Consider the following 71,427-nt stretch of genomic DNA (forward strand, 5'->3'; position numbering starts at 1 on the left):
CGTCCATTTGGGTGAATGGTAAGGGCTTAGCCAGTGGAATTCGGTCCAGACCCAGCTCCTCTGCCACCTGGGGCCGCATTAAGCAGTGGGAGCAGCCGGAATCCACAAGGGCCGAGGCTATAATGCGAAAGTGTGTTTAGCGGGGTTGGCCAGAAATGCTTGAACAGTAATGGGAGCGCTGCCTTCACTCACCGCGTCAGGGAGTCGGGCCCATGTCCATGGGGGCTGAAGAAAGGCAAACAGCTGCTTCCCTCCTCTGTCAGCCTTCGGTCACCGCTTTGGACGAAGCCAGTGGGAGGCGGCCCTGACCTGCGTGGGGGTTTGGCAGACGGAGTGCGCGGAGCTGGGGTCGTTGGTTTTGCTTCTTGGGACAGTTGGCGGCTAGATGACCTGGCCCTCCGCAGTAAAGACACAACCGAAGTCGGCGACGGGCGGTCGGAGGTGGTTTCGGTAGGGAGCGGCTGGGCTTGACTTGGTGGACACAGTAGTGGTTTTCGGGCGTGGGCGGCCTCCTTGACGAAGCGTATTCCAAACGACGCCACTTGAGACCCCAACTGGATCCAATCCGCAATGGTACGAGGGAACCCGAATTAAAAACACCGCTTCATCGTAGCTTGCTGTCCACAGCATCCGAGAAGTATTCGCATTTCATGCGTTCAGGCCACTCAGGAGGAAGTCGAGCAGCCGCCGCACGAAATTCACGGACAAATTCTGCAAACGGGCGGTTGCCTTGCTGGATGGTTTTGATGGTGCGGATAGCTTCATTCTCGGCGCCTGTATCTTGAAAGCGCGCTCTTAAAGCTTGGAGGAATGCGGGCACTGTGCGAGAGTCCTCATCCTGTAAATCCAAAACAGTCACGAACCAGTCGGCTGCTGCCCCATCCAGGACTGGAGCCGATGTCCCGTATTTTTTCGCGTTCAGACCGGTATAGATCATCATAGTCTTCCAAGTGGGCATTGAGTTGCAAGATGAAGTAGGGAAGTTGGAAGCGGTCCCATCAAAACGGGCTGGTATCGGGGCGATAGTAGCCCCGTTCGACGGCTCTTGGTGCCTGCTGGGGAGGTGGTTGCGCGGGTTGAGCGGGTTGGGCAGGCAGCTGTTGTACGGGGGAGCTGAATCGGGCGCTGGCGGTGCGCTGGCGTTTGGGTGGCAGGACCCAGGCACGCGGCCCTGGCGCCCGGCATGATCAGTAACAGCATAGACTCCAACTTGGGGCTTCCCGGTCTGCTGCCTGCTTCGTTCGCCCTCCAGCGCAGCCGGATCCGTCTCCTTGGGAGCCAAGGCATCCTGGTGCGCACGCAAAGCAGCCTTTTCGCTCCAATTTAGCCAGTTCGTCCCGTTTAAGGGCTTCAGTGAGCTCACTTTGCGTGCGCAGAGCCTGAACGCTGCGTTGCCGTTGTAAATCCAGTCTGGAGTGTTCCAGGACTTTATCATGGACTGATCGATTCTGGACATATTGTCGTTGGAGCTGCGTCTTTGGCACGGTCCAACTTCGAAGCTGGACTTCTTTGCGTTGCTGTTCCCGGTCCCTCTGCAGGTTTTCGCGCTCTTGCTGCAACTGTGCCGCTCCTCCTCCCATAGCTGGCGTTCACGGTTCCATGCCGCTGGGCTTCTCGCAGTCGTCCCACTTCTCATCCCAGTCCTCCCTCGATGGGAGAGGAAACCGGGTCTGGCTGGGAATGCAGGCTTTCTTCGGACTCTTCGCCGTCTGGAAGCGAGGCATCGGAGACACCGTAGTCGCCCGCTTAGCCACCGGTGGCTCCCCGAGGCACCTCAGGTGCGGTCGCTGGCCCGGGATTAGGGGTCCGATTGGGAAGCGGTACGGATACCCTCCCAATTCCAGGTTTAGTCCCGGTGTCCTTTGGACGGGCCCCAGTGCTGTGCCACGGTGGTTCTTTGGGAGCATCACCAAAATAATGAGTCTAGGGAATCGTTCAATGGACTCCTGGGCTGCCGCATGAAAGGTGGTCAAGCCCGTCTCCTCCATGACAGGTTGCATCTGAGGTTTGTAATCCACATGAAAACGGGTAGAGATCCGATCCACAGGCGCTCGATCCATAGACAGCGCCCCAAACGACTCATGGTCGTCGTCACGTCCCTCGTTCCAACGGAGTAAAGGAAGACTCGTGCTGATACGAGGACGGGAAAGAGCCACCAGCGAGGCCCGTTCTCCTGCTGGTTCCTCCAGATCCAGAAGGGAAAGGTCGGAGCCCTCTTTGGGGGCTACCGCACCTTCCGCAGTAAAATTCAACCTCTCCATCGCAAGACAAGAGGTCCACTGCACAGGAATATAGATGAATTAAGATTCCTGCCACAATGTAAGGAATTCCATAGACGCAGAAATAAAAGGCTTTGGGAGTAAAAGTCCATTTATTAAGACATCGTAGAAAGCTCAAGTACACGCAGTGGCAGGAATGACACTTCCCGCCAGAAGCACAGGTTATAATACCAGTCACCCCATCCCCCCTTCCTGCTTCCCATGGGAACAGAGGCTTCATCTCCCGCGCAGAGATAAAGTCTCCGCCGATGCATCTGGCCCATCGCCCGGGCTGTGGAATGCACTCAAGGTTACTTCACCATCAACACTATTGAATCCTTTACAATCACCATGTCTAATTTTGCCTTCGAGGATGCCTTATGAAAATGTTAGGGTTTGTTGCTGGCGTGGTGAAGGACCACCACAGGGCGTCTTGAAATCAAATGTATGGATGGCTGCGCTTTGTCTTTAGTACACATCCAAGGCTTTAGTACACATTTGTCTTTAGTACACATCAAATTTCATTTGATGATTGAGGGACTGGAGCACCTTCCTTATGAGGAGAGGCTGCAGCGTTTGGGACTCTTTAGTTTGGAGAGGAGACGTCTGAGGGGGGATATGATTGAAGTCTACAAAATTATGCATGGGGTAGAAAATGTTGACAGAGAGAAATTTTTCTCTCCTTCTCACAATACTAGAACCAGGGGGCATACATTGAAAATGCTGGGGGGAAGAATTAGGACTAATAAAAGGAAACACTTCTTCACGCAACGTGTGATTGGTGTTTGGAATATGCTGCCACTGGAGGTGGTGATGGCCACTAACCTGGATGGCTTTAAAAAGGGCTTGGACAGATTTAGGGAGGAGAAGTCGATTTATGGCTACCAGTCTTGATCTGCCTTGATCTCAGATTGCAAATGCCTTAGCAGACCAGGTGCTCAAGAGCAGCAGCAGCAGAAGGCCATTGCTTTCACCTCCTGCACGTGAGCTCCCAAAGGCACCTGGTGGGCCACTGCGAGTAGCAGAGTGCTGGACTAGATGGGCTCTGGTCTGATCCAGCTGGCTTGTTCTTATGTTCTTATGTTCTTATGGCAACACACGTGCACGAATACTGAGTCTCAAACAGACGAGATGAAGGTCACACGTCCCCATAAATGCAGATAGTGCAAATGTGCAGCCTCAATTTGCTTTGGGCCCATGTGGAGAAGAAAGGCAATATTTAACCCTTTCACCTCAGCTCAGCTTCGCTCTTCAAAAATAGGCATTTTGCATTATTATTGGCATTTCAAAGGATGAAAGATGTATCCTTTATAAATACCCATTTTTTTCTCCTTTAACATGCTAATAACAAAGCAGGGAGCCTAGTTTTGAATGCTAAAAGCAAGCAGGGGTTGGAGATGTCCCTTCCGCGCACAGCCCCGAGACAAATTGAGTCTGTGTGAGGCTGGAGTTTGCATTTTATGGCCAACGCAAGATGCGTGGCCTTGATCTTATCTATTACACGCACGTCGTACCCTGAAGCTGCCAAGATATATTTTGAACTGCTGATAGTATATTGTTGGACAAATCTATTCATAGATTATCTTTCATCAAAAGAACTGTCACTCTCTCGGCTTTCAAATAAGTGGAAGACAGTTTATTTCCACCGGCAGGAATGCAGCATATTGGCAGCACAGAAAAAAGAATGCTGTCAACACTGTGCCATATTGGGGTTGGCATATCCTTGGCATGGGAATTTGGGCTTTGCAAGGAAGTCCCTAGTCTTGTCCATGAAATGCCAGAGGGCAAAGGCTAGAGGGCATGTGATTAAGTCCTGGAAGTGGCCTATCGACTTCTATTAACATGATATATGTTGGGAGCCAGCATGCTGTAGTGCAGGCGTCTGCACCCTGCGGCTCTCCAGATGTTCATGGACTGCAAATCCCATCAGCCCCTGCCAGCATGGCCAATTGGGAATTGTAGTCCATGAACATCTGGAGAACCGCAGGTTGCAGACCCCTTGTGTAGTGGTTAAGGAGCAGCAGTGGCGTAGGAGGTTAAGAGCTCGTGTATCTAATCTGGAGGAACCAGGTTTGATTCCCAGCTCTGCCGCCTGAGCTGTGGAGGCTTATCTGGGGAATTCAGATTAGCCTGTACACTCCCACACACGCCAGCTGGGTGACCTTGGGCGAGTCACAGCTTCTCGGAGCTCTCTCAGCCCCACCTACCTCACAGGGTGTTTGTTGTGAGGGGGGAAGGGCAAGGAGATTGTCAGCCCCTTTGAGTCTCCTGCAGGAGAGAAAGGGGGGATATAAATCCAAACTCTTCTTCTTCTTCTAAGACAGGAGGGACCAACTCTGGCGCTTCAGATGTTCACGGACTACAATTCCCATCAGCCCCTGCTACTTCGCAGTGGATAAGGGTCTGTTGGGTCCCGACCTCACTTTACATCAGTGGTTCTCAACCTTCCTAATGCCGCGTCCCTTTAATACAGTTCCTCGTGGTGACCCCCAACCCTAACATTTATCCATTTTACAGATGGAGAACACTGATGCAGAGACTCTTAGGCGACCCCTGTGAAAGGGCCGTTCGACCCCCAAAGGGGTCCCGACCCCCAGGTTGAGAACCACTGCTTTACCTTTCACAAGTGACAGAATTTTCTAAGTAACGTCCAATGCTAGATACAGTTTATCTGTCTGTGTTTTGAATGTACTTTTGATTTGTACTTCCGAAACGTCTGTAATGCTCTGGAGCCTATTTTAATATGCCTAATAAAGGTTGTTGTATTGTATTGTAACCACTGCTTTACAAGCACTGTGCCCCCGGCTTCTCTGCTATTTTCTTAAAGTCTTCATCTCTATCTGTAGGTTGCCGGAGCACGTTCGATAATCTCACCTGCTGGCCAGCGGCAAATGAAGGCGACATCAAAGTGATGCCCTGTCCAAACTACTTCAGCTTCTTTTCAGGAGTTCTGGGTAAGTGATGTTAGATTACTTCGCTCCCGTCAGAGTTATCCTAATTCCCTGCCCTCGACAAAGCACCAGGAGGTATTTGTGGCGCGTCAGCCACAGTTGAGGTTTCGTCATGCTGGGAACCTGGTTGTTAGAATAGATCGTTTTATTCTTAGTGCTCAGCTAAGCTTATTTGACAGACAGATTCCTGGGCTGTCACAGCGTACCTGTGCCAGAGCACTGGCATTCACATAACACCCCTTGTGTGTTCTTATTTTCATACAACTTACATAAATCCTATATACCGTATATACTCGAGTATAAGCCAACCGGAATATAAGCCGAGGCACCTAATTTTACCACCAAAAAACTGGGAAACTTATTGACTCGAGTGTAAGCCTTCGAACTTGACTCAGTAGCAGCTAAAAACAGAAGATTTGGGAGCAAGATGAGATAGAGTTGCTTAACAGAGTTTGCATTAGGGATGAGCAGCTTTCCAGCACTCTAGGAACATAAATGAACCACTGTTTTCCTCCAAATATAGAATAATTCTAAAATTCATAGCTATGCCAGCCTAAACTTTGCTCCAAAGAAAGTCTTTGTCTTCCACAACATCAGTATTTGGCAGTAAACTACTGTATGAAGAACTGTATTCATCTAGAATGCAACGCACCAATAACCCTCAGGAGAGAAATGCCTCAGTTTCTTTTAAAACACACACGCACACACACCCTAGTTGTAATGCTATGCAGGCTGTCCTTGTTTTTACAGCTCTCTGGTGAGTTAGAAAAAAAGCAGCAACATGCTTACCGGATCCCTACAGCAGCCCCAGCTCTGGCCGCCATCTTGGAATTACTGTATATACTCGAGTATAAGCCGAGGGAGGCTTTTTCATCATTAAAATGTGCTGGAAAAGTTGGCTTATACTCAAGTATATACGGTAGACTCATCAGCCTTCATTATGGGGTTTCTGTTGCATGGAAGTCACTCATGCCTATCAATCAGAGCAGAAGGAAGAATCCACAGATTGTTAATTACTTACTAGGTTCATTAATGATGCAGGTCGGCAAACGGTCCCTGGTTGGTTCTCTCTCTGTCTCTCCTCTTTCTCTCTCCCCACACCATTCAATAGTTTATCTTGCTTCAGTGATTCTCAAGCTGTGTGCCGGGGCACACCTGTGCCAGAGAGAGCCGCCAGAGTGACGTGAGAGAGAAAATCATTAAATAGTGAAAAAACTTCTTTGATCCCTAAGAACCCACCCACAGCAGCCTCAGGGTATTGTCGGAAGGCACTTTTAAAAACTGCTATTATAAACACCTTGGAACCATGAGAAAAGGCTGGGGTATTACAGGGGCTTTCCCCACTGACAGAGTTGAACTGGTTTCTACCTAGGTTCACCTCAGTGAATCCCCACTGCCGCCGAGCTCAACGTTGTTTTGTCTCAGTTCCCCCCCCCCCCTCAGAACTGCAACATCCTTGTCGCAGTTATGAACTACACTTTTCTGCCGGAACAAGGTCGATACCGCTTCGAAGCTTCGAAGTGGGGAAGTATCAAAATGACACTTCATCCGTTCAACCAATCACGTGCCGCTTTTGTGGCATGCGCAGAACGGGAGAGTCGTGGCAGGCAGAAAGCGCATGTAACTGTAAACTATAAAAACTGTAAAAAAAAAAAAGAACGCTCCCGTTTCCCGCCGTAACACAAGCGCCAATCACGATCGAGGAGCGAAACAGGCACCAAGATGATCCCGCCCACTTAGCTCAGTTCCAGGGGGCCAACTCAGTTGCTGTGGGGACAGCCTGGAATCGCCCTCCACTGAAGGGAACCGAGTCGACCTTAGCTCCCTTCTGTAGTGGGGAAAGCCCCTACAGTGGCCCTTTCTGTGCAAGTCCCCTGAAAGGTTTGCAGAATGTTCGCAAAACATGTTCAACCCATTTTTTCGCACTCATCATTAAAATGTGCTGGAAAAGTTGGCTTATACTCGAAACATATCATGGCTGCCATGAGAGCCAGCGTGGTGTAGTGCTTAAGAGCAGGTGGATTCTAATCCGGAGAGCCAGGTTTGATTCCCCTCTCGTCCACCTGAGTGGCAGGAGCTTTATCTGGTGAACCAGATGTGTTTCCGCACTCCTGCATTCCTGCTGGGTGGCCTTGGGCTAGCCACAGTTCTCTCATGACTCTCTCAGCCCCACCTGCCTCACAAGGTGTCTGTTGTGGGGAGAGCAAGGGAGCTTGTAAGCCACCTTGAGTCTCCTTACAGGAGAGAAAGGTGGGGCATAAATCCAAACTCCTCCTCCTCCTCCTCCTCTCTTTTTCAACTGTTCGTAGAATCAATGCTATGAAGACTTTATGCATGGATTCTCTAGGATCATAGAGTTGGAAGGGCCCATAGAGGCTAGACTAGAGCATCCCAGACAAGTGTTTGTCCAGCTGCTGTTTAAAGGCGGCCAGGGAGGAGGCGCTCCCCGCCTCTCTAGGCAGCCAATTCCATTGCTGAACTACTCTTACAGTAAAAAAATCCTATCTAATATCTCGTCAGCACCTCTCCACCTGTAATTTAAACCCATTATTGCAAGTCCAATTCTCTGCTGCCAATGGGAACAGCTGCCTGCTCTCCTCCAAGTGACAGCCCTTCAGATATTTGAAGAGCAATCATGTCCCTCCTCGGCCTCCTCTTCTCCAGACGAAACATTCCCCTCAGCCTTCCTCTCCAGGCTCTTCATCCTCCTCCTCCTCCTCCTCTACACCCACTCCACTCTGTCGGCTTTGTATTTATTTTTGTTACAGATTTCATGGGGTGTGACCTGATCCCCAAAGCATTTTTGGGACAAATGCAGATCTGTGCAAATTTATTTAATCCAGTGAATGTGGTGTGGTAGAGAAAATATCTCCCCATATTGCCCCGGTAGGCCCCTCCGCTCCTCAGAGGAGGACCTACTCGTGATTCCTGGCCCAAAAATGATCAGGCTGGCCTCGACGAGGGGCAGGGCCTTTTCAGCCCTGGCCCCTACCTGGTAGAACAGGCTCCCTAGGGAGATCAGGGCCCTGCGGGACGTACAGAGTTTCCGCAAGGCCTGCAAGACAGACCTGTTCCGCCAGGCGTTTGGCCAGCCTGGTTAAAAATACATCTACCGTGTCATCTGGCCTCCCGTGGGCACAAGGGGGGGAGGGGAGGGGGGTAGCCGGACGCCATCCACATTTTTAAATGGGTTCTGTTTTTGTGTAATTAATATTTAAATTATGTTTTAATGTATGTTTTAACCTTGTTGTGGGAGGGCGGCATATAATAATAATAATAATAATAATAATAATAATAATAATAATAATAATAATAATAATAATAATAATAATAATAATAATAATAATAATAATAATAATAAAAGCAGTGGACTCTAATCTGGAGAACCGGGTTCGATTCCCCGCTCCTCCACAAGAGCAGCAGACTCTGATCTGGGGAACTGGGTTTGTCTGCCTGCTCCTCCACATGGAGCCTGCTGGGTGACCTTGGTCCAGCCACAGTTCTCTCTGAACTCTCTCAGCCCCATCTACGTCACGAGTGTTCTGTTGTGGGGAAGATGATTGGAAGCCGCTTTGAGACTCTTTGCAGGAGAGGGAAACGGGGTATTAAAAAACCAACTCTTCTTTTTCTAATTGGGTGGCAGTTTTACCAGGCTCCATCCCAAATTATTTTGGCTTTACCAGGCTCCATCCAGCGGTGGGATCCAAAAATTTTAGTAACAGGTTCCCATGGTGGTGGGATTCAAAGAGTGGCGTAGCGCCAATGGGGCTGGGCGGGGCACGATGGGGGCGTGGCCGGGCATTCCGGGGGCGGGGCATTAATAATTTCTCTGTTACTGTAAAAAACTCATACTAAAAGAAAAAGTTCCTAATTTCCAGCTGGTATCTTTCTGTCCATAATTTAAACTCATTATAGCAAGTCCTATTGTCTACTGCCAACAGACACAACTACTTCTCCTCTAATTGACTGCCTGTCAAATACTTAATACTTTCAAATACTTAATTTTGTTTCTAGAAATCAAAAGAAGGCTACTTTCCTTAAATAAGGAACTTGACCATATTTCTAAAACATGTTTTTAAAACAGCCCAACAGGGAGAATTATCCCGTTTTCTCCCTTCGCTAACCAGCCACATAGGAAACAACAGGACTGTATGATTTTTGGACCTAATGGAATTTCTAACGGAAACGCAGACCCAATTGGTAACCCTCTCTCGGCACACACAAATAATTAGTAACCCCTTCTCGGGAACTGGTGAGAACCTGCTGGATCCCACCTCTGGCTCCATCCCAAATGTCCAGGTACTGCCCAACCTATATGTGGCCATCTTATGGAAAACCATTGCCTCACTGAATTAAAAAAAAACCCGTTGAGGCCTTTGTATGATCAAAATTGGTGGGACTTGGAAAATCTCTGGTTTTCTACATGTTGGGGGGGGGGGGGAAGGCAAACTTGCAAACAAAGGAGGTTTGACAAAGCCAAGCGTCCCTCTCCGACTTGACCTCCCTCATTTCTTCCAAAATTGATTGCTGCCTTGGCGACTCTGCTTCCATATTGGACCGTTTACAATAAGAGTCTTGCACCGTGGAGCACTCTGTTCTCTTTCTGTGTCTGGCCACAACGGAATCAATCGTGCCAGCCCCGGAAACAGAAGACAGCGAGGAATGTAAACGTTGCTCTCGAACTTCTCTCCTGGCCCTTGTCTTCCAGCCATTGCTGGGGAGTCAAAAAAATGATGGGCGGGTGCTGGAGCATGCTGGGTAAATATTTCCCTCGGCTCGTGGCCAGCTCTAGAAGAGAAGAAGAAGAGTTTGGATTTATATCCCCCCTTTCTCTCCTGCAGGAGACTCAAAGGGGCTGACAATCTCCTTGCCCTTCCCCCCTCACAACAAACACCCTGCGAGGTAGGTGGGGCTGAGAGAGCTCCGAGAAGCTGTGACTAGCTCTAGACTGAATGGCAGCTGGAATGGGACTGTCTCAACGCTGTTCAGCCCTGTAATGAATTCTCTCTGATATTTTTATGCATTTGTTTTATTTAAAAATCTACGCTGCCCGCCTCTCAACCGTTCAGCTTTTGTGGCAGTTCCCAAAGAACCAAATCCGGGGGGTGAAACAGTCGGCAGGAGGAGTCAAGATCAGTCAACGCTAAAGCCAGCAATAAAACGCCGTTGAAATCATTCATTCGTTGTGCAGAGAGGAGAGAGGAATGTGTGGGGAACATTTCAGATTCAACTCCGAAAATGACAAAAAAACCCTTACAAGCCCAGAAGCAGGTGGGAGGATCTGAGATGCTTATGAATGGAGCATCAATCAGTTTGGGAGCTGAGGGAAGGAAAACACAAGGCAGGGGATGGGCCGTAAGAAACGAGGGAAAATGGTGTTAGGCAAGGCGCCTATTGAAAGCGCTGCCCACGCCACGGCACACAAAAATCCGAGCGCATTAGGAGAAAAAGCCCCTGTGCGCCTTCTGGGGAAATGTTAAACTGTGGGCAGCTCAGAACCATAGCAAAGTTAAAAGTCGATCTTTGCACAGAGTCAGAGCGGTGGGCGCGCTGTGCCGTCTCGGTTGCAAATGCTGGGGATTCGGGAAGTGCTACCAGCTTTGCTGGGCTGAACCGCAGGCCCGCGTCTTCCGGTGCAACGTGACTTCCAGAAGCTGGAAGGAATGGTGTCACGATGCAAATGTTGACCAGTGTGGGAGTCTGTCTGCTACGGCCATGTGGCTCAGTACATGGTGAGAGCCAGTGTGGTGTAGTGGTTAAGAGCAGGCGGATTCTAATCTGGAGAACAGGGTTTGATTCCCCACTCCTCCATCTGGGTGTCAGAGGCTTATCTGGTGAACCAGATGTGTTTCTGCACTCCCACATTCCTGCTGGGTGACCTTGGGCTGGTCACAGTTCTCCCAGGACTCTCTCAGCCCCACCTACCTCACAAGGTGTCTGTTGTGGGGAGAGGAAGGGGAATGAGCTTGTAAGCAACCTTGAGTCTCCTTACAGGAGAGAGAGATGGGATATAAATCCAAACTCCTCCTCCTCCTCTTCCTCTTCTTCCTCCTCCTCCTCCTCCTCTTCTTCTTCTTCTTCTTCTTCTTGTTCTTCTATAGAACCAAACACACATCTAAAACAAAGGAAATGAAATGTTTAGGTTAAAAGTATAGTGGAGTTCAATGTGGAATGGTAGAATTACTGATGTTCCAATGGAATGGTAGGCAAAGATTTTTGTAGAACCAAAGGGAATCTTTAAGTAAAGGGGAAATGACTGAACTTGATCGGTTACTAGTCATCCAAGGTCAAACCACTGGCAGCTTTACATCAGTGCAATTGTATACAATGTTACTCCAGTCTAAGCCCATAGAAATGAATGGGCTTACACTGGAGCAACCCTCCTTAGGTTTGCACCGTAAAAGTGCTCAGAGTGTTCACGTGCATATTTATTAGTTCTTGCAAAACCGTGCACATGCCAGTTCCTAATAAAAGAGGAAGGGAGAACGATATTCTAAGCCCCTTTGAGTCCCAAGAGGGGAAAAAAACGGGATATCGATAGAAAAAAAGCATTGTAAACTAGCGGGCCCGGCCACGCGTTGCTGTGGCTGAGTCTGGTGAAGTGGAAAAGAAAGAAAAGGGGAAGCGAATGGTTCAAACATGTGTCATTGCACAATGCTTGCAAGGGAGGGGAGGGGCAAGGGGCCCCTCCCTCCCCTCCCTCTCTGCTGTACCCTTGCATGGCACCTCACCCCGTCCCTCCCTAACGTTCCCCTTCCTCTGCTAGGGTGGGTGGGCCATGTCAAGGTGGCGAGCCCTGTCTCTTTCACTTCCTTCCCTTGCAGGCGAATTACCTAGCTTAAAACATGCTGGGAGGCATGAGCTACATTGTGTTCAAATTTCAGAGGGTTTGGTCCAGCAAACCCCCGGACCCTCCCTCACCTTCCCCTTCCTCCACTAGGGTGGGTAGGCCATGTCCAGATGGCGGACCCCATCTTTTTCACTCCAGATGGCAGCGGTTTTCAAGGAAGGCATGGTTGGTTCCCTTGTATCAGAGGGTGTTGCTTTGGCGGCCAGCAGATGGTGCTGTTGAGGAACAGAACTGAGGTTCCAACTGTCACAGGTGTGGCATGTACACAATAACTGGCACAGTTGTGACATGTACACAACAGGAGGTGTGGAAACAGTATGGAAACCTGGCCGCACGCAAATGCGACGTTGTGTGAAAATTTCAAAGCAATCGGTTTGGGAGATTACCTGTCAGCAGAAAAACGCACGGATAGATATTTATATATATAAATAAAGGCGTGCTTGTAACCCATTTTTATTCTTCTCTAGGTAACGTGAGCAGGAACTGTACAAGCGACGGCTGGTCTGATCTGCAGCCCGCCCAATACTTCATCGCTTGCGGGTACAATCCCAACCTCACAGGCCCGGCCGAGGTCAGTGAAACATTTACAGCCCCCCAGATCAGGAAAACGTTGAGCAATATCAGGTGTCAGCAAGGCTTTTACATGAGGGGGGCAAACTAGGCATGACGCAGGAGTCTGCCGGTATCTGTTCATGTGCTTTCCTGTTCACATGTAAAGCAGCAGCAGTGATAGTGTGATATAGTGGTATAGTGGCGTAGTGGTATATAGTGATATAGTGGCGTAGTGGCTAAGAGCAGTGGCTAAGAGCAGGTTCACTCTGATCTGGAGGCACCAGGCTTGATTCCCAGCTCTGCCGCTTGAGTTGTGGAGGCTTCTCTGGGGAATTCAGATTAGCCTGTACCCTCCCACACACGCCAGCTGGGTGACCTTGGGCTAGTCACAGCTTCTCGGAGCTCTCTCAGCCCCACCTACCCCACAGGGTGTTTGTTGTGAAGGGGGGAAGGGCAAGGAGATTGTAAGCCCCTTTGAGTCTCTTACAGGAGAGAAAGGGGGGATATACATCAAACTCTTCTTCTTCTTCTACCTTTGGAATTCTGACATCGGGCGGTGGGTGCCACCACAAAATGGATGCCGCAGGAGGCGGAGCCAGCCAGCAAATAGCTACTGTAGTGTTAGTGGTTAGAAGCGAGTGGACAGTAATCCAGAGAACCGGGTTTTATTCCTCTCTCTTCCTCATGAGCACTGGCCTCTAATCTTGTGAACTGGATTTGTTTCCCCGCTTCTACACATGAAACCTGCATGTTGGCTTTGGGCTAGTCACAGTTCTTCAGACTTGCTGTTTGTGCCAGGTCCGGTGGAAAGGGAGATTTGATGCCCATGCCCCACCAGGCCCAACTTGGTCTTTGGGGGGGGGGGGAGAGCAAATGACGGGTCTTTGGCCAAGGCGGTGAACAGCAAGCCACCAATGTCCCACAGGGCCCAGCTTGGTCTTGTGGTCTTCAAAAGATGCCAGACACAGATGCAGGTGAAACATCAGGAGAAAATGCCACTGGAACACGGCTATACCACCCAGAAACCCTAATCTAAAATCGGTTTAAGCTGCCTTCTGCAGACCAGAACATGGAAGGAGGGCAGCTTTGGGGGGAAGGGAAATCTGCATGTGTATCCGCTCCAATGACTTGACCGCTCTTTCCGTCCCTTTTTGCAGACTATCTTCTACGGCTCTGTGAGGACTGGCTACACCATCGGGCACAGTTTGTCCCTCATTGCTCTCACAATAGCCATGATCGTTCTGTGCATTTTCAGGTAAGGGGGGGGGATTCTGGAGGAGGAAGGAACGGCATGTGAATGGGGGCCAGGAAGAAAAGGGGCCAGTCCTTTGCCCCAGGGCAGGGGTGGCCAACCTATGATGTTCCAGATGTTCACGGACTACAGTTCCCATCAGCCCCTGCCAATATGGCCAATTGGCCATGCTGGCAGGGGCTGAAGGGAATTGTACTCCATGAACATCTGGAGCACCATACGTTGGCCACCCCTGCCCTAGGGTCACCGACCAGATAACGTATAGAGCCAATATGGAGCAGCAGTGGCATATGAGGTTAAGAGCTCGTGTATCTAATCTGGAGGAACCAGGTTTGATTCCCAGCTCTGCCCACCTGAGCTGTGGAGGCTTATCTGGGGAATTCAGATTAGCCTGGGCACTCCCAAGCACGCCAGCTGGGTGACCTTGGGCTAGTCACAGCTTTTCGGAGCTCTCTCAGCCCCACCTACCTCACAGGGTGTTTGTTGTGAGGGGGGAAGGGCAAGGAGATTGTCAGCCCCTTTGAGTCTCCTGCAGGAGAGAAAGGGGGGAATATAAATCCAAACTCTTCTTCTTCTTCTTCGTAGACAGAGTCTTAGGCCCTTTCTGCATGGGCCTTTTACAGCGCCCTGGGGACGGCAAAAACGCAAAGCTGCCATTTTCCCACTTCACTCCCTGAGCGAGGTTTTAGGAAAACGGCGGCTTCCAGCCACTGCCGTGCGAATGGCAGCGGCTGGAAGGCGCCATCCCTACCCCCTTGCCAAATCGACTCACCGTCCCTGCAACTGTCCGACGCATCGCCGAGGCCTGGGGACACGGCCCCCCCCCTCCCTATGACCCCGGAGCGGTCGCGCAGGGCAGGTGTGTGTGTCCCCTGGTCTTGGCAACACGCTGGACAGTCGCAGGGACGGTAAGTCGATCGGGCAATGGCGCAGCTCGGCGCCGTCTTCCCTGTCGTTACCGAGACCGTTCGTGCGAACGGTCCCAGGCGGGTTAGGTCGGCGTCATGTACGCCGACCCAACCCCTAGCGTGGTTGTGTGGAAACGGACTTAGTGTTGTGTTGCAATGGGTTAGCAGAGTAAATAATGGAGCAGAGACTTGCTTGGTTTCTGGGTATGGCTGAAATGTTTCGGGGAGGAGGCCAGAGTGCAGCGAGGGACACTCCCTGTTCGAGGAACTCTTTCCCATTTGCCGTCGTTGTCTTCTTCCTCCAGGAAACTGCACTGTACCCGGAACTACATCCACATGCATCTTTTCATGTCCTTCATCCTGAGAGCCATCGCCGTCTTCGTCAAGGACGTCATTCTCTTTGAGAACGGGGAGTCAGACCACTGCTACTTCAGCACGGTCAGTAGCCCCTTCCCTTCATGGGCATACAGGGTCCTTCAGTTTTATGAGTTTTGTTCCCTCTCTTTACTCTGTAAACTTATGTGGGCATGCAAAAAGTTACTGCTTCTGGGTCAAACTTCACTGCTCTTCCTCTCGGTCTGTTTGGAATATGCTGCCCCAGGAGGTGGTGATGGCCACTAACCTGGATAGCTTCAAAAGGGGCTTGGACAGATTTATGGAGGAGAAGTCGATTTATGGCTACCAATCTTGATCCTCCTTGATCTCAGATTGCAAATGCCTTAGCAGACCAGGTGCTCAGGAGCAGCAGAAGGCCATTGCTTTCACCTCCTGCATGTGAGCTCCCAAAGGCACCTGGTGGGCCACTGCGAGTAGCAGAGTGCTGGACTAGATGGACTCTGGTCTGATCCAGCAAGCTTGTTCTTATGTTCTTATGTTTGCGCTCGCATGCTTGCTGCCGCTATTTTGAGTGAATGTGCCCCTGAGAGCCAGTGTGGTGTAGTGGGTAAGAGTAGGTGGATTCTAATCTGGAGAACCGGGTTTCATTCCCCACTCCTCCACCAGAGTGGCGGAGGCTTATCAGGTGAACCAGATGTGTTTCCACACTCCTACATTCCTGCTGAGTGACCTTGGGCTGGTCACAGTTCTTTGGAACGCGCTCATCCCCACCTGCCTCACCAGGTGTCTGTTGTGGGGAGAGGAAGGGAAAGGAGCTTGTAAGCCACCTTGAGTCTCCTTGCAGGAGAGAAAGGTGGGGTATAAATCCAAACTCCTCTTCTTCTCAAAAAGATCTTCAGTGGCCAATCGGAAGTCCTGCTGGGCAGGAGTTCTCATGGGCCAACCCAATTTATAACACTGCTTGACGGGTACCATGGAGAGTGTCAGTGGTCGCTGTGGTGCCCGCAGTACCACATTGGGGACCCCGGTGTAGAATACCTGGTAAAAGTATACAGTTTTCATCGAGTCCCAATACAAGTGGTCTGTCTGTATCTGCCAGTTTGTTTGTTTGTTTGTTTGTTTGTTTGTTTGTTTGTTTGTTTGTTTGTTTGTTTGTTTGTTTGTTTGTTTGTTTGTTTGTTTGTTATTCAACTTTTATACCGCTCTCCCCCGAAGGGCTCAGGGCGGTTCACAACAGAAAACAAACAACATCAAATAATAATAATAATAATAATATCAACATCAACATCAAATAATAATAATAAACAAACACCGTACATTCAGTGCTGGTGTACATTAAAACAGCGTTCCGTTCTAGTGTACATTAAACAGCGTACCATCCTAATATAACATTTCAAGCAGGGGATAGTGCCCAACAACTAAAAACTCCTCTAAGAGGGAACAGCAGGGCCCCAGTTGTCGAAAAAAGGGGAGTGGGGAGGGGGCATCAGCGGCTGGCCTCCCCAAAAGTCCGGCGGAATAGCTCGGTCTTGCAGGCCCTCAGTCTTGCAGTTGCCTGCTTTGTTGAGTGCATTTTGCAAGTACACAACCGGGATGTAAAATCCCAGGGATTTAAGCAGCAAATAGACCATTTGAAAACCCTGGCAATTCCACCCGCTCCGTCTTGCTAAAGTCCCTCATTACGCAGCTGGGTTACAGGCTCCTTGAAACATGATAAGCGCTATGATTTGAACAAGAACCCCGGAGGTCGAGAGCCGTGTCTGAGCCGTCAGGAATAATTGCCCAGAACGCTATGTTGTGAATATCTGCCAGCATTATCGGATGGAAATGCCAAGAAGTCAATACATGCCGGCATGCATTAGGCTGAATTCTCCATCCAGGCAGAGCGCAGTGAAAGGGGAACGCGTTGAAAGTGTTAGAGGCCGATCGTGGAGCTGGAGAAATCGGGTCTTTCAGAACAAGCCAAGAGACGAATCTTATGACAGAATCAACTTTTGCGGAACGTCACGTGTCATCAGGAACTCTGAGGGCCCAAGAAGTGGAGGGGTGTAGTGGCTAAGAGTGATGGACTCTAATCTGGAGAACCGGGTTTGATTCCCCACTCCCCCATGTGAGTGGCAGACTCTTATCTGATGAACTGGATTTGCTTCCCCACTCCTCCGCATGAAGCCTACTGGTACTCTCTCAGCTTCACCTACCTCACAAGGTGTCTGTTGTGGGGAGAGGAAAGGAAAGGAGTTTGCAAGCCCCTTTGAGTCTCTTTACAGGAGAGAAAGGGAGAGTAAAAATCCAAACTCCTCCTCCTCATCCTTCTCGTCCTCATCCTCCTCGTCCTCGTCCTCCTCTTCTTCTCCTTCTCCTCCTCCTCCTCCTCCTCCTCCTCCTCCTCAGTAAGGAACATGACTTGACCTAAATAGCTCAGGCTACCCAATCTCATCAGATCTTGGAAGCTAAGCAAGGACAGCCCAGATTAGTATTTGGATGGGGAACCACCAAGGAAGACAAAGGTTGCCATGCAGAGGCAGGCAATGGCAAACTACCTTTTTTCATCTCTTGCCTTGAAAACCCTACAGGGACACCATAAGTTGGCTGTGACTTGACGGCCCTTTCCACCACATAAGGGGGCACATGGAACATGTCTCATCTAGTTAGGCTCCAAGTTTTCAATATGGTACCTTCACCTCACAGGGTGTTTGTTGTGAGGGGGGAAGGGAAAGGAGATTATAAGCCCCTTTGAGTCTCCTTACAGGAGAGAAAGGAGGGATATAAATCCAAACTCTGCTGCTTCTGCTGCTGCTGCTGCTGCTCCTCCTCCTCCTCCTTCTTCTTTTTCTTCTTCTTCTTCTTCAGCTGCCTTTAAAAAGTCACAGTATTTATCTGAGCTTGCAGACGTGTGATTAAGAAGAGCATTTGTAGGTGTCCATTTTCAGACAAGGCCTTCAGCTTCCGTTCGGGGCCGATGAAGTACAATTTCTCCAGATCTCCATTTCTGCCCATGTGTCTCTGATCATGAAGAAGGCGTTCCCCATTTTTATTTCATTGCCCAATATATGATCTTATCCAGTCTAGACTGAATCAAGTTATTCCTCCACCTTTGGGGTCATCTGTGTTTTTTCAGCAGACATAAATCCAACAATTACATACAGGGTTACCTCTTTTATGTATTTATCAATTACATTAAGGGAAAGTTTCTACCCTAGAAAACAGACCTGCCTGTCCCGTTTCTCTCTATACGATTGATTATTGTGCTTTATCTCCCTGTACGTTTTATTTTATTGTCGCTCGTTTATTAATATGATTTTGTGTTATGTTGTTAAGGCCTATGGCTATAGCACTTCTTAAATACTTTCTACTCAGACCGTAGGATCTGCTCAGCCATTCATTACAGAGTTGGACTTAATTGGTGACAAGGTGTGTGATCGGTTTGAGAAGGGGAGAAAGAGAAATGAAACGAGGAGGCAAATCCTGCGCTTCGCTCCTTTGTCGAGTCGTTTTCTTTTCCCTTGAGAAAGACGAGGGTCTGACGTGCGTTGGGAATTAAAGGAATTTCCTGGTTTACACAGCTGAGAGAGGCTCTGTTTTTCCTTGGGGGTTTTCACAGCCGTTGGATCTCTTTTGTTGCTTCCGACCTCTCTTCGGCTAATATTCTCTCTCCCCACCCCTGGGGCTGATGTTCCTTTCTTACACAAGGCTCGGCCAGATGCGCCCAGAGGTGGGATCCAGCTGGTTCTCACAGGTTCCCGAGAGTAGGTTACTAATTATTTGTGTGTGCCGAGAGGGGGTTACTAATTGGTGATTTTGCCCCGTGATTTTTTCCTTAGTTACGCCCAGTGTTGGGATCCAAAAATTTTAGTAACAGGTTCCCTCGCCAGCCCCCCCCCAGCAAAGGGGGCATACCTAGGCAAACCTGAGCCCTGGGCAAAACCTGAGTTGGATGCTCCCCCCCCCCCATGGGCAGCCACCCCACCACGACCCCAAAAAATTTTTTGCACCAGGTCATTTCTAAATCATCATCACATTATAGAAAATGCCCCAACTCACAAATCTGAACACAGCAATGGTGAAACACACAGGTTCTTTGAGAGAGACTGGTGAGATAAAAGGTACGAAAGGCTGAGAATCAATGAATTGCAGTACATGAAAGGGATTAACCCAGTTCAGGGAGTTACATTATTAGTCGCAATTGCTATATGGAACCTTCACGTTCAAAGGCAGTGTGCCTCTCGGGGAGGCCTCTCGGCACACACAAATAATTAGTAACCTACTCTCGGGAACTGGTGAGAACCTGCTGGATCCCACCTCTGGTTACGCCTTCCTCTCAGCAGTAGCGCGCAGGAGGTGCATCGGCGTGCATGGCAGCCTGCGCCTGCGTGCATTCATTTCCCACCCAAGGAGCGGCGCAGCAGCTGCATCCTTGCCACAGCCCCGCCCAGGAATGCCCCGCCCTGGAATGCCCGGCCACGCCCCCGTCATGCCCTGCCCAGCCCCATTGGCGCTACGCCACAGTTTGAATCCCACCACCATGGGAACCTGTTACTAAAATTTTTGGATCCCACCACTGGATGCGCCCCTTCCGCGCATGCAGAATAATGCATTTTCAATCCACTTTCACAACTGTTTGCAAGTGGATTTTGCTATTCCGCACGGTAACATCCAGCTGCAAAGTGCATTGAAAGTGGATTGAAGCTGATCACTTTGCAGCGTGGTAGAGTTTTGTTTCCCTTTGGAGTTGTTTGTATGGCTGTATGATCTTCCATCCTTAACTCCCTTTGACATAGAGATTGAAATGGGCCAGTGCGTCAATTCGCCGTGCGGGCTTCAAGGGGGACTCCAAAACGCCTACACTGCCCAAGCATGCCAGACCCTCCTGCTCCCCTTCTGCCCCAATTGAGTGGAAAACGTTGTCATGCCCTTATATAAAGCAGTGGTGCGACCGCACTTGGAGTCCTGTGTCCAGTCCTGGTCGCCACATCTCAAAAAGGTTATTGAGGAGATAGAAAAAGTGCAGAGAAGGGCAACAAGGATGATTGAGGGACTGGAGCACCTTCCCTATGAGGAGAGGCTGCAGCGTTTGGGACTCTTTAGTTTGGAGAGGAGGCGGCTGAGGGGGGATATGATTGAAGTCTACAAAATTATGCATGGGGTAGAAAATGTTGACAGAGGGAAATTTTTCTCTCTTTCGCACAATACTAGAACCAGGGGGCATCCATTGAAAATGCTGGGGGGAAGAATTAGGACTAATAAAAGGAAACACTTCTTCACGCAACGTGTGATTGGTGTTTGGAAGATGCTGCCACAGGAGGTGGTGATGGCCACTCACCTGGATAGCTTCAAAAGGGGCTTGGACAGATTGATGGAGGAGAAGTCGACTTATGGCTACCAATCTTGATCCTCTTTTATCTGAGGTTGCAAATGCCTTAACAGTCCAGGTGCTCAGAAGCAGCATCAGCAGAAGGTCCTTGCTTTCACATCCTGCAGGTGAGCTCCCAAAGGCACCTGGTGGGCCACTGCGAGTAGCAGAGAGCTGGACTAGATGGACTCTGGTCTGATCCAGCTGGCTTGTTCTTATGTTCTTATGTTCGTATGTTGGTGTTCCTCTCCTCTAACTCCCGGAAGGCTCTCCAGACGACCGTCCTCCCGGAGCCGTTCCAAGTTGCAAGGATCACTCTCGGCACCCCTGACAGCGGGATTTCCACATTCCTGCTTGCAGCCCGATTTTTTCCCCCGTTAACTAAGAAGCACGCATAATCTTGGTAGAGCTACTGGCAGGTTTCTCCCTCTGTGTCTATTTCCTGGGCAGGCTGAGCAGTCGAAATGGAAAGAAACGCCGTAAAAGAGAAATACGATCTTAATAAGCTTCTGCAAGGATATTCTGATTCATGGCTGCCTCTCCCCCCTCCGCTTTCGAAAAGCAGCTCAGAGGAAGAAATCTCGTTCAATGAGGGATCTGGACAGGAGGGAGGGGGGGCTCCTCACTTTATCCACGGCAACCGTCTGCAACTTGCCTTTTACCCTCCGGGTCCTCTTCCAAAGCCTGGCGGTACAAAAATGCCCAGTCAGACGCTCCATTCCACCACATCAGGATATCCAGGGAAACCAGCCACATGTTAAGCACAGTTCTGTTTACAAGCAGCCACCTGTTCGGTTACTGCGTTTGAACCTACCTTGCGAGTCCTCAGCACAGCCACCGATCTCTCTGCCTACCCTGCCTGAGTCTCAGCTTCCTTAGGAGCAGTAGTGGTTAAGAGCAGGTGCATTCTAATCTGGAGGAACCGGGTTTGATTCCCAGCTCTGCCGCCTGAGCTGTGGAGGCTTATCTGGGGAATTCCGATTAGCCTGTGCACTCCCACACACACCAGCTGGGGCACCTTGGGCTAGTCACAGTTCTTCGGAGCTCTCTCAGCCCCACCCACCTCACAGGGTGTTTGTTGTGAGGGGGGAAGGGCAAGGAGATTGTCAGCCCCTTTGAGTCTCCTGCAGGAGAGAAAGGGGGGATATAAATCCAAATTCTTCTTTTTCTTCTTAAATTTAGTCTGGCTCCCTAACCCCTATACCTTGGGACGTACCATATGGGAACCCTTGGGGAACATATGGGGTTCCACCCAGGGGAACATATGGGATCAAATCTCCCCAGCTGCGGCCATTTAGTACCGGGGGGGGGGGTGAAAATTGCCTCCCGCACCCCTCCTCCTTCCCCCTGGGTCCATACACTGACTTCAAGACCTGATGCCAAAAAAAAAGTTGTTTGGTTGGGGTTGGGGAGGGTGACCGTCCATCCGGGGGTGGGGAGGGTGTGTGCGGGGGAAACTCAGATTTAGCACCGGGCTGCATTTTCCCTAGAAGCGCCTCTGCTTATACCACACTAGTCTGACCCTCTAACCTCTATAACACACTAGTTTTCAAGACGCACCAATTTAGAGCAGCAGTGGCGTAGGAGGTTAAGAGCTCGTGTATCTAATCTGGAGGAACCGGGTTTGATTCCCAGCTCTGCCGCCTGAGCTGTGGAGGCTTCTCTGGGGAATTCAGATTAGCCTGTGCACTCCCACACACGCCAGCTGGGTGACCTTGGGCTAGTCACAGCTTCTCAGAGCTCTCTCAGCCCCACCTCCCTCACAGGGTGTTTGTTGTGAGGGGGGAAGAGCAAGGAGATTGTCAGCCCCTTTGGGTCTCCTGCAGGAGAGAAAGGGGGGATATAAATCCAAACTCTTCTTCTCTTCTAGAGAAGAATTGATCTCGATGTCTCTTTGGAGTTGCGTGGCTGTTAGTCGCTGGTGGTGTTCCTACGTTGGCGATTGTGGTTTCGGCCATATGCTTAATGGCTTGCTTTATTGGAATGGGCCTAAACCACACTGTGGACAGGTGGGATATTTTTTAAAAAATTGAACAGTACTAACTAGATAGATGCCACATACACCCTAGCCAGCTCACCTGAATTTGGCGTATGAAGAATTTCCGAATGTGTACGATTTTGCCTGTTCCAGTGTCAGGAGCCGGTGGAGCGAGATCTGACTCCGGGAAACACTTTCAATAAAAATGTCAAAAGCCAAACAGCTAAATTGGACTCCGGTAGAAACTTGAAATACAACAAGATATTCAGCGTATGAGCTTTTCAGAGCGAAAGTTCCCTTTGTCTCTAACAAAGGGAGTTCTGACTCTTGAAAGTTCGCACCAAGGAAATCTCGTCGGCGTCTTAAGCTGCTCCTGAATGTGACTCTAGCTGTTCTTCCGCAGATCAACACGAGCACCTCCTGACACCGAGGAAAGAAAACGCGCTTTCTTTTTCCAGGGTACAACCTCCCGTGCGCTGCACAGTAATTGAAATGCATCCCCCACACATTTAAAAACCTTCACACAACGGTAGAACAAAGAAATCGAAAGGTTCTTCAATGTACCGGCAGGAAGAGTATTATATGTGAAAGAAGGATGAAGTCAAACACAAGAGACCCTTGTGTAATTTTCTGCGCCGCGTGAACAGATCTTCGCAGGCCACAATGTAGTTCTAAAAAAAATATCACCGCTTGTTCGGAGAGTACATATTTGTTCCTGGGCGACCCACTTAGCAAGGCCCCGCAAAACGCTAGCAACGAATTACTAAGATGGTTCTGGGGAGGGAAGGAGTCGTGTGGAATATGTAACACCCCTTCTCCCGGCTCAGGGACGCAAAGCCTTTGATGAACAGATGGAATTAAAGACTCTCCGTCCAAAAGGGCATTTATATGTAAACATGAAGCCATAAAGATTCCCTGAAAATAAGAACAGAAAAAGCTGAAATGTTTCTCCAAACCAGGGGTCTTCAAACTATGGCCCTCCAGATGTTCATGGACTACAATTCCCATCAGCCCCTACCAGCATGGCCAAGTGATAGGGCTCATGGGAATTGTAGTCTATGAACATCTGGAGGGCCATAGTTTGAAGACCCCTGCTCCAAACCAAACAGTGGATTTGGTGTTCCCAGCTCCAGCTTGCGACGGGGAGGGGCGGGGGCTCAATCGATGTGCCTCCGTCTGGCGTGCGGAATGTCCCCGGTTCAATCCCGGGCATCGCTAGAACAGGGGTCCGCAACCTGCGGCTCTCCAGATGTTCATGGACTACAAATCCCATCAGCCCCTGCCAGCCTGGCCAATTGCTGAGTACAAGCCTGAGTACACAGATGCTATAAGGGGGATAGAAATTCTGGTTGTCCGGGGGGAAACTGTGGAAGAAGAAGAAGAAGAAGAAGAAGAAGAAGAAGAAGAAGAAAGAAGAAAGAAGAAAGAAGAAAGAAGATAGATGAAGATAGATGAATATGAAGATTTTGGATTTATATCCCACCTTTCTCTAAGAACATAAGAACATAAGAAATAGCCTGCTGGATCAGACCGGAGTCCATCTAGTCCAGCATTCTGCTACTCGCAATGGCTCACCAGGTGCCTTTGAGTTTTTGAGTTTGAGTTTTTGTGTTTGGATTTATATCCCACCTTTCTCTCCTGCAGGAGACTCAAAGGGGCTTACCAATCTCCTTGCCCTTCCCCCCTCACAACAAACACCCTATGAGGGAGGTGGGGCTGAGAGAGCTCAGAAGAACTGTGACTAGACCAAGGTCACCCAGCTGGCGTGTGTGGGAGTGCCCAGGCTAATCTGAATTCCCCAGATAAGCCTCCACAGCTCAGGCGGCAGAGCTGGGAATTAAACCCGGTTCCTTCAGATTAGATACACGAGCTCTTAACCTCCTACGCCACTGCTGGACTTACAAGCTCCTTTCCCTTCCCCTCCTTACAGCAGATACCTGGTGAGGCAGGTGAGACTGAGAGAGTTCAGAGAGAACTGTGACTAGCCCAAGGTCACCCAGCACGAATGTAGGAATGCAGAAACACATCTGGTTCACCAGATAAGAGTCTGCCACTCAGGTGGAGGAGTGGGGAATCAAACCCGGTTTTCCAGATTAGAATCCACCTGCTCTTAACCACTACACCATGCTGGCTCTCTATACCATAATATGAGGAAAGAGAGGAAAGACAGAGGGAGAGAAGGTTGAGGGGGCCACAGAATGGCAGAAGGGAGACTGGGAAACATCCTTCACGTATTACCATGGCACAGGAGGAGACACGCGCCGTGCATGATGGGAAGTTTCGCAGAATGGACAGTGGCCGAAGTTTGGGGTTTTGATTCGCTTGAAGCAGCCAGGACTTCATCCGAGTACTTTTTGCATCCTCCTCAGGACTGTTTGTGCCTGCTTCCCATGGAGGCAGTTTTTTTAGGGCATAACTTTTTGATTTAGCTCTTGAATGCAGGCCAATTTCATTTCTCCCAGGACAGGAAGAAATGGGAGTAATTGAATGTTTTTGTCAAATAAGCCCTTGTGAGATCAGAGGCCAGAGGGAGAGAAATAAACTCTCAGGGGAGACGTCTGATCCTAGCGCAACATCCGCTCAGCATTTATCCACCGATTTGAACTAAACGCTGTTGGAAACCTGGCGCATGGGAGATTGTGCGTAGCTTGGCGCGTGGTCGTACGTGGCATGTCGTTTGCCTATGCTGAGAGACAGATCAGACAGAGTTGTTCCTCCGAGCTTTTGGAGTGTCCAGCCGCTGACAGTGCCCCCCCCCCTTTCCATTTTTATGGAATTAGGGTCCATTACCATCTGTTGGACCCGCCCTTTCTTTTCTCCTCTCGGGAGGGTTTTAGAGGGATATTGCGGGCATTGTTATGTTATGTATTAATTGCTGCATTTTAATTTATATTATTTAGAGATTCACTTATATTTGATTTTATGTTTATCTGTATTTGAAAGTTATGTTGTTCACCGCCCAGAGCCCTTCAAGGGTTGGGCGGTATATAAGTTGGATGGACGGATGGATGGATGGATGGACGGATGGACGGATGGACGGACGGACGGATGGACGGACGGACGGACGGACGGACGGACGGACGGACGGACGGACGGATGGACGGACGGACGGACGGACGGACGGACGGACGGACGGACGGACGGACGGATGGACGGATGGACGGATGGACGGATGGATGGATGGATGGATGGACGGACGGACGGATGGATGGATGGATGGGGGGGTGGGTGGGTGGGTGGGTGGGTGGGTGGGTGGGTGGGTGGATGATGGATGGATGGATGGATGGATGGATGGATGGATGGATGGATGGATGGATGGATGGATGGATGGATGGATGGATGGGTGGGTGGGTGGATTATGGATGGGTGGGTGATGGATGGATGGATGGATGGATGGATGGATGGATGGATGGATGGATGGATGGATGGATGGATGGATGGATGGATGGATGGATGGATGGATGGATGGATGGATGGATGGATGGATGGATGGATGGATGGATGGATGGATGGATGGATGGATGGATGGATGGATATGTCTGGACATTTTAGAGCTGCCTTGAAGGTGAGTTAAGAGAAGAAAGCCACAGGTTCTCAAATTGGGGGGGGGGATTTGATAATGGAGAGGCTTTGCCTACCATAATGCTCCAATGACAGATCCCTAAGAACCCTTCCCGAACCCTGTACCTCAATACCTAGGTCCTGATAATTTCAGAAGACACGGGAATTGGCTATACCGCCCCATCTCAATGGTGTGCCACCCACATAAAATTCACTCCCCGTCCCATTTAAATGGGTTCAATTTTTGAAATGCCTGCTGCCAGAGGTCTACACCGGGGGTCTCCAAACTGTCTGATCCCGTGGAATTCTGATACAGAGTGGTGAGCACAGCCACAAAAATAGCCACCACGTGAGATGGAGCCAGCCACAAAAATGGCCGCCACGGGAGGCGGGGCCAAACACACAGAGGAAGTGCAAGTGCGCGGACAAGGGAAGTGTTTTTTTAAAAAAAATACACTACAAAAGAGGAATGAGAGAAAAAAATGAAAGCAACATTGTTGAGGCAGCAGCCACCAAAATATCATTTTAATCTACATAGCCCAGGGGTCTGCAACCTGTATCTCTCCAGATGCTCATGTACTACAAATCCCATCAGCCCCTGCCAGCATGGCCAATTGGCCATACTGGCAGGGGCTGATGGGAATTGTAGTCCATGAATATATGCAGAGACACAGGTTGCAGCAAATGATGGGAATTGTAGTTCATGAACATCTGGAGAGCTGCAGGTTGCAGACCAATTGGCCATGCTGGCAGGGGCTGATGGGAATTGTAGTCCATGAACATCTGGAGAGCCACAGATTGCAGAACTTCTGGAGAGACGCAGGTTGCAGACCAATTGGCCATGCTGGGCAGGGGCTGATGGGAATTGTAGTCCATGGACATCTGGAGAAATGCAGGTTGCAGAACATCTGGAGAGCCACAGGTTGCAGCAGCTGATGGGAATTGTAGTTCATGAACATCTGGAGAGCCGCAGGTTACAGACCAATTGGCCATGCTGGCAGGGGCTGATGGGAATTGTAGTCCATGAACATCTGGAGAGCCGCAGGTTGCAGACCATCAGATGTTCAGTGGCCAATCAGAAGCTCTGCTGAGTAGAGAACCAGGCCCCACCCATTTGCTGCAAACACAATGAAGGAAATATTTAGTACACCCCAGCCTCGCGTGACCAAACAAAGCAAGCCAAAATTTTAAAAGACAGTGAACCAACGCAACAACCAGAGGAAGGGTCCTCTTTGTAGTGGCACCAAAACATTCGAATTCCCTCCCCAGGGAGATTCATCTGTCTCCCCTCGTCAGACTTCTGCCAGCAAGTGAAGACTTTCCTCTTTTGTCTGGTATGCCCCCGGCAAACCTTTATTGCCCTGGTTGAGCTGTGTTTGTGTGTTAATATGTTTTTAAATAACCCTAACCCTAAACATCCCCAGCTCCCTAAGTCTCTCCTCGTAGGGCATGGATTCCAGACTTTTTACCATTTTGGTTGCCCTCCTCTGGACCCGTTCCAGCTTGTCAATATCCCTCTTGAATTGCGGTGCCCAGAACTGTACACAATATTCCAGGTGAGGTCTAACCAATGCAGAATAGAGAGGTACAATTCCATTCCTCAGTCTGGACACCATACTCCTATTGATACAGCTCAGAATCGCATTGGCTTTCTTGGCTGCCACATCACATTTCTGACTCTTGTTCAGTTTGTGAACTGAACAGCCCTCCCAGATTCTTTTTGTATGTAGTGTTGTCAAGCCAGGTGTCACCCCTCCTATATCTGTGCATTTCATTTTTTCTTCCTGAGTGGAGTATCTTACATTTATCTCTGCTTCAAGCCAACGTCCGTCCTTTGCTTTGGCCCTCTAATGAAGTGATTTTGCAAATCAGCCTTACAGCAAGTGTGTAATTAATCAAGTAAGAAAAGGGAGCCTACGAGGGCTAAATGTGGTTGCTTCGGTTCGCCCTGTTCGGTGGGAATGAGCCTATCACATGCTCCAGTGCACCAGCCCAGAAGCCTTTCCTCTTGGCCAGGGCTTGTCCTCAAATCCCTTCCTGCTCCTCTGCTTCCAGGCTGTTTCGGTGCCATCTGGGTGACTTGGCATATAATTGCTTTGAGCCAATGTAGGCATCAGATTTCAGTCGAGTTGCTCCCTGCCTGCACCCATCCTCTACGTTGGCTCGCTGCTTGCTCTCCATCTGTCCCCCCGGATCACTTCCTCTGATTTCCTGTGCGCCTACAGGGTGAATTTTCTGCATAAAACTGCCAAGGTTAAGAAACAGCCTTTCTGTCCCAGGGCAGTCTGAGGCATAGCCCCACATGACCTTCAAGATATTTATCGTCACGAGCGCAGTTTTCTGTCACGCTGTCACTGTCCATGGCTGGTGGCTCGGTTCTCTGCTCCTAACATCTTGAAAGGGAAAGATTAACAATGGGGAGAAGAGAAACAAGGGGAAAATGATGGAATGGAAAGGCTCAGATAGCGGAGATAGGACAGAAATGGCCTAAGGCATAGGTGTCAAACTTGCGGCCCTCCAGATGTTATGGACTACAGTTCCCATCATCCCCTGCCAACATTGTGCTGGCAGGGGATCGTGGGAACTGTAGTCCACAACATCTGGAGGGGCGCAAGTTTGACACCTGTGGCCTAAGGGATAGAAAGAGGCTTTTCGTGGCAGGTGCAACTCTTGTTGACATCCAGATTGCTGCAATACACTGCACATGGGGCAGCCCTTGAAGACTGTTCGGAAGTCTCAATTGTTAACGAACGCTGCAGCCAGGATGTTGACTAGAGCGGTATTCCTGTATTCCCACGGGAGCGCCTCCAACCCAGGATTGTGCAAAAGGATAACTGGTTTAGCAATTTTCAAAAATCCCAGTTTTGAGGAGAATAAAACAGGCAAAACTCATTCTGAGAACAGGAGCTGTGTGAAGCCCCCCCCTCCCCCCCCCCCCCCCCCGCCACAAACAGTTTATAAAATATCCTACTCCTTTTATATTTGGCCTATGTGGAACCCACTTATGTGGAATGGCAAAATCCATTTGCAAACAATTGCTTAAATGCATCAAAAGTGGGTTGAAAGTGCATTATTCAACATTGGTAAAAGCGCTCTTATTCTTCTCTGCACCCATAAATATGAGTGGGTATGAATGCAGTGGCATAGTGGTTAAGAACAGCAGTGGCATAGTAGTTAGGAGCAGCAGTGGCGTAGTGGTTAAGAACAGCAGTGGCGTAGTAGTTAGGAGCAGCAGTGGCGTAGTGGTTAAGAACAGCAGTGGCATAGTAGTTAGGAGCAGCAGTGGCGTAGTGGTTAAGAACAGCAGTGGCATAGTAGTTAGGAGCAGCAGTGGCGTAGTGGTTAAGAACAGCAGTGGCGTAGTAGTTAGGAGCAGCAGTGGCGTAGTGGTTAAGAACAGCAGTGGCGTGGTAGTTAGGAGCAGCAGTGGCATAGTGGTTAAGAACAACAGTGGCGTGGTAGTTAGGAGCAGCAGTGGCCTAGTGGTTAAGAACAGCAGTGGCGTGGTAGTTAGGAGCAGCAGTGGCATAGTGGTTAAGAACAGCAGTGGCGTAGTAGTTAGGAGCAGCAGTGGCATAGTGGTTAAGAACAGCAGTGGCGTAGTAGTTAGGAGCAGCAGTGGCATAGTGGTTAAGAACAGCAGTGGCGTGGTAGTTAGGAGCAGCAGTGGCATAGTGGTTAAGAACAGCAGTGGCGTAGTAGTTAGGAGCAGCAGTGGCATAGTGGTTAAGAACAGCAGTGGCGTGGTAGTTAGGAGCAGCAGTGGCCTAGTGGTTAAGAGGAGATGTATTCTAATCTGGAGGAACCAGGTTTGGTTCCCCGCTCTGCCGCTCCAGCTGTGAAGGCTTATCTGGGGAATTCAGATTAGCCTGCGTACTCCCACACACGCCAGCTGGGTGACCTTGGGCTAGTCACAGCTTTTCGGAGCTCTCTCAGCCCCACCTACCTCACAGGGTGTCTGTTGTGAGGGGGGAAGGGAAAGGAGATTGTCAGCCCCTTTGAGTCTCCTACAGGAGAGAAAGGGGGGATATAAATCCAAACTCTTCTTCTTCTTCATATGATGTTCCCTTGTTCCCTTGTTAGGAGGATTTTTAAGTAAGGGTTAGCGGGATGCCAAATTTATGTAGCAATCGCTGTTTTAAATTAAATTAATAATTTTAGAGTTTATGGGGCTGAGTTCTTAATGTTAGGCATTATTTATTAGTTGCTATTTACTCGCCCTCTTGTTATTGTATTTTATGTTGATGTTGTACACTGCCCAGAGCCCTTCGGGGATGGGGCAGTATACAAAATTGAATAAAATAAATAAATAAATGCTGGAGAGTGTGGCTGTGTGTGTGTGTGTGTGTGTGTTTGTGTGTGTGTGTGTGTGTGTGTGTGTGTGTGTGTGTGTGTGTGTGTTTATTCCCACATGTGCACACAAGCCATTTTCAGGCATCCGATAGGACCAGTTCAATACATCCAGTGGTTTTTAAGGAGATATATATATAACACTTGTTTTGGCTAATCAGATGAACACAGCTACTGCCCTGGAATCCGAAATTATCCCCAGGGCTGCAATCAAGAAGAGGAGGATGTGAATTATCTTCAATTTCCATGCACGGTTCTCTTCCAAGACAAGGCTGTGATATACTCATTCTCATATTTCCCCCCAATTGTTGCTGGGTAATTTCACTGTTTATTATGACGGCGGGGAGTCTTATTCGTAATTCTTCCTCTTCGTTCCGCACACGCCGGCTATCGATCATACCAGTCTGGCATGTAATCCGTTCTGCCACAGGGCTTAGTGGCCCATCCATCAGCTTCCCATTTGTATCCACACAAAAACCTTGCGAGTCTCAGTGAGGTGGATAGAGCAAGGCAGCCCCAAGGTCACCCATCTAGATCCACAGCAAAGTAGAGAACTGAACTGAGGCTTCCAGCTAGCTGACATCGTGAAGATAAATGTCTCCCATTACCTTCCTCTCTTTCTAGGGTTTCCAACTCCTAGGTGACCCCTGAGGATCAGCATGGTGTAGTGGTTAAGAGCAGGTGGATTCTAATCTGGAGAACCAGGTTTGGTTCCCCACTCCTCCCGCTGAGTGGCAGAGGCTTATCTGGTGAACCAGCTGTGTTTCCACACTCCTACATTCCTGCTGGGTGACCTTGGGCTAGTCTATGGTGACCAGACGTCCCGCTTTTGGCAGGACAGTCCCGCCTTGAAACAATTTGTCCCGCATCCCGCGGTTTTTTTTTAACCGTCCCGATTTTTGCACTCTTGCGCACACGGCCGCAGGAGCGCACTGCCTTCTGGGGCGCTCCTGTTTCCTGCCCTGTGACAGGGTGGGAAACGGGAGCGCCCCAGAAGGCAGTGCGTTCCTGCGGCTGCGCGCGCATACGGCCGGCCAGCTGGCCGGCTCCTGTTTACAAAGGTGACAATCTGGTCACCTTAGGCTAGTCACAGTTCTCTCTGAACTCTCTCAGCCCCACCCACCTCCCAAGATGTCTGTTGTGGGGAGAGGAAGGGAAAGGAGCTTGCAAGCCACCTTGAGTCTCCTTACAGGAGAGAAAGGTGGGGTGTAAATCCAAACTCTTCTTCTTCGTCTTCTTCTCCTGCTATTACAACTGATACCCAGGCATCAGAGATCACTTCCCCTGGGAAAAATGGCAGCTGTATAGGGTGGGCTGTATGGTATTCTATCCCACTGAGGTCCGTCCTTTCCTTAGACCCCATCTGCCCAAGGTTCTCTCCCTTAAACCTCCAGGAAATTCCCAACCCACAGTTGGTAACCCTGTTTTTTTCAATTCAAACGATGCCATTTGCCTCGCATCCCAAGAGTCCAAAATGTGTGAAAGGAGCTCATAGTGTGACTGAGTTGGTAACAACACAGGGGAAACCCCTGGACCGCCTGCTTGAGGATGTGGACTATGTGAGGATGGGAAGGAGGAGGAGGAGTTTGGATTTATATCCCCCCCTTTCTCTCCTGCAGGAGACTCAAAGGGGCTTACAACTCCTTTCCCCTCCCCCCTCACAACAAACACCCTGTGAGGTGGGTGGGGCTGAGAGAGCTCTGAGAAGCTGTGACTAGCCCAAGGTCACCCAGCTGGCGTGTGTGGGAGTGCACGGGCTAATCTGAATTCCCCAGATAAGCCTCCACAGCTCAGGCGGCAGAGCTGGTAGTTAGTTGATCGTTCGTTCCTTCGTTCCTTCATTCGTTCCTTCGTTCGTTAGGATGTATTAGGTTCCCCTGCTCTGATAATTATTAGTTTAGGTAGTAATTGACTGTTTTGTGGAAAATCTTCTGTGCTGGTGTTAGGTATAGTTTGGTTGTTTAGATTTAGCTCAGTGATAGGATACTGTATTTTTGAATTACACGCTAGGTTAGGCTTTTTATACTAACACAGCTGTAGATTGTTGAGGGTTAGCTCTGAGGTCATTGTGTTCTCTGTCGTTTATGCTACAGAAGGGGCAAGTCGCCATCTATGTTTATTATTGTCTGTCTATGCTGCTTATCCATGTAGTTATGAACATTGTTGCTTATGGTTTATGATGTTTTAACTCTTGATGTTTGTTATTTACAAGGTTATGTTATGGTAAGTTGTTGATTATTGCTTATAATGTTATGTTTATAGTGCTATGTTTATTGTTGTTATAATGTTATTATACGATGCCTATTCATGATGTTATGCTTATGATATATGATGCTATGTTTTGACCCTGTGTTTATTGATGCCATATTTTGATGGGTTTTGTATGATGTTATGATTACTGATGTTGCTATTGTACTACTCTGCACTGCCCTGAGCCTTTTGGGGGAAGGGCAGTATATAAATTAAATATACAAATATAAATACACCAGGCACAGCATGGCTACTGCTACATGGCTTGGGCCTTCAGGCATTACTTTCACCATCTGGGAAGGAACCACAAGTGATAGTGATTCCCATTCTGCAGAGGTAATGTAGGAAAGTGTTTTTGGACATCTGTAGCCAAGGCCCCGTCCACAGTAGAAGCTGCGGACAAACTTCTCTGGCTGAACTTCTCAGTAAAACAGGTTGCCGTCTTTCCTTTCAGGTTGGCTGCAAGGCGGCCATGATCTTCTTCCAATATTGCATCATGGCCAACTTCTTTTGGCTCCTGGTCGAAGGCTTGTACCTTCACACCCTGCTGGTCATCTCCTTCTTCTCGGAGAAGAAGTACTTCTGGTGGTACATCATGATTGGCTGGGGTACGTATGTCCTTAGAGGTTGGCCTGTTGGGTCCAATTGATGTGATTGTAATCCAGCCCCTGGTCATTGCAAGAGAGTTGGTTTCTCAGATGGAAACGATACTCCCAAATACACAACCAAATGCATACTAGGTTGTGGTGGGCTTTCCGGGTTGTGTGGCTGTGGTCTGGTAGATCTTGTACCTAACGTTTCATCTGCATCTGTGGCTGGCATCTTCAGAGGTATATCACAGAGAGAAGGGATATGCCTCTGAAGATGCCAGCCACAGATGCAGGCGAAACGTTGGGAACCAGACCACGGCTGCACAGCCTGGAAAGCCCACAACAACCAGTTGAGTCTGGCCGTGAAAGCCTTCAACAACACATTGAATGCATACTACTTGATCATAAAAGGGACAGAAAGGAAAGAGGAAAAGAAGCAAATCTTTCACAGTTCCACAGGGTCTGTTAGATGGACCTTTTCAACCAGGCCTATTATTGAGGACAACAGCTGTTTCTTTCCATCATCAACTGGCCCCTTACAGATATTTAAGATTTAACATTATATTTAAGTTAAATTAGACCATCTCATCCCTCTGGATTTTACTTTAAAGGTGGAATAAAGGTAGGAAATATGATTATTTCATGACTGTTTTAATATGTATGTTATTTTGTTATTTTATATGTTTTAATATGTTTGTTATTTGTTTTATGTTTTATTATATGTTTTAATATGTATGTTATTTTAAGCCCACACATGCCAGAAGGGAGGGTGTGGTCCAAAAATTGAGTAAATACATAAATAAACTGGGACAAATAAGTTTGTGAAGCTGTTTTATCATGAAAAGATGGAGTGGCTGCTGCAGCCCACGGTCCCGAGAAGAGAGGCTTAAAGAAATTTGAGGGTGGAGCCTGGGAAAGTAGAGTTTCGGGACAAGAGGAGCCTCGGTTGTCATAACCCTCTAGTGTCTTAGCCTGGGTCCTGCCATATTTCTTTCTCCTGAATACTTACTGCTTAAACAGATCTGTAATAGTCTCCGAGTTTTAGGAGCTTCCCAGGCTAACCCAATTTGTTCTTGTGAAATTCATATTTAGACAACTTATGAAAAAAGCAAATTGTCTCTCAGCTTGTTCACCACTTCCTACACTTCTCTTCCCTGGTGTTAGTATAGATCAACACATCATCCAAATAGTATCGATCAACACATCCCCACTCCATTATAAAGGTGATCATGTAGAACTTCATTAATCGAGTTCATAAATACGCCTGGGGTGCCACTGAGGCCAAAGGGCATCACATTATATCTGTAGGCTCTTAGTGGATAGTTGAATGTGGTTTTCCATTCATCTCCTGATTTTACTCTTACACAAAAATAAGCTTCCCTCAAATCCAGTTCAGTGAAAATTCTCCCCTCAGCCAAGCAAGCCAACAAGTCTTTAATTATACACACACGCACGTACACACACACTCTCAATCACAGCAGGGTATAATGCCACGAGGGCCACCTTCCAAAGCACAATCCATCAACACAAACATTAAAGTGCAATCACAAAGCGATCAAAATACAAAGGTAAACGTCCGAGAGAAACAGCACAGCTGGCAACAAGCAAAACTCTCCCCAATGTCCCCATTACCTGTTCTCAATTGGCCTCTGAGCAGCAATAGAAATTCACTATAATCTCTCAATAAGGCAAACAATTGCTTCCATTCTTCCCCGGCCTGCATCAGCAGAATTCCACAGAAACTTCTCCGCTGCAGCATCCCGAACTGAAGTACATCAGAAGTGCGTTTTAGGTTAAAATTGGAATTTTGTGAAGTAGTGTAACCCCTCTAGAGAGCTGTGTGTGCTTAGGTGTGTATGTTTGGGATTTTTTTGTGGTGCTCATCTGGTTGATCTTTTGACAGGGGCACCAACGTTGTTTACCAGTGCCTGGGCGATCACGAAGGTTCACTTTGATGATGTTGGGTAAGTGTGCCGTTGGGGATGGTTAAGGCAGAGGTGGGATCCAGCAGGTTCTCACCAGTTCCCAAGAGTGGGTTACTAATTATTTGTGTGTGCCGAGAGGGGGTTACTCATTGGGTCTGCTTTTCCGTTAGAAATCCCATTAGGTCCACAAATCATAAAGTCCTGTTGTTTCCTATGTGGCTGGTTAGCGAAGGTAGAAAACGGGATCATTCTCCCTGTTGGGCTGTTTTAAAAACATGTTTTAGAAATAGGGTAAAGTTCCTTGGTTAAGGAAAGTATCCTTCTTTTGATTTCTAGAAACAAAATTCAGCATTTGAAAGTATTAAGTATTTGACAGGCAGTCAATTGGAGGAGAAGTAGTTGTTTCTGTTGGCAGTAGACGATAGGACTTGCTATAATGAGTTTAAATGATGGACAGAAAGATACCAGCTGGAAATTAGGCACTTTTTTTTTTACAGTAAGAGTTTTTTACAGTCACAGAGAAATTATTAATGCCCCGCCCCCGGAATGCCCGGCCACGCCCCCGTCATGCCCCGCCCAGCCCCATTGGCGCTACGCCACTGTTTGAATCCCACCACCATGGGAACCTGTTACTAAAATTTTTGGATCCCACCACTGGGTTAAGGCTAAGAACGGGGCTATTTCCAGGCTGGGGGGACCACTGGAAAGTTGTCCTCCAGATTGTCCAGTCACACTGCAGGTGCCCCAGGAACACTCTTCCTTTTTCTGGTACCCAGTTTCATGCCAACTCAGGACTTAGAGTCTGCCACAAAGCAACATTCCTAAAGATCTGCACAGACACTCAAATCTCCAATGGTTAATCAGAAGCTCTATTGGGCAAAAGCTCCGCCTGATCCCACCAACTTTCTGAAAACACACCAGAAAATATGCCAGCAGCCATCTCAGCACCCACAGGGACAATGTTGGGTACCCCTGCTCTATGGAATCACATCCCTACTGAGTTGACTTCCTTCTTCAAGCTCTATCTCTCCAGACTGTACCGCTTTATCTCCAGGAATTTTCCACCCCAAATAGGCAGCCATAATTTGTCCTCTTCCCAAAAGGCCTTTTGCCTTTTGCTGATCTATCCAGGGTGGTGAAGTGGTTAAGAGCAGGTGGGTCTAATCTGAAGAAACGGGTTTGATTCCCCACTCCTCCACCCAAGGGGCAGAGGCTTATCTGGTGAACCAGGTGGGTTTCTGCACTCCTGCATTCCTGCTGGGTGACCTTGGGTCACAGTTCTCTCAGAACTCTCTCAGCCCCACCTACCTCACAAGGTGTCTGTTGTGGGGAGAGGAAGGGAAAGGAACTTGTAAGCCACCTGGAGTCTCCTTACAGGAGAGAAAAATGGGATATAAATCCAAACTCCTCCTCCTCTTCTTCTCTTCTTCTTCTACTGTCTATTCTGGTTGAAAGCACTGAATTTGACATTTCTCAGTGCAAAGCGTGTTCTCTCCCACTGGCCACCTCCTCATAGACTGAATGCACCCTGCCTGGAGCATGCCTTGAAAACTTCTACAACCTTCAGGGCTTTAAATTACGGACACAGCCATGCAGAAGGGGCACAAAGTTTGCAAACCACAGCAGCTAACTGATCATAAGTACATAAGAACGAGCCAGCTGGATCAGACCAGAGTCCATCTAGTCCAGCACTCTGCTACTCGCAGTGGCCCCCCAGGTGCCTTTGGGAGCTCACCTGCAGGAGGTGAAAGCAATGGCCTTCTGCTGCTGCTGCTCCCGAGCACCTGGTCTGCTAAGGCATTTGCAATCTGAGATCAAGGAGGATCAAGATTGGTAGCCATAAATCTCCTCCATAAATCTGTCCAAGCCCTTTTTAAAGCTATCCAGGTTAGAGGCCATCACCACCTCCTGTGGCAGCATATTCCAAACACCAATCACACGCTGCGTGAAGAAGTGTTTCCTTTTATTAGTCCTAATTCTTCCCCCCAGCATTTAAAATGAATGCCCCCTGGTTCTATGATTGTGAGAACTGTGATCGACAGAAGTCCCAAGCTTATCTTTCCTAGATGGCAGGTGAAAGTGTTGGAATGTCAGTGGATGAATCCTTGTCCTCCTGTGTTGTGGAAGAATCTCTTCATCCATGATTATTATTTATTTCAGTTGCTGGGATTTAATTGAACATCATTACTGGTGGATCATCAAAGCTCCCATCCTGGTTTCTATACTGGTAACGTATCTGCGTTTTTCACCGCCAGTTCGCTGCCTTCTTTAGCTGCCCTTCTGTTGCCTTGGGGTCCTCTGCAGACAAAAAAAAAAAAAATAGAAGTAGCAATCGATAATTTGCTAACAGAGCATCAATAGAAAATGTGACCGAATTATTACCGCAGTCCTAGTTTTCATTCTTCTCACTGTGTTTGATTCATCCTTGGACATCTCATGGTCTTATGGGTTGGATCCAACTAGCTTTTCTATTGGCAAAAAAGGGAAGGGGGAGTCCCTCTAACCACCAGAAAGGCAATGCTAGGAAATATGGGACCCTCATGGACAAAAATGGCGTGGACCAGAGACTATGATAAGGAGGGAAACCAGGTGAGAATAAATGAAAAGTTAGATGGCTCGAACCCAATATTCAGTTTCTGAATCCTACCTGTTAGCCTCCCAAATTCCCAATCTGTGTTCTGCCAACAAATAATTTTATTCAGCATGAACTAATAGTCCCAATAACACATCAATTTCCAGATGCTCGCTCCACCCATTCTGTGTTATGATGTCAGTGTGGGTGGGGCCATTTGAAATATTATACTATGATTTGAACGCTGTGTTTTAATATGCACCAGGACTAAACGTACGGTGTTTGTTTATTTATTTGCCTGTTGTTGTTCGTCTGCTGTGAACCGCCCTGAGCCCTCTGGGGGAGGGCAGTATATAAGTTTAATAATAAATAAAATAAATAAATATCCAGAGACTTGGCAGATTTGGGTAGGTAGCTTGTCCCTGTTATATCTGATCAAATAATGGTCTAATATATTTTTTTCAAACTCGTATCAACTAATGATAAATACATGAGCTTGAAATTCACTTAGGTAATTAAACTTTAATTTGCTGGAGTTGGCAGAGGTAGGACTCATCTTGCACATACTGGATAGAAGAGCTGAGAGACTATTTTGTCAGTAAAATGGGGTATTATTCCTTTATTTAGAAAACATGTGTCCTGCCTTTCTTCCTCTGAGGACTTAAGGCCGGCAGAGTGGAGCTAATGAGACCAATGAAGGAGATTTACTCGAAGGCACTTAAATTCATACTGTCTAGAAAAATTGTGGAGAAACTGTCGAGATGGAATCTGACTGTTGTGAGGGGAGTCAGAATTGGGAACAAAATCATGCCAAGTAATGGGATTCTGGATACTGTGAGAAGATTGGTTGTTTATTATTATTATTTAATTTTGTTTAATATCACAGCTGCCCGTTTTGGGGGGGTTGTTGGCCTTTCGTTACAATTCGAGCCTCACCCAGAGGCCTAAGACGTTGTAATGTATCAGCGTAGAATTTGTGAGGATCCCAGCAGAGCTGCCTTCTGAATCTGACAGATGTTGGTTTTGTCAATTTGAAGAAGTTTCAAGTGCCGCTGAATAGTTTTCGGGATGGTGCCCACGGTGCCAATTACCACTGGGACTACCTCAGCCGGTTTGTGCCACAGTCGCTGAATCTCGATTTTCAAATCATGATATTTAGCGACCGTCTCACGTTTTTTTCAACGACTCTGCTGTCACCAGGCATTGCTATGTTGACGATGGTCGCTTTCTCGTCTTCGATCACTGTGACATGAAAGCGACCGTCATCAACATTAGTTCTTTGATCGTGTGTCCCTTCATTGCAGGGAGTTGGACTTGATGGCCCTTGGGGTCTCTTTCAACTCTGATTCTATGACAGCAGAGTCATTAAAAAAGAACATGGGAAAGTCACTACATTAGTGTCCTTGTTGCTGTTATCGTCATCTGAAGTCGGGTACGGCGACGCAATGAAGAGACGAGACGCAGCGATGTCATCCGGTGGAGAGAAGCCAGCGGCGGGCTAGCGCAGTCCGTGGATCTGGCTAATTTGCCATACCGTGGTCCCTGGCACCTTTTATTAGGGTTAGGGGAAGGCGGGAGAGAGGGAGAAGGTTGCGCAATTCATAGCCTGCGGGGGCAGTGTACGTGCAGGAAGAAACGTCTCCGCCTGGGTCAATTTCACATCTGGGGGTCTTGTGACCCATGACTCAGGCATCTGGTGACCTGTGAGTCAGGGGGATCTCGAGATGGGTGTGCGTGTGCGCCCAGAAGGGGACAGATGGCGCAGGCATTCCTGTTCACTTTCTGAGACTCTGCTGGGTTCGCGGGCTCACCCCTACAGATATCCTTATTATTTATGACATTTGGTCAAAAAAGTTTTGTGTTTGAATTCAAGTGACTTTCCTCTCCTCTGGCGATAGCTTTTCCTTATCACCAACAAACTGGTGAATGAAATATAAAATGCGGCATCTTCCTAGAAGAGCCCGTTTCCTTAATTGCCAGTCGCCAAAAGTCAAGGCAGCATTTTTGCTAGCCGGCTCGAGGAATTTTTCTTTTCCGTGAAGAACAGCAGACAGGAGGTGGGGAAACACGGAAGCTGAGCGGTTCACGTACCTTTTGCACAGCCAGCGTGGAGGGGGTGTACGTTGTTCTTGCTTACTAGAGTGGGCCTGGAATTCCAGTTCCTCTACCGCAGTGGTGGCGAACCTATGGCACGGGTGCCAAAGGTGGCACTCAGAGCCCTCTCTGTGGGCACGCACACACAGAGTTCATCATGTGGGGGTGGAAAATCACCCACCCACCCACCCACACACACACACACACACTCATCTAGGCTGGCCTGGGCCACTGAGCATGATGTGTGCGCACCGCAGTGAGAAGGACTTGGCTAGCTGGCCTGGTGCCTGTGCTCCGGGTGGCTGCTGCCCGAGCAGAAGAGGCAGAGATGCTAGAGAGGCACAGAGCAGTGCGCGCGGGACTTGCTGGTGGCTAGAGCAGGCTGGTCCCTGCTCGAACAGGTGGGGCGGAGGAAGAGCGAGCCAACCGGTTTTTTCTAAACGAAAACCTCAGCATTCAGGTTAAATTGCCGGGTTGGCACTTTGCGATAAATCTGAGATTTATTTTGATCTGAGATTGCCAATGCCTTAACAGACCAGGGGTGCTCGGGAACAACAGCCACAGAAGGCCGTTGCTTTCACATCCTGCCTGTGAGCTCCCAAAGGCACCTGGTGGGCCACTGCGAGTAGCAGAGAGCTGGACTAGACGGCTTGTTCTTATGTTCTTATGTTCTTAAATAAGTGGGGTTTGGGTTGCAATTTGGGCACTCGGTCTCAAAAAGATTCGCCATCACTGCCCTACCATAACACTGGAAAGCGAAAGCTAAGGTCTGTTTGAATTCAAGATCCTTTCCTCTTCGCCAGTCAAGAATCCGGAAGCGAGGACAAATTTGGTCCACATCCTAATCCAAATTCTGCAAGACACTGATACTCTCAAAGAGTTTTGCCTCCACGAGCGAGAAGCGGTGTTCCCTGACTGGAAATATTTTGAGGGCCTTTTAATGAGGCTTCCTTCACGGACCAGGAGAGGGGTATAGACAAGATCTCTCCATGACATGTGCTTTCATCGACACGTTCAAAGGGCAGGCCTTCTCCAAGAATGTCGAACATGAGCCCCTTCACGGTTTTTCTTTTAATCGTTTTAAGGCTCAAGGCACAAACATTAAGCCCCAGTGATATCCTGTGGTAAACTTCACCCCTCCGTCTCACATAGACAAGCCTTTATTGGCATACCAAATTACAATAAAACAGTTGTCCATAAAAGACAGATAAATGCAACAAACATTCAGAGTCTTATCAATGGTGTAGTGCAAATGAACTCATCAAAAGTGGCATTCCCACACACCTCTCCACAGACCAGACTGAAGACCCACCAACAGAGCCCAGGCCCCACAACAACATACAGTATCAACACTCCACTATAAAACACAGAGTTTGTTGGGGCGGCGCCAAGCACAGAACAAGGGATAGGGGACAAGGAAATGGGCGAACAATTGATTTGACTCCAATAGGTTGCCACAGCCTTCAATTGTCGCACCGTCTGGCAATCGATAACAAAACTACGACATCTCTCTATGAATCACCCCCAGGTTATTTAAGAACATAAGAACATAAGAACTAGCCTGCTGGATCAGACCAGAGTCCATTTAGTCCAGCACTCTGCTACTCGCAGTGGCCCACCAGGTGCCTTTGGGAGCTCACCTGCAGGAGGTGAAAGCAATGGCCTTCTGCTGCTGCTGCTCTTGAGCACCTGGTCTGCTAAGGCATTTGCATTCTGAGATCAAGGCAGATCAAGATTGGTAGCCATAGATTGACTTCTCCTCCATAAATCTGTCCAAACCCTTTTTAAAGCTATCCAGGTGAGTGGCCATCACCACCTCCTGTGGCAGCATATTCCAAACACCCATCACACATTGCGTGAAGAAGTGTTTCCTTTTATTAGTCCTAATTCTTCCCCCCAGCATTTTCAATGAATGCCCCCTGGTTCTAGTATTGTGAAAAAGAGAGAAACATTTCTCTCTGTCAACATTTTCTACCCCATGCATCATTTTATAGACTTCAATCATATCCCCCCTCAGACGTCTGACTTTGGATGACCATTTGACTTTGGATGACCATGAACCCACAGGTTACTGGCAGAGGTAGGCACTGTATACCAGTAGCAAATAGTTGATGTAACCAACATTGTTGTTGTTATGATGATAGCAATCTAACGCTTAGTATCCACCTCTCTGTCTCCTCTGACCTTCTTCCGACAAACCGAAAAGGCTCTTTTCCTGTTCCCAGTGTCGACACTACGCCTAGCTGTGCTCTGTGGGTTTGACATCATCATACTTGGGATGTACCAACGCAAAGTCCCATGCAGACTGATGTCAGGCCTAAGATGGCTCCCGTCCTGTCTTGCTTTGTCTTGTCCCTCACAGAGTGGTGTTTTACCTTCGTAGCCTTTTAATTACAGCGACCCGGGAAAACATATGTTACGGTCTGGGTGGCCAGTTTGGAGAATGTCATCTTATCAGCCCATTCAGATGACCATTTGACCTCACGCCCTACTACACTTCCACAAAGTGACGTAGAACCTTCATCGATTGTCAGGATGAGAACCAATGATCAGGCTGTCTGTGGATCAGAAAGCTCCCGTGGGTAGTAAGGTATAGGCGTGAGGAGACATTTTAAAATCCTTTTCCTGTTTTCTGTCCCTCCACAGGCAAATTTTGTTATCTTCATTTGCATTATCCGAATACTTGTGCAGAAACTTCACTCTCCAGACGTTGGCCGAAATGAAACAAGCCAGTATTCGTAAGTTTGGGATCCTGATTTTATATCTATATATCTATATATATCTATATATCTATATCTATAGATATAGGTATAGATATATAGCTATAGCTATATATATATCTATATCTATATATCTGTATATCTATCTATCTATCTATCTATCTATCTATCTATCTATCTATCTATCTATCTATCTATATCTATCTATCCATCTATCTATAGATATATAGATATACACACAAACACACACACATCGATGTCATCATCGATGTCATCATCAATGTGGGTTGGGCCAAGGAAGCCCGAGGGCAGACCTCCCAAGCCTCATTCCCCCCCCCCCCCCGTCCCGGCTCCCGGCCAGCAGCTGGAGAGAGCAGAAGCAACTGAAAGTCTCTGCCCTCAGCTCCTTTGCTTTTATAAGCACGGGGGGGGGGGCTTGGGGGGGGGGCTAAATCCGGTTACTAAAATTGGATCTAATTGCCTTGTCAAAAAAGGCAGATCTGTGTCCATCACACCTGCAAGTGAAGAGTGCTCAGAATTCATTAGGAGGGCGTAAAATTGGGGAATTGGGAAGCCAGCCAAGAATGTCTCAGTCAAGATACCATTTGCAGCACTCAGACAACCTGCTCCAAAAGTTGAATTCTATGATTGCGTGCCATTTGGGACCAGAGCTTCCTTTCTGGAGGCTACGGCAGGTGGATTCTAATCTGGAGAACCGGGTTTGATTCCCCACTCCTCCACCTGAGTGGCAGAGGCTTATCTGGTCAACCAGACGGGTTTCCGCGCTCCTACATTCCTGCTGGGTGACCTTGGGCTAGTCGCAGTCCTCTCTGAACTCTGTCAGTCCCACCTACCTCACAAGGTGTCTGTTGTGGGGAGAGGAAAGGAAAGAAGCTTGTAGGCCACTTTGAGTTACAGGAGAGAAATGTGGGGTATAAATCCAAACTCTTCTCTTCTCTAAAAAATGAGATGATGAAGAAGAAAACTTTATCTCGGCAATCCATCTAGTCCCGCATCCCGTCTCATGCCGTGGCCAGCCGGTTGCTCTGGAAGTCCACCACAGAGAACAGAGTCCAAGGTCTCCCCTTGATAAAAAAACGTCACGACAGCCCTGCTAGGTCTGACCAGAGAGTGGACGTCTTGGCCCCAAGTCACCCAGCAGAGCTTTGTGGCTGAGCAGAGACTGCAGCTCTCACTCTGCGAGCAGCTGTGGCCGAGATGCAGGCGGCCGGGGCGTTTGGTGTCATTGTTCCCAGCCCAGGATGTCAGATTTTCGGGACTTCTGATTAAATCAGCATATGGAAAGATGTCCCCAATCAGGATGGTGGGGTGGCGGAATCGAATGCCGCTTTCTCCGAGCGTAAGCGGAACCCTCTGAGCTCGTTAGGGGCCTCTGCCTGTACGGCCAGAGGCAACATTAGCTATTCATTAGCTGTGGGGCCTGGTGCCGCCGCGTTCTAGATTTACAAGGAAATCAGGGCTGGCGGAAGAGGAGGCAGAGACTTTAATTATCCTGTGAAACAATGGATGATTCAGCCGAAGTGGGAGCAGCTCAGGGTGGAACAAGACCTCACCTCAGCAAGGGGACGTTTCCAAACCTACGTTTGCTGAGATAGCTGGACTAAGGCTGTAGGAGCAGCAGTGGCGTAGTGGTCAAGAGCAGGTGGACTCTAATCTGGAGGAACCGGGTTTGATTCCCCACTCCTCCGCCTGAGTGGTGGAGGCTTATCTGGGGAATGCAGATTAGCCTGTGCACTCCAACCCATGCTAGCTGGGTGACCTTGGGCTAGTCACAGTTCTTCTGAGCTCTCTCAGCCACACCTACCTCACAGGGTGTTTGTTGTGAGCGGGGAAGGGAGAGAGGTGTGTAAGCCCCTTTGAGTCTCCTTACAGGAGAGAAAGAGGGATATAAATCCAACTCTTCTTCTTCTTTTCTTCTCTTTCTTCTTCTCCTCCTCCTCCTTCTCCTCCTCCTCCTCCTCCTCCTCCTCTGTAGGAGGCTGTAGGAGCAGCAGTGGCATAGGAGGTTAAGAGCTCGTGTATCTAATCTGGAGGAACTGGGTTTGATTCCCAGCTCTGCCGCCTGAGCTGTGGAGGCTTATCTGGGGAATTCAGATTAGCCTGAACACTCCCACACACGCCACCTGGGTGACCTTGGGCTAGTCACAGCTTCTTGGAGCTCTCTCAGCCCCACCCACCTCACAGGGTGTTTGTTGTGAGGGTGGAAGGGCAAGGAGATTGTAAGCCCCTTTGAGTCTCCTGCAGGAGAGAAAGGGGGGGATATAAATCCAAACTCCTCTTCTTCTCTTCCTCTTCCTCCTCCTTCTCCCTCTTCTTCTTCTTCTTCTTCTTGGTTTGATGGAAGGATTTGGGCAAAATCATGTGCCCAATGGGAGATATTTTCCCCAGTCACTATTTTACCTTGACTGGGCTTATTTCCAGTGTTGATGGTGTGTCGGGGGGGGGGTTATTTCCTGGAGTGGGGCTGACATTAGTTGGCTTCCACAGGTGTTCCAGTTTAGGAACGCGGCCCCTGGACCTGCTGTCTTATACTACACAGAAGTGCAGCATAAGCCCTTTCATCCGGGGGGGGGGGCAATTTGGGCGGTCCGATCCCCCTTTGGAGGAGGCATGGAGCTGCCTTTGCTATGCCACCTCCGACTGCCTCTGAGCTTCAACCCCACATCTGGATCGCGCTCTTAAGAACCCACAGGAAGTCCACAGAGTATCGGCCTTGCCTGTGTGCACAGAGCATTTCCCCTGGAGAAAGCAATCGATGCACGTTTTTGCACGAGTTCCAACACATGTTAATGAGCGGCGCTGCCTGTGGCTCAGATGCGTATAAGAGCAGGCATTAGAATTAGGAATGAACTGAATTCGGAAAGCCGACTGGTTCAGTCTGAATATCTAGCTTTTTATTTCGTTTCTCGCTTGTGGAGAAATTAAGAAGAAGAAGAAGAAGAAGAGTTTGGATTTATATCCCCCCTTTCTCTCCTGCAGGAGACTCAAAGGGGCTGACAATCTCCTTGCCCTTCCCCCCTCACAACAAACACCCTGTGAGGTGGGTGGGGCTGAGAGAGCTCCGTAGAGCTGTGACTAGCCCAAGGTCACCCAGCTGGCGTGTGTTGGAGTGCACAAGCTAATCTGGTTCCCCAGATATGCCTCCACAGCTCAAGTGGCAGAGCAGGGAATCAAACCCTGTTCTCCAGATTAGTGTGCCCGTGCTCTTAACCACTACACCGTGTTGGCACAAGGAGCGTGCACCATTTGGATTTCAGATCTAATAATCCTGGAAATTTTAGAAAACCCCAAAGCGCTAAATCCCCATATTGGCTGGTTGCGGTGGGTTTTCCGGACTGTGTGGCTGTGGTCTGGTGGGTCAGCCCTGAAAACCCACCACAACCAGTTGAATCCGGCCGTGAAGAAGAAGGAGGAGGAGGAGGAGGAGGAGGAGTTGTTTGGATTTATATCCCCCCCTTTCTCTCCTGCAGGAGACTCAAAGGGGCTTACAATCTTCTTTCCCTTCCCCCCCTCACAACACCCTGTGAGGTAGGTGGGGCTGAGAGAGCTCCACGATGCTGTGACTAGCCCAAGGTCACCCAGCTGGCGTGTGTGGGAATGAACAGGCTAATCTGAATTCCCCAGATAAGCCTCCACAGCTTATGAAGTTCCCAGTAATGAAGTTCCCAGTGATTCCTAGACCTACCCTTATGGCACCTTATTTATTTATTTATTTATTTATTAGATTTTTATACCGCCCTATCCCCAAGGGGGATACTACAGGCACTGTTAGGGGTTTTTTTCCCCATCTACCACTCTGTGTAACCATCCTCTGTCTTTCTGGTTGTCTATCACAGGAGACTGGCCAAATCCACCTTGCTCCTGATCCCTCTCTTTGGCATCCATTACGTCATCTTTGCCTTCTTCCCCGACACGGCCAAGAAGGAGATACGGGAGGTCAAGTTGGTCTTTGATCTTGTTCTGGGTTCTTTCCAGGTAAGCCTCTGTTTAAAAACCTCCAACGAAGGAGACTCCGCCACTCTCCAAGGCAGCGTATTCCCTGACTGTCAGGAAGTTCTCAGTTTTTAAGTGGAATCTCTTTCCTCATAGTTTGAATCCGTTACTTCTTGCAGCAGAAAACAAGCGTGCTTCCTCTTCAACCTGGCATCCCTTCATATATTTAAACATGGCTATCATGTCTCCCCTCTAACCCCCTCCTCTCCAGACAAACGTCCCCAGCTCCCTAAGTCTGTGTTAATATGTGTTAATATGTTTTTAAATAACCCTAACCCTAAACATCCCCAGCTCCCTAAGTCTCTCCTCGTAGGGCAAGAATTCCAGACCTTTTACCATTTTGGTCGCTCTCCTCTGGACCCATTCCAGCTTGTCAATATCCCTCTTGAATTGTGGTGCCCAGAACTGTACTCAGTATTCCAAGTGAGGTCTGACCAATGCAGAATAGAGAGGTACTATTACGTCCCTTGATCTAGGGCAGCAATGGCGACCCTTTTCGAGACCGAGTGCCCAAATTGCAACCCAAGCCCCACTGATTTATTGCAAAGTGCCAACACGGCAATTTAACCTGAATACTGAGGTTTTCATTTAGAAAAAACGGTTGGCTCCGAGGCGTGCGTTACTCAGGAGTAAGCTTGGTGGTAGTCGATGGCTTTGCTTTGAAGCAACCATGCAACTCTTCCAATGGGTGAGTCACGACCCTAGGAGGATTTACTCAGAAGCAAGCCCCATTGCCAGCAACTGAGCTTACTCCCAGGTAAAGGATCGTGCTTTAGTTCTTTGCATGAAAATCAGTGGGGTTTAACAGCGCTTAACAGGGTTACCTACACTACTTCCCCAAAACTAGGTCTTAGGTTTAATGCTAATAATCGAGCCCGGCGGCCCAGGCCATCCTAGATGTGGGGGGGGGGCACTCTGTTTGCGTGTGCCCACAGAGAGGGCTCTGAGTGCCACCTCTGGCACCCGTGCCATAGGTTCGCCATCACTGATCTAGGGCCTATGGCAAACTGTGTTGTGTCTGAATTTCAAAGGTGTCCACAGGCTCGAAAAGCTTTGGGATCCCTGATTTAGGAACGTGCTCCACTCTTTCTGTGGCAGCTGCCCCCTTGCAAGAGAACAAAGACAATGAAGCAAAAATCTTCCCATTCACTTCCTGTCTCTGCTTGTCTTCCGTTCCAGGGCTTTGTGGTGGCCATCCTCTACTGCTTCCTCAACGGAGAGGTGAGCTCAAGACGCTTATTTGCCGGGGCCACGTCGCTGCTGTCTAATTAAATGATTAGCTGATTTAATCATTTGCCTTTCTGTTGATTTGTCAGTGGATTCACTGATCAGCGTTAATTAAATTTGCATATCGCCAAAATCTCAGCGGAGATGTCTTTCTGAGTTTGATGAAGAAACCGGGAGATTTTACAGTGTTACAAACCAGTGTTAACCCTTAGTGATAAAGCTTGCTTGCAAATGGAGGTTTTTTCCTCTCTGGACACCCACTAACTGCGGAAGTTCTTTTGCGGGGCTGCCCAGTTTTTCGCAGCTGTGCAGTTCCCCAAACTTGCTTTCCAGAATGATCATCCCTAGAGTAGATTTGAAGGGCTCACGATCCCCGTTAGCGGGCTTTTGGCGGACTGGGTTTTTTTAAAAATCTGTAGCATATGTATATCTTCTTCTCTTTCCGATCAGAGACCTCAAGCAGCAATACACATCATCACAACACCCGCCTTGCGAGGTTAGGTTAGGCTGAGAAACTGTAACAGGCCCAAACATCACATAGCAGGCTTTTGAGGTTGAGAGAGATGTGAATCCCATCATCCCAGGTTGTATTCCCACATTCTAATCACTACACTAAACCAACCCTATAATGTATTGTCGAAGGCTTTCACGGCTGGATTCAACTGGTTGTGGTGGGTTTTCCGGGCCATGTGGCCGTGGTCTGGTAGATCTCAGGGGCGTAATGCCCATTGGGCAAGGTGGGCAGCTGCCCAGGGCACCACCTTGTGGGAGGCATCAAAATGCAGGGTTCGTTTTGGGGTATTTTTAGTGGTTTTCCATTTTTGGCCTGCAGGGGGTGCAGTTTTTAGGCTAGCAGCACCAATGTCCTGGTGCAAAAAAAATGTGGTCGTGGTGGAGTGACCCATGCGGGGGCGGGGGGGCATCCAACTCAGGTTTTGCCCAGGGCTACGGTTTGCCTCGTTACGCCCCTGGTAGATCTTGTTCCTAACGTTTCGCCTGCTGCATCTGTGGCTGGCACGTCTCAAGAGGTGTCATGAGGAATACCCACTGACGAGTTGCTTTTTCTGCTCCGTATAAACCTTCTGTTTTTCTCTCCCTGTTTTAGGTTCAAGCCGAACTCAAACGCAAATGGCGCCGATGGCACATGGAAAGGTTTCTGGGCTCCGACCTGAAATACCACCACCCGTCCTTGGGAAGCAACGGCACCAATTTCAGCACCCAGATCTCCATGCTGACCAAGTGCAGTCCAAAGACGCGGCGATGTTCTAGCTTCCAAGCTGATTTGTCACTGGTTTGAGACTGGACGAGACACAGCAAGTGGCAGACAAACACGATGGAAAGGGAGAAAGATCCGATCTCCCAAGACTTCGTTTACCCATGAAATGTTGTTGTTTTTTCAAAAAAAGAGACAACTTGCCCTTTGGCTCATCACACCAAGGGCAAAATACTGGAAAAAGCCACTTTTAAGTCCTGAATGTCTATGTGGATGGATTTTTTCTCATGCTCTTCCCAGATCTTTCACCGTAGGCGTCGAAACTGCATGGATTACAGACAAGGAGAAAACCGACTTTCTTTGCGAGGACCCGTGATACACTTTGTCAGAGACAATCTTTTAACAAACAGATTTTAAATATATATATGTATATGTGTGTGTGTGTGTGTGTATATGAGCCAGTGAAAAGAGGAGACTGACCTGATTCACAGTGGTTTTGCAGTGAATCTTTAGTTTGGAGATACACTGCTCATCGACCAAATCCCTGTTCTTCTCCTTAGATCCGTGGTGGCGAGCCTTTGGCACTCCAGATGTTATGGACTACAATTTCCATCATCCCCTGCCAGCATGGCCAATTGGCCATGCTGGCAGGGGCTGGTGGGAATTGTAGTCCATAACATCTGGAGTGCCAAAGGTTCGCCACCACTGCCTTAGATAAACTTCAGACCCAACGACTTGCTCCATTGTCCTTGTACTCTTAGAAGCTTTAACCGTGTCCCGAAGCACACATCATTAAATGTCCGGCTGGTTTTCTGACTTTATCAAGACTGGTGGAATAGGGCAGGGGGCCTCACCTATTTGAGCAGGCGGGCACCTTGGGATTTCTGATGGAGGGTGTTGGGCACAGCCACAAAATGGCCACCGTGAGAAGCGGAGCCACGCATGCGCAGGCACAGAACAAGAGCAAGGGGCAAGAGGGGGTATACTTTTTTAAAAATGTGCTGCGACAAAGGAATGAGACAATAAAACCAACCTTCGTGCAGCAGCCTCTAAAACAGGGGTCTTCAAACTATGGCCCTCCAGATGTTCATGGACTACAGCCCCTGCCAGCATGGCCAAGCGGTAGGGCTCATGGGAATTGTAGTCTATGAACATCTGGAGGGCCATAGTTTGAAGACCCCTGCTCTAAAACAACACTGTTTTAATCTGCATGGCCAATCAGGTCTTCAGTGGCCAATTGGAAACCCCGCCCTCTGGCATCTCCTCATGGCTCCACCCACCTTCTAAAAACTCTTGGTTGGCATCAGCAAAGATGGCAGCAGATACCATGGTGCCCACAGGAACGAGGTTCGGGACCCCTGGAGTAGAGCCTAGCTGAGGTAGCCAAGTGGGTCAGCTGCAGTTTGACAGGAAAACACACAACGGAATGAAATCCTAAAGAAAACCTGATGGGCCACCGGTCATCGTATGGGTGGCAGGATGCAGGATACACCTGGTCCCCCAAATGGAATCATTTAGAGAAAGCATTGTCGAAGGCTTTTCACGGCCGGAATCACTGGGGTGCTGTGTGGTTTCCGGGCTGTATGGCCGTGTTCTAGCAGCATTCTCTCCTGACGTTTCGCCTGCATCTGTGGCTGGCAGATCCTCTGAAGATCCTCTGAAGATGCCTCAGCCACAGATGCAGGCGAAACGTCAGGAGAGAATGCTGCTAGAACACGGCCAGACAGCCCGGAAACCACACAGCACCCCATTTAGAGAAAGGTTTTCAATTATATCTGTTGGTGCCACCCTTGTTTTTATGGATAATCCCCCCCTCCCCCCGAGAGGTACACAGATACTTCACTGCTTGCTCATGAAGAAGCATCTCATCACATTCTTCAGGCAGTTGGTGGAGAGTGGATTTGTAAGCGGGGCTGGCCCTGCCGAAGCCATCTTCTGGGGCTATTCCCTTACCAGCTGAAGAAGTTGCCCAGTCTGCTCTAGATGGCATTAGGGTAGTTCAGGTATCCACATACACACTTTGCCACAAAGAAGAAGAAGAAGATGTATTGTCGAAGGCTTTCGCGGCCGGAATCACTGGGGTGCTGTGTGGTTTCCGGGCTGTATGGCCGTGTTCTAGCAGCATTCTCTCCTGACGTTTCGCCTGCATCTGTGGCTGGCATCTTCCTCTGAAGATGATCCTCTGAAGATGCCAGCCACAGATGCAGGTGAAACGTCAGGAGAGAATGCTGCTAGAACACGGCCATACAGCCCGGAAACCACACAGCACCCAAGAAGAAGAAGAGTTGGGATTTATTATTATTTATTAAATTTCATATACAATAAGCCACAGGCAAACAACAATAAAACACAGAGTATAAATATAAAATATATTATAAGATTTAAAAAGTTAAAACAATAGCAGCATCCCACAAATATTGGTGGCGCCCGATCCCATGCCCCATCTTTCTCTCCTGTGAGGAGACTCCAGGTGGCTTACAAGCTCCTTTCCCTTCCTCTTCCCACAGCAGACACCTGGTGAGATGGATGGGGCTGAGAGTGTTCTGAAGAACTGTGACTGGCCCAAGGTCACCCAGCAGGAATTAGGAGTGCAGAAATGCATCTGGTTCGCCAGATATGCCTCTGCCACTCAGGTGGAGGAGTAGGGAATCAAATCCTGGTTCCCCAGATTAAAATGCACCTGCTCTTCACCCACTATATCAGTGGTGGCGAACCTTTGGCACTCCAGATGTTATGGACTACAATTCCCATCAGCCCCTGCCAGCATGGCCAATTGGCCATGTTGGAAGGGGCTGGTGGGAATTGTAGTCCATAACATCTGGAGTGCCAAAGGTTCGCCACCACGGCGCTATATCATGCTGGCTCCCCCAAACTGAATCTCATGGACTGTGTGTCCAGAGGTCCGTTGCCATAGACTTGGCAGATAATGTAGCTATGATGATTCTGAAAACCAAGTAAGGGGAATTAGATGAGGCGGGAGCATTGTGGATGAAATTTGCTCTCCAGCGTTACAAACCACCCAGCTTGTGGGAGTGTGTTTTTCCACCAGGCTAAAAAGGAAGAAAACCCAACGGTACAAAGTTGAACCTGCCCTTGACTGTCTTCGCTTGATACCCTCTGCAATTCCATTTCACTTATGTGTAAATATTCCGGGAGCAGCCATTTTGAAAGCAGAGTTGACCGGCCCATTGAGTGGCCGCTTAACGTTGATTCTTTACTCAGCGTGACGATGTTCACCACCTGTTCTTGGCTGTCTTCATGGCCCACACAGACTTGGAGCTTGTGCTGTTTCGACTGACTTTTGACCTTACGTTATTTATTTCGACATACTTCGAACTGTACATAGGTGGCCAACCGTTTCCTCACCCTGTGACGGGTTCATCTCAGAAGAATTTTTTTTAAATTTCAAAATGGCGGCAGGGGAGCGAAGAATCCCTCTTTGTGGCTACCACTGTTGAAAGCAAATAATAAACTGGTATGAACAGAAATGTGTTTGGTCTCTTCTTTTAGGGAAACTAAAAGAATCCCTAACCCTAACCCGTGCTCTCTTCTGAACGGGCTTTTGATGGTACCAGTACTGCAAAAGGTTTATTATTATTATTATTATTTTATTAGATTTTTATACCGCCCCATCCCCAAAGGGCTCTGGGCGGTGTACAACATTTAAAATACAATATAGTTAAATAAACATTTAAAAGCAGCAATAAAATTTCCCAATGCGTTTACCAAATATATAACTCAAGGCTTAAATTTAAATTCAAGATATAAGGTGGCGTCCAGTGTTCCAATAATATGCAAATCCCTCCCTCCCCACGCAAAGGAGGCGCTTAGCTCATTAGGTGATTAAGCGGCCCAGATGTTAAGGCCGGGCGAAGGGGCGATTATTAAGCTGCAGGTTCCTTCCAAAGGCCCCGCGAACTTGGCTCATTCTTTACAGGCCCCATGGAACTTCCATCCGCATTATAGGGCCCACAGGACAGTTGGAGGAAGAAGCTGCTCCAATTGCGTCGGCCAGGTCGGTGAAGGTCCTGGCCCATGTGAGAGCCAGCCGCATGCGCCGAGGGCCAGGGATCACTTCCTCAGTAAATTGGGCTCCGCCCGATCGGAGAGTCGCATAGGGACGTGATGGGGTGATGCGGTCTCTTCACATTACTGATATTGGCCCCAGGCTGCTTAATGGCCTTAAAGGTCAACACCAACATCTTTGAAGATGATCCGAACTTCTACTGGGAAATAGCCAATGCAGCTGCCGTGAAAGCAGCAGGCTGGATAATGGTGTTCTCGAAAAGGCGCTGCTCATGTAAGCAGACGGTGCTGCTGCATGGTGAAGCCAGTTTTAACGCCCGGATCAAACGCTAAGGGAAGCGTCTGTGAGAGCGAAGCTACAATAGTCTAGTCTGGAGATGACCGCTGCATGGATCATGAGAGGCTAGATCTGTTCTGGAGAGGAAGAGGGCCAGCCTGGGCCTGACGAAGCTGTGAAAAAAGGCGTTCTGGTTGTATGGAGCCACCTGGGTCTCCATTGAAAGAGACAAATCCAGGTGGATCCCCAGGCTGCAGACGGAGGGGGTCGGCGCCACGTGACAACCCTCCCACACCGCCGCTGGAATGTCCTCCCCTCAATGCTTCCAGGCCAGAGGATCTCCATCTCGATGGATTCAGTTTTAACCTGCTCTGTCGCGAAGCCAACCAGCAACCGCCTCCAGAAGCAGTGCTGTAGAGCCGCAGGGGTGGTGGCTGCTCCCCCCTCCATCAACAGAATGAGCTGTGTGTCATCAGCGTACTGATGGCAAATCAGATAATTTAGATAATAAATGTGTGCTAGGAACTGAACGGAGCATAGTTTCAAGATCTCTGCCCAATGAGCATACAATATGGCCAGGCCAAAGTCCCCACTGAATAAGAACTGGATGGTATATATATGTAAAGATAATTAACTGGATGCTGGAAAATGTCTGTTCTTGCTGTACAGAATATAGGGATTGTAATTCTGGCCCTCCTTATACTGTAGGAATTACTGAGAACCAAACCAGATTTGCTGAATGAAGCCCCCCAACTTTTTAAATCAGTTATCAGGTGGTGGAAGGGGAACCAGTGTTGGCATGCGATAAGGTTACAGACCTCCTTGATTTAGGAGCAGCAGTGGCGTAGTGGTTAAGAGCAGGTGCACTCTAATCGGGAGAACTGCGTTTGATTCCCCGCTCTGCCGCTCGAGCTGTGGAGGCTTATCTGGGGAACTAGATTAGCCTGTGCACTCCAAGACACACCAGCTGGGTGACCTTGGGCTAGTCACAGCTTTTTGGAGCTCTCTCTGCCCCACCCACCTCACAGGGTGTTCGTTGTGGGTGGGGGAAGAAAAGGAGATTGTAAGCCCCTTCGAGTTTATTTACAGGAGAGAAAGGAGGGGATATAAATCCAAACTCTTCTTCTTCTTCCATAACGGCTTGTAAATTTCTCAGAAATTTCATCGCCTGATTTTTAAAAATGGAGAAATGACTGCTTTTCAAGGTGGACTCTATGTCATTATAACCGACTAAGGTAACTCCCTGAATTCTACGTTTCCCAGGCTTCACTCCCAAAATCTCCAGGAATTTCTCCCCAAAGAGGAAGAGAGTTTAATGTATTGTCGAAGGCTTTCACAGCCGGAATCAGCTCAAAAGCTGTGGTTTCCGGTCTGTATGGTTTGTTCTAGTTAAGTACTTTCCTGACGCTTACGCCTGCATCTGTGGCTGGCATCTTCAGAGGATCTCAGATCTTCAGAGGATCCTCAGATCCTCTGAAGATGCCTCAGCCACAGATGCAGGCGAAACGTCAGGAGAGAATGCTGCTAGAACACGGCCATACAGACCGGAAACCACACAGCACCCCAGGAAGAGGGTTTGTTTTTATACCCTGTTTTTCTCTGCCTTTCAGGAGTCTCGGTGCAGCTGACAAACTCCTTTCTCTTCCTCTCCCCACAACCGGCATCTTGTGAGGCAGGCGGGGCTGAGAGAGTTCTGAGAGAACTGTGGCTGGCCCAAGGTCACCCAGCAGGTTTCATGTGTGGGAGCGGGATAATAAATCTGGTTTCGCCAGATCAGAGCCCATGTGGAGGAGTGGGGAATCAAACTTGGTTCTCCAGATCAGAGTCCACCTGCTCTTAACCACTACACCACGCTGGAAAGAAGCCCATTCGCTCTTCATTGGTGCATATGCAGACTTTCTTGGTAATACCATGTTAATGGAGGAGATGTTAGGATTTTCAGCTGAAGGCCACTGAAATGTCTTGGAGGAGCCCTGGCAGTTGTTACGGAGCTATGTTTCTGCAAATGCCTCCAAACCAGAAATACACGCACAATATTTACTCAAAAGGAAGATGACCCAGAATGGAAGACAACTCCCTGGACTTGCATTCAAGTAAATACTGTGTGGAAGATGCAGAGTTTCCGCGGGAAACAGCAGTCCCGGTGTTCAATTGCTCTCTTTTCATCCACATTAGTGCAACATATGTATTGTCGACGGCTTTCACGGCCAGAATCACTGGGGTGCTGTGTGGTTTCCGGGCTGTATGGCCGTGTTCTAGCAGCATTCTCTCCTGACATTTTGCCTGCATCTGTGGCTGGCATCTTCAGAGGATCTGACAGTAGGAAAGGAAAGCAAGTGGAGTAAAGGTCAAAAGGTGAGGGCATCTGAATAGGAGTGGCCTGGCAAGTGAGTAACAATGAAGTAACAATGAGTAACAATGAGTAACAATGAGTAACAATGAAGTGTAGAATGTAGCATTGACCTTGCTATCTCCATTGTTACTCACGTGCTACACTTCATTGTTACTCACCTTCCAATCCAGATTGATACCGGGTTTTTTGAAAAGGCCCACTTCCATCCAGGTCTGGGGAAAGCACGCGCTAAAGGGGAGAAGCGGCGGCGAAGCCGGCTTTGCCCGGAACACAGTGGGTCATTCTGCACCAAACAGTGTTTTGTTCTGCCGACCAGCGCGCGCTATTTCGCCAGCGGGAAATCGACCTTCTGGTCTTCACTTAGCTAATTGCTTCTTCCCCTTCTGAAGTTAAGAGTTTTGTTTTACTGCTTTAATTTAGGAATGAAACGTCTAAGAAAAGGCCGGGCTCCTTTACAGGCTAGTTAAAACCCTCTTTGTGGAACAGCCAGCAGAGGCAATCGAAGCTGTCCTTGGCTCTGTGCCCGGCTTTCGCCTCTATCCGGCTGGCCCGCAGATTAAGGGCAGGCAGGGATGCGAGAAGGGGGCCAGAGCCAACTCAACTGAATGGCCCTTACTGCGTGCCACAATCTGGCGCTGCCGGACCACGCTGCTCAGCGGTGCCAACGGTAGGAACCAGTTTACCCTTTGCTACACCTGCAAACTGGCATCAGTCCATCGGGAAGCAGTAGGTAAATGGATGCTGTTCAAATGTCCCTTGAGGCACTGGTATAACTGCTGTTGTGACAGATAGCAGGATGACCGTAATGGCTTTAACAATGTTATTTAAGACTAACAATAAGAACTATTAAAACAGTTAGCAGGTGTTTATTTATTTATTTATTTATTATATTTATATACCGCCCTCCCCCGGAGGGCTCAGGGCGGTGAACAGCAAGCATAAATAGAGCACAATAAAATCAAGGCTAAAATAAGTTAAATATTAATTAATTTGGCTCTATATAAAATAAACCCCACCCCATTTGCACACTAAATCAGCATAACAGATGGCACCTACGCTCAAATCTCCTAAAAAGAGAAAGAGGGAGGGACGGCAGGATCCACTGATGTTATAAAAGGTCCACTGATGTTATAAAAGGAGGGGGGGCCATCAGGTCCACCGATGTTATAAAAGGAGGGGGGCCCATCTTAGGGATGCCAGCTTCCAGGAGAGACCAGGAGAGACCTTGGAATTATCGTTCATCTCCAGACTATAGAGATCAGTTCACCTGAAGAAAATGGATATTCTGGAAGGTGGACTCTCCCACTGTACCCCCCTTCCTCCTCAGGCACCACCCCCAAATCTCCAGAGGTTTCCCAAACTGCACCTGGCAACCCTCCCCCCCACCATTAGAACATAAGAACATAAGAACTAGCCTGCTGGATCAGACCAGAGTCCATCTAGTCCAGCTCTCTGCTCCTCGCAGTGGCCCACCAGGTGCCTTTGGGAGCTCACGTGCAGGAGGTGAAAGCAATGGCCTTCTGCGGCTGCTGCTCCCGAGCACCTGGTCTGCTAAGGCATTTGCAATCTGAGATCAAGGAGGATCAAGATTGGTAGCCAGAGATCGACTTCTCCTCCATAAATCTGTCCAAGCCCCTTTTAAAGCTATCCAGGTTAGTGGCCATCACCACCTCCTGTGGCAGCATATTCCAAACACCCATCACACGCTGCGTGAAGAAGTGTTTCCTTTTATTAGTCCTAATTCTTCCCCCCAGCATTTTCAATGTATGCCCCCTGGTTCTAGTATTGTGAGAAAGAGAAAAATTTCACTCTGTCGACATTTTCTACCTCATGCATAATTTTATAGACTTCAATCACATCCCCCCTCAGATGTCTCCTCTCCAAACTAAAGAGTCCCAAACGCTGCAGCCTCTCCTCATAGGGAAGGTGCTCCAGTCCCTCAATCATCCTTGTTGCCCTTCTCTGCACTTTTTCTATCTCTTCGATATCCTTTTTGAGATGTGGCGACCAGAACTGAACACAGTACTCCAAGTGCGGTCGCACCACGGCTTTATATAAGGGCATGACAATCTTTGCAGTTTTATTATCAATTCCTCTCCTAATTATCCCCAGCATAGAGTTTGCCTTTTTCACATTGATCGGGGGCGGGGGGAGAACCTGGCACGCTTAATACTTCAAGCACATCCCGTTGGACAGTCATTCAGCCAAGGGTCTCCAATTCTCTTCAGCCTTGGGTACCCCACAGTAGCTGTTTGCTGCTGACTGCACTCTTGTGCTAGAAAGTGTGATTTTGGCGGCGGCGTTTTATCATTTGATTTTATTCCAAGCTGCCTCGAACACACTGCAGAGAGGCGGGTTATCCATTTTTAAAAAATAAATGTAACGAACGCAGCAGCTGTCTGGGCGGTCGCAATGACAGCAATAGTAACTACTCCTGACCTGTTTCTCTCCTTAACTGATGCGTAAGAGAGAGAAAGAAGGAAACGCGAGTAAAGTTCAGATCTCTCTTCGGAAGAGCTTGACATTTCTAACTGCCAACAATAATTTGTGTTGAAGGTGCCGCAGGGGAGAGAGGAGGGCTCCTCTCAGGCAGAATCAATCAGCAGAAGGAGCAAAAATATTTGACACGTTGCCGCACACGCCCACACACACACACTCACGCAAAGCAGATCGATTTTAGATCATCTCGATGCAATTCAACCACCGGCGCGCATCAGCCTTTTAAACCCGGAAATGGAAAGAGAAAATCCGTCAGGTTCCATCATTATGAATTGCACGAAGGAACGTAACAAAATGCGGTCCGATTTTCAGCTAGCTAATCTCGAGTACGCACTGGTTGAATTCGTGAAATATATTCAGTAGAGATACTTGGTAGCAGAGATGCGGCAGCAGTCTCGTGCGGAAAAGAAAGAGAGCCAGAGATACTTTGAGTTGCATTTTGTATAACAAATAGTTTACTAGCTTAAAAGGAAGGGTTATGTGGAATAAAACAACAAATGCCGTACTGCTCTGTTGCATATTTATTGGGGAGGCCAAAAGGCACGTGGTGTAGTGGTTAAAAGAGAGCCAGCGTGGTGTAGTGGTTAAGAGCAGGTGCACTCTAATCTGGACGACTGGGTTTGATACCCCACTCCTCCACCTGAGTGGCAGAGGCTTATCTGATGAATCAGATTAGCTTGCGCACTCCCAACACACACCAGCTGGGTGATCTTGGGCTAGTCACAGTTCTCTCAGAACTCTCTCAGCCCCACCTACCTCACAGGGTGTTTGTTGTGGGGAGGGGAAGGGCAAGGAGCTTGTAAGCCACTTTGGGTCTCCTACAGGAGAGAAAGGGGGGATATAAATCCAAACTCTTCTTCTTCTTCTTCACGACAAAGTGTTAAAGTCCTGGAGACTGAATATCGACCAGTGCTCTGTTATTCCAGAGCGGGTCCTTCATCACAAACAACCTTCGCTAACACCGGCACGGAGCCCGTCTAGACTTTGCCACCGCTCCGCTGGGACCTTTCACGGGAGTTCAGAGTGATGCGCAAACAAATTGAACCAAGCGGGGGACTATTTGTGTCAGTCTTGACAGATTGTTTAGATATTCTTTTCAGAGCTAACATTTACACAGGGCACGGCTGGCTGTATGCAGAAAGCATCGAGGCCTATCTCCAGGTTCGTGATCGTCAACTTGACAATAGGCAGAGGGCAGGCCGCTTGTGCAATGTTTGCAAATCTTATAAGTTCTGACTCTCTCCTTTTGCACAGAACAATCTTCATGCCCTGCTCCCTGCCTCTCATTCCAACATTCTCCCTATTTTCGCTGTTGCAAGAGACCTCCCAGGGCCATCCAGTCCAACCCCCTGCAGTGCAGGAACACACAATCCAAGCACTCCTGTCAGAGGGCCACCCAGCCTCTCTTTAAAAACCTCCAAAGAAGGAGACTCCACTACACTCCGAGGCAGTGAATTCCACTGTCAAACAGCCCTGATGGTCAGGAAGTTCTTCCTGATGTTTAGGTGGAATCCCTTTTCCTGCACCTTGAATCCATTGCTCTGTGTTCTCGCCTCTGAGGCAGCAGAAAACAAGCTTGCTCCCTCACCGACATGACATCCCTTCAAGAATCAGTTGAAAACAAGTTGCCCACATGGGCTGGTGTAACCTCTCCTTGTGGGTTCTGTGGGGCAGAACGTGGAATGACAACAAATTTTTGAAAACAAAATGGTTTACTTTCTTAACGTATAACATATAACATCAACATTTAACATCACATTTCAAGGTCCTGTTCAGGTTGCATTTTCAAGTCCTTATATTTACAATCCACTGATATTGCCAAGTCCAATTCTTCTTTGCAAGTGGGTTGGCTCCTGAAGACTCAAAGGGCTTGGTGAACAGGATTCACCATGATGAAGGTTTCCAGGAGAACTCTCACCCAGTACAATCCCCACTGCCACAATAAGCTCCAACATTTAGCAACCTCAGAACTAAACAACCTTCTTGCTGGAAGTTAGTTCCCAACTTTTCAGTTTACCTTAACAAGGTGTTGAGGGCTTATTATACAAACCAAGGTCCAAGTCTGGTAGCCTTGTCTCCTCCAAACGACACCTGCAGCCTTCTCCATCCTGATACTGAGTCCCAGCTTTTCTGGCATGCGCATACTGAGGGATACCCGGTCTTCCATTAGGATCTCAGAAAGGTTATCAACGTAACTGTAAACCTTCAAGGGGTACAAGGTTGGTAATGAAAAAAATATATGAATAAGGGGCTTTCCCCACTGACAGAGTCGTACTGGTTTCTACCTAGGTTTGCCTCAGTGAATCCCCACTGCCACCGAGCTCAACATTGTTTTGTCTCAGTTCCCCCCCCCTCAGAACTGCGACATCCTTGTCGCAGTTATGAACTACACTTTTCTGCCAGAACAAGGTCGATACCGCTTCGAAGTGGGGAAGCATCGAAACAACACCTCATCCGTTCAACCAATCACGAGCCGCTTTTGTGGCATGCGCAGAATGGGAGAGTCGTGGAGGGCAGAAAGCGCGTGTAACTGTAAACTGTAAACTGTAAAAACTGTAAAAAAAAGAAGAACGCTCCCGTTTCCCGCCATAACACAAGCGCCAATCACGAGCGAGGAGTGAAACAGGCACCAAGATGATCCCGCCCACTTAGCTCGGTTCCAGGGGGCAACTCAGTTGCTGTGGGGACAGCCTGGAATCGCCCTCCACTGAAGGGAACCGAGTCGACCTTAGCTCCCTTCTGTAGTGGGGAAAGGCCCCTAAGTAAAACACAAGAGTGTTGAAGCAACTTCCACAGCATGTCTTGTTGACCCTGCAGATGGTATGAAATGCACACCACCTGGGCTCCTTCTGGATCTCACCATCTTGCATGCCAATTACACCCGAGTTAACTTTGCCTAAACAATATGATCTGGTTCCTAAATGCCTTATTGGAGACCTAATTGACTGATATGCTAATTTACACCTGGGGAGCTTCTCTCTGGGCTGCGAAGTGATTTCTTATCACATAGCGGCTAGCAGCTGTGAACAGGCCGGAGAGCTACGCAGATGAATTTGCAGGCACTCAGCATGTTGGATGGGACGGACCATTTCCCCAAACTTCAGGGCTTGGAATATTTTTAAGGAGTGAATTTGCTTCCCCAGTATGTGGAGATGCTTCCCCGGGATATTCCAATATTCACCCGGAATATTGGGTATTGGGTGCAGTTTTCAGATCTCGGAAGCGAAGCGTAGAGAGCCAGAGCTGTGGATTCTAATGTGGAGAATTGGGTTTGATTCCCCACTCTTCCACATGAGCAAACGGGCAGCCGTAGCCGCATGTATTTCAACATGCATGTATTTCAACCCGTACCTGGGTTCCCAGTTGCTGCTTCTCCGATTCACATAGAACACCATTTCCCCCCGACTTCTGGTAAAGAAAATGAAGTGGTTTCTAGGGCTGTCATTCTTCAGCTGCGGTTCTTGGGCCTGTTTGGCAAGAATGAGTGATTCGATTTTACTGTTTTTGGGAAGCGCAGCTTGTGTTCCTCAGTGCCCCGTTTCTTCACATTCAGGTCTGCCTTGAATTATCCTCTACAACTTAGGAATGGAGTAGGCAGGCTGGGATCATCGGATGCAATGTTTTCCCCGCCGCCGCCCTGAGTCCACTTTGCCGACACCTTTTCATTTGCTAAATTGCCTCTCAGAGAGGCCAAAAAGCCACAACTGTGATGAGAGTGATTTGACATTTTTGCTTTCTGTGATCTCGGTGTTTTTCGGTCCGCTGGGAGCTTTGCAAGCCGAAACTCCCACGAAGAGCCCGGCAGGAGGGGGATTTCGTCTAGTAGGCCAAATAACAGCTCAAAGGCAAGAGACGGAGTGCTAAGCCAGCAAACGGGCAGCCGTAGCCGCACGTGTTTCAACATGCATCCGGAGTGTGGTGTAGTGGTTAGACCAGGATATGAGAGGCAAAATTTCAAAGCCCCGCTTGGCCGCGAAGGACTCCAGGGACCCTGTACTGATTGCTCTATTTCAGCATAACCTACATGTACCACTTTAGATATTGGTTAACAGTAGGGGGACTCTGATCTGGAGAATCAGGTTAGATTCCCTGCTTCTGCACATGAAGTCTGCTGGGTGACTTTGGCTCTCAGTCCCTCCTACTTCACGAGGTGTCTGTTGTGGGAAGGGGAAGAGAGGCCATTTGTGAGCTGCTTGAAACTTCTTAAAGGCTGAGAAAAGCAGGGTGTAAATCAGTGGTGGGATCCAAAGATTTTAGTAACAGGTTCCCATGGTGGTGGGATTCAAACAGTGACGTAGCACCAGTGGGGCTGGGCGGGGCACAAAGGGGGCATGGCCAGGCATTCCGGGGGCGGGGCATTAATAATTTCTCTGTTACTGTAAAAAACTCTTACTGTAAAAAAAAGTTCCTAATTTCCAGCTGGTATCTTTTTGTCCATAATTTAAACTCATTATAGCAAGTCCTATCGTCTACTGCCAACAGAAATAACTACTTCTCCTCTAATTGACTGCCTGTCAAATACTTAATACTTTCAAATACTTCATTTGTTTCTAGAAATCAAAAGAAGGATACTTTCCTTAAACAAGGAACTTGACCATATTTCTAAAACATGTTTTTAAAACAGCCCAACAGGGAGAATGATCCCGTTTTCTACCTTCGCTAACCAGCCACATAGGAAACAACAGGACTTTATGATTTTGGACCTAATGGAATTTCTAACAGAAAAGCAGACCCAGTTGGTAACCCCCTCTCGGCACACGCAAATAATTAGTAACCCACTCTCGGGAACTGGTGAGAACCTGCTGGATCCCACCTCTGGTGTAAATCCAAACTCTTCTTCCTCCACATGAAGCCTGCTGGGAGACCTTGGGCCAGTCACAGTTCTCCGAAAACTGTCTCAGCCCCGCCTACCTCAAAAGAACATAAGGACAAGCCAGCTGGATCAGACCAGAGTCCATCTAGTCCGGCACTCTGCTACTCACAGTGGCCCAACAGGTGCCTTTGGGAGATCACGTGCAGGATGTGAAAGCAATGGCCTTCTGCGGCTGCTGCGACTGCTGCTCCCAAGCACCTGGACTGCTAAGCCATTTGCAATCTCAGATCAAGGAGGTGTCTGATGTGGTGTCTGATGTGGAAGGAGGAATGGAAAGGAGTTTGTAAGCCTCTATGTGATTCCAGATGATTGGGGTAGAAGTCCAAACTCTTTTTCTTCATCCATGTAGGACAGAGTCTTACTTTAACATTCAAAGGTGGATGCAAGAAAGGAAAACTCTCTCTCTCCTGCTCCCTCTCCCCCATCTCTGAGAGGGACTGTGGCTCAGTGGTGGAGCATCTGCTGGACATGCAGAATGTCCCAGGTTCAATCCCTGTCATCTCCAGTTAAAAGGACTAAGCTGTATGTGATGTGAAAGGTCTCACCCTGAGACCCTGGAGAGCAGCTGCCAGTCTGAGTAGACAATGCTGACCTAGTGGTCCATCTAGTTCAGCATCCCATCTCACACAGTGGCCAAAAAGTTACTATAGAGCTTCTGAAATAGGGAATACAGGCCAAGACCTTCTTCTGATGAGAACCTCAGAAGAGCCCAGCTGGATCAGACCAGTGAGGGTCCATCTAGTCCACCATTCTGTCTCACACAGAGGCCAACCAGTTCTCTGCAGGTTCAACAACAAGGCATAGAAGCCAAGACCTTCCCCTGATCAGAACATAATAAGTGCCCTGCTGGATCAGACCAGTGAAGGTCCATCTAGTCCAGCATCCTGTCTCACACAGTGACCAAAAAATTACTATAGAGCTTCTGCAATAGGGCATAGAGGCCAAGACCTTCTTCTGATGAGAACCTCAGAAGAGCCCTGTTGGATCAGACCAGTGAAGGTTCATCTAGTCCAGCATTCCGTCTCACACAGGGCGATTCTCCACTGCAGAGTCGACCTAGGTTTGACACGGTTCCTTTAACTGGTACTGACCCTAGGTTCACTCTCATCACTCCCCACAGCAACTGAGTTCAACTCAGTTCGTCCAACTTGAACCAAGCTCAGAGGGCAGGATCATCTTCGGTACCTCTTTTGTTCCTCATTCCCAATTGGCTCTTGTTTTACGGAAAACGTGAGTGTGCGTCCTTTTTTTTAGTTTTTATACGTTGCAGCTACGTAGAATTGGGAGAGTCGTGGTCACATCATCGTAGCTTCAAAAATAGCAGTTAAAATTAAAAAGGCACGCTTTTCCCTGCCGTGACTCTCCTGTTCTGCGCATGCCCAAAACACAGCTCTTGACTGGCTGAACAAGAGAGTTGCCACAGACGATTCCCCACTGTCTAGCTTCCAACTGAGTTCGACCTAGGTTCGGGGGAAAAGCTGTACCTCAGAACTGGAATCAAAAATTCCAGTTCTGAGGGGGGCAGAACTGAAACGAACCCTGGTCAAACTCAGCAGCAGTGGGGAGTTGCTGGGACGAACCTAGGTCAACTCTGCCAGTGGGGAATCGCCCACAGAGGCCAACCGGTTCCTCGGGAGGTTCAACAAGCAGGACATGGAGGCTGAGACCTTCCCTTGATGGCTGCCTGCGGGCATCGGGATTAAGAGGTTTGCTGTCACCTCTTAACATGGAGCTTCCCTTTAGGAGCCACGGCCAGTAGCCACTAATGGGCCGCTCAAGTAGTGAGATAGCTAGCTTAAAGAATGTGGCGTTGCTATAAGATATTAAAAAGCTAAACTGTTCCGTACGTGTTCTGCGTTTGTCAGGAGCAGGGGGGGGGGTGCAGAGCTGCATTTCAAAAAATACATGTACCAATTAGATGCTTAGATTAAAGTTCAGAGCTGTGGGCATGGATATGCAGCATTTTTGAAATGCTCCTTTTTTGAAAAAATTGATACCCTGGGCCAATTCCGACTCCCACATCAAAAACATCGTAAACGCCAACATGTTACTTTTATTTAAAGCGGAGATCTAAAGAAAAGTGGAATATGTTTGAATAAATTGACGCTTCCTTGCAGTCCTGTACAAAGGAAGGGTGAATCTTGCATAGGTAAAATTTGTACCTCGGCATATTTTTTCCCGGCAGATCCCCTCAAACCACGCTTCCCCCGTTGGCGAATTATCGTTTGCTTGAGCAATTCTCTACAAAGCTGGAAATAGCAAGCATTGGCACTTTGAGAAACAGATGGCTGGCCATTTCTGTATTGTCGTGAGCAATTTATATATATATTTTTTTAAAAATCAATGAGCTATCTCCACAGACTTCAGAAGAGAATCTTAGCCGCTTATGATGATGATGATGATGATGATGATGATGATGATGATGATGATGATGATGATGATGATGATGATGATGATGAAGAAGAAGAAGAAGAAGGAGGAGGAGGAGGAGGAGTTTGGAATTATATCCCCTCTTTTTCTCCTGAAGGAGACTCAAAGGGGCTTACAATATGGGGCCTTTCCCCACTTACCTTAAGCCCCGCCCTACTCTCCTCAAGTAGCGCGGGGTCCCCTGGCACTCCCCATGACAGAGGCGGTGACAGCACAGCCGCCCCGACGCTGCCGCTGTCGCACCCCCTCAGCGCGCAGCATGCCTGGCGCTCTTGTAAACGGCGCCTTTTGATGACCCCCCACAGAGTGCGGGGTCGTGGGGACGCCCGGGCACGCAGCATAGGGGGGATCATGGAGAGTGGGGAAACGCCCATGCTTTCCCTTCCTCTCCCCACAACAGGCACCCTGTGAGGTGGGTGGGGCTGAGAGAGTTCCGAAGAACTGTGACTAGCCCAAGGTCACCCAGCTGGCATGTGCTAATCTGGTTCATAGCTCAAGTGGTAGAGCAGGGAATCAAACCCAGTCCTCCAGATTAGAGTGCACCTGCTCTTAACCACTACACCAGGCTAGCTCTCATCATCTCCATGATGTAACAGACTTCCCTCTGTGATACACCTCTGAAGATGCCAGTCACAGATGCAGGCGAAAGATCCATCAGACCACGGCCACACAGCCCGGAAAACACACCACAACCAGATGAACAAACTTGTTCAGGGTCTGGCAGAGGCTAAATGAACCTCCTGAAAATTAGATTCCCTTCAAATAGGGTTGCTAAACTCCAGCCGGGGCCAGAATTAAAACTAATCTTTGTGGCGTATTGTCAAAGGTTTTTGCAGCTGGAATCAGCTGGCTGTTGTGAGTTTGCCAGGCTGTGTGACCCTGGTCTGGAAGAAGAAGAAGAAGAAGAAGAAGAAGAAGAAGAAGAAGAAGAAGAAGAAGAAGAAGAAGAAGAAGAGAGAGGGAGGAGGGAGGGAGGGAGGAGGGAGGAGGAGGAGGAGGAGGGAGGAGTTTGGATTTATATCCCAGCTTTCTCTCCTGCAGGAGACTCAAAGGGGCTGACAATCTCCTTGCCCTTCCCCCCTCACAACAAACACCCTGTGAGGTGGGTGGGGCTGAGAGAGCTCCGAGAAGCTGTGACTAGCCCAAGGTCACCCAGCTGGTGTGTGTGGGAGTGTACAGGCTAATCTGAATTCCCCAGAGAAGCCTCCACAGCTCAGGCGGCAGAGCTGGGAATCAAACCCACTTCCTCCAGATTAGATACACGAGCTCTTAACCTCCTACATCTCACCAGGACGTGCCTCTAAAGAGGCCAGCCTTAGATGCAGACAAAACGTTAGGACCAAAAATGACCAGATGACGGCCACACCGCCTGGAAAACCCACAACAGCCAGTGATCTCTGTGACTTTATTCCTTGTGAAGTCCCTCCCTCCCCCAGCGTCGCTGTGAGCCATTTCATTTTATCTAGTTTTGTCCTGGCATCAAGTTATTGCCGCGAGCACAAAACAGAAGAATAAAAATGCGTTTCGAGGCACAGCCCTTATACAATACGTTGGCCTAGTTTTCTCATTTTTGCGGAAGGTTTGGGGTTTCGGTAACAACTACAGGATTCAGGCCATTATTTATTAGCAATAATAACTTCTGTACTTGACTCCACCCCCCACCCACACCCACCCCCCCGCCGCCCGTGAGTCTTTGAGTTCCCCCGCCTGGGAGAAGGAAGATCTTTCGCATTGTGCATCTCGCCTTTGGTTCTGGCATTTAGCAAAGCTCTTGAATTAATCAGTCTTCACATCTTTTTGAAAAGATAAAAGACAAAAGAGAACAAAGGCAATTTTTTGAAGAGGGAAAACGTACCGAGAGGAAAGGGGAATGGGTTGGTCACTTCCTTCTGAAGGAAAAGCAGTTAACCCCCACAGATCTGCTTGCTCCCCGGGTTTCCCAACAAGCAGGGGGATCCTTTGCAAAGTTACTCCAGTCTAAGCCCATTGAAATGAATGGGTAATTCCCCTTAGGACTGAATGGCAGGATTTGCTTAGAGCAGTGGTGGCGACGCACGGCACTCAGAATGTGCGGACTGCAATTCCATGTACTCTGCCAGCATGACCAATTGGCCATGCTGGCAGGGGCTGATGGGAAATGTAGTCCATAACATCTGGAGTGCCAAAGGTTCGCCCCCACGGGCTTAGAGGCTATTTCAGGGGCTGGGTATGGGCTGGAATTCATACCTCTCCAACATGGTGCAGTGGTTAAGAGTAGGTGCATTCTAATCTGGAGAACCGGGTTTGATTCCCCACTCCTCTATCTGAGTGGCAGAGGCTTATCTGGCGAACCAGATGTTTTTTCTGCACTCCTACAGTTCTGCTGGGTGACCTTGGGCTAGTCACAGTTCTCTCTGAACTCTCTCAGCCCCACCTACCTCACCTTGAGTAGGGTTGCGCCGATGAAAAGCCAGCATGGGAGGGGGGATTGCTCAATGAAACAGCTTGGGATGCAGAAAGTCCCAGGTTCAGGAAGCCCCTAGTGGACTCAGGCCTCCCTTCGCATGTGGCAGACAGGAACTAAGATTGCAGGCTTTCCCCACGTACATGTGAAAGGGATCTGGGAGCCTTAGTAGACCACAAACTGAACATGAGTCGGCAGTGTGATGCAGCGGCCAAGAAAGCCAATGCGATTTTGGATGGCATCAATAAGAGTACAGTGTCAAGATGGAGGGATGGAATTGTACCTCTCTATTCTGCGTTGGTTAGACCTCACCTGGAATATTGTGTACAGTTCTGGGCACCGCAATTCAAGAAGGATATTGACAAGCTGGAACATGTCCAGAGGAGGGCCACCAAATGGTCAAAGGTCTGGAATCCATGCCCTACGAGGAGAGACTTGGGGAGCTGGATGTGTTTAGTTTGGCGAAGGGAAGGTTAAGAGGTGACATGATAGCCATGTTTTGACATTTGAAGGGATGTCATGTTGGAGAGGGAGCAAGCTTGTCTTCTGCTGCTCCAGAGGCTAGAACCAGGAGTAATGGGTTCCAGGTGAAGGAAAAGAGATTCCACCTAAACATTAGGAAAAACTGACAGTAAGGGCTGTTCGACAGTGGAATGCACTACCTCGGAGAGTGGTGGAGTCTCCTTCTTTGGAGGTTTTTAAAGAGAGGCTGGATGGCCATCTGTCGGGAGTGCTTTGATTGTGTGTTCCTGCATGGCGGGGGGTTGGACTGGATGGCCCTTGGGGTCTCCTCCAACTCTATCATTCTGTGATTCTCCCCAAATCCATTCTGCTTATTTTTCCTCCATTTTCTCCAGCCCCGCATCTGACCGTTAAGCCCTAAACTGACGGGGCGCTTTAATGATGGGATCCGGCGATCAGTGGTTAATATTTATCCTACCTAAGGGACAAAGGGGGTGCCCCCTTGTCCCCGCCTCACTCTTCTGGTCACATGGGGGGTGCAAAATTGGGCCCCCACGTGACCAGGAAGTCCTGCTGCCTCGTCATTTTCACATGCCTCAACCTATCCGTGTTAGTCGAGGTACGCAAAAACAATGAGGCAGCAGGACTTCCTGCTGCCTCCAAGCACCCTCAACCCCCCCTGGACTGCCCCTCCCTTCCTTTCTCCCCTCCCCAGTCAGAAGAGACTGCAGGCTGCTGGCTGGGAGCCCAGCCGGCAGTGGGAGGGGAGGTGGGCACCCTAGACCTTGCCCATGTCCAGTGGGGTGTGGAGCCTGGGGGCATCAGGGGGCAGAGCCTGGGGGCATCCTGGAGACAATTTGTCTCCAGGTGCCATTTACCCATGGTGCGCCTCTGCGGGCAATCATCTGCTTTCCCAAATTGGCCCGAGCTGCCTCGATACGTTCAAAAGAGGCAAGCTTTAACTCAGCATTTAATTGGAGGTGAGATTGATTTCACGGGAGCAGAAAGGGATAAACACAGGTTTGCAAACAGGCGAGGCTTTCCGTAAATCCTCTTCATCTGGAGTCTGTTAACAGGAGGAGGCATAATTAGCTTCCAGAGCCGAGTGTCTCCAAGTTAAGAGCCAGGGGAAAGATAGGGAGTTGGCTAGAAAGTGGGTCACGAGATGGGCTGAACAGCACCGTTGCTAAGACCCTTGTGATTTTTTGCAGGCGCGTTGAGACTCCAGCCAAAGCGTTGCATAACTGCCAGCGAGAAACTCGGGCGGCATTTTTAATCAAGCATCTTCAATCAGGGGAAAAGCATGTCAAGTTCCGTGTAGACCACAGGTGTCAAACTCGCAGCCCTCCAGATGGTATGGACTACAGTCCCCATCATCCCCTGCCAGCATGATGGGGATGATGGGAACTGTAGTCCATAACATCTGGAGTGCCGCGAGTTTGACACCTGTGGTGTAGACTGCCTCGGATCTGAGTGTTAAGATAGGATCACCAGAAGCAACAGAAGGCAGGGGTTCGTATATCTATGGGCCTTTCCCCACTTTTCCCTCTACCACCGTCGCTGCGCGCTACTCACTGCGCACGTCATTTCTGGCGCGCGCCCTGGCTTCCCCGCTGGCTTCACCGCCCCGGCTTCCCCTGGCTTCCCCACCCTGGCTTCCCCGCTGGAGAAAACGGCTTTGCACAGTGACCCCGCACATTGAGTGCGGGTTCTCAAGCGCCGTTCTCAGGAATGATGCGCATCTCGCTCGAGAGGCTGAGCGATGCAGCTGGCACAACATCGGGGCGGCTGCATTGTCGCCGCCCCTGTAGTGGGGAGTGCCCCGGGACCCCGCGCTACTTGGACCAAGTAGCGCGCAGCAGAAGGTAAGTGGGGAAAGGCTCTATAAGAGTTACCCAGGAGGAGTAATTTTGAGAGACGGGTGAGCTTTTGGAAAGCCAGTTCCGAGAGATATGTTTTGAAAGGCGAATCTTCAAATTTGTTGATAAATCTAATGCAACTGTGACAAGAACTAACTTTTCCAGTTTAAACATTTTATCCTGGTAGTTTTTGTCCCGGTACATCTGACACAAAAGGCTATCACCGGGAGATTTTTCTAAGGGAATTTTCAAGACTACAAATTCAAGACTACAACATTTCTCCGGGAATTTTCAAGACTACAACATTGTGGCGGGGTGGAGAGTGAAATGGAGGTAGCAAAACGGCGGGAGAATATTGTCCGATCAAAATGGAAAGGAGGAGGAGGAAGAGGAGAATTTGGATTCATCTCCCACTTTTCTCTCCGTTTTTAGAGACCATGGGTGTCAAACTCGTGGTCCTCCAGATGTTATGGACTACAGTTCCTATCATCCCCTGCCAGCATCATGCTGGCAAGGAATGATGGGAACTGTAGTCCATAACATCTGGAGGACCATGAGTTTGACACCTGTTATAGACCATATACCCCTTGACGAAAGGCAGCTGTGGGAGCCATCCAAATTTAGCAGTGATGGTTATGAAGGTTGAGTCTCAAGGTGCGTAAGCCCTCCTAAAAACAAAAGCTCAATATCTCCACCAAGAGCGCATCCTCAGAGGGAGCCGTGGCAAGGAAATCCACTCCGACTGAAATTATTTCGGAGATGCTCATTTGTAAGCACGGCTTGCGCGCTCCCTATCCCGCCTGCGCCCTGCGGCCACCTCGAGGGAAATCCACCGACATTAAATCAACAATGATCATTAGGGGTTGGCATCACCAGGAAATGGATGATTTACTTGGAAGCTGCCGCAAGCTGGAGCTGCAGCCAGAGAGTATTAATGGAACCATTAAGCGGCTGACACTGTGTTCTCCACTGCAGTATTGATGGCCTTTTGGTGCAGAAAAGAATAATGAAACGACGGATTCCTCGATCCAATTCTCTTTCATCTCGTCAGGAAATGGCACCGATGACATTCCACAAGGACTTCACGGCTCTTCAGCTTGCTGGTTGAAGAGCGGCAGACTCTGGGCCTTTCCCCCACTTTCCCCTCTACCACCGTCGCTGCGCGCTACTCACTGCGCGCGTCATTTCTGGCGCGCGCCCTGGCTTCCCCACGACCCCGCACTCTGCGCGGGGTCGTCAAAAGGTGCCATTTTC

General features: G+C 48.8%; 1 protein-coding gene across 1 annotated transcript; it reads left to right on the top strand.

Annotated features, from left to right (window-relative positions):
- The first annotated feature begins 5,104 nt into the window (after positions 1 to 5,104).
- LOC125441060 (vasoactive intestinal polypeptide receptor-like) lies at positions 5,105 to 49,504 on the top strand. Its single transcript, XM_048511357.1, has 11 exons — positions 5,105 to 5,212; positions 12,527 to 12,630; positions 13,769 to 13,866; positions 15,077 to 15,209; positions 33,051 to 33,204; positions 35,090 to 35,150; positions 37,272 to 37,338; positions 42,424 to 42,515; positions 46,355 to 46,493; positions 47,691 to 47,732; positions 48,844 to 49,504. The coding sequence occupies exons 1-11, from the start codon at positions 5,170 to 5,172 to the stop codon at positions 49,033 to 49,035; spliced, it is 1,125 nt and encodes a 374-aa protein (XP_048367314.1). The 5' UTR covers positions 5,105 to 5,169; the 3' UTR covers positions 49,036 to 49,504.
- Positions 49,505 to 71,427: the final 21,923 nt, after the last annotated feature.

The sequence above is a fragment of the Sphaerodactylus townsendi genome, linkage group LG11, assembly GCF_021028975.2.
Source record: "Sphaerodactylus townsendi isolate TG3544 linkage group LG11, MPM_Stown_v2.3, whole genome shotgun sequence".
Lineage (NCBI taxonomy): Eukaryota > Metazoa > Chordata > Lepidosauria > Squamata > Sphaerodactylidae > Sphaerodactylus > Sphaerodactylus townsendi.

Bases quoted from the DNA above. Each gene is read 5' to 3' on its own strand.
- LOC125441060 (XM_048511357.1), top strand. From the start codon at position 5,170: ATGCCCTGTCCAAACTACTTCAGCTTCTTTTCAGGAGTTCTGG. The intron at 12,631-13,768 runs GTCAGTGAAACA...CCCTTTTTGCAG, and splicing joins ACCTCACAGGCCCGGCCGAG to ACTATCTTCTACGGCTCTGT. The intron at 35,151-37,271 runs GTAAGTGTGCCG...TATTTATTTCAG, and splicing joins GTTCACTTTGATGATGTTGG to TTGCTGGGATTTAATTGAAC.